Source organism: Cervus elaphus, chromosome X (genome assembly GCF_910594005.1).
Source record: "Cervus elaphus chromosome X, mCerEla1.1, whole genome shotgun sequence".
NCBI classification, from domain to species: Eukaryota; Metazoa; Chordata; class Mammalia; order Artiodactyla; family Cervidae; genus Cervus; species Cervus elaphus.
This window is the reverse complement of record NC_057848.1, coordinates 150558578-150630666: the sequence shown is the minus strand read 5'-3', so window position 1 is coordinate 150630666 and position 72089 is coordinate 150558578. Positions and strand designations below refer to the sequence as shown.

At 40.5% G+C, this 72089-nt stretch overlaps 2 protein-coding genes across 2 annotated transcripts; both read right to left on the bottom strand.

Annotated features, from left to right (window-relative positions):
* Positions 1-29570: 29570 nt before the first annotated feature.
* LOC122690637 (serine/threonine-protein phosphatase 2A 65 kDa regulatory subunit A alpha isoform-like) lies at positions 29571-58703 on the bottom strand. The gene is made up of 3 exons (XM_043897521.1): positions 58583-58703; positions 53296-55125; positions 29571-31081 (listed from the first exon to the last, which is right to left on the bottom strand). The coding sequence occupies exon 2, from the start codon at positions 55093-55095 to the stop codon at positions 53326-53328; it is 1770 nt and encodes a 589-aa protein (XP_043753456.1). The 5' UTR covers positions 55096-55125; positions 58583-58703; the 3' UTR covers positions 29571-31081; positions 53296-53325.
* On the bottom strand, positions 58613-64839 carry LOC122690638 (serine/threonine-protein phosphatase 2A 65 kDa regulatory subunit A alpha isoform-like). The gene is made up of 2 exons (XM_043897522.1): positions 64478-64839; positions 58613-60412 (listed from the first exon to the last, which is right to left on the bottom strand). Exon 2 carries the CDS (start codon positions 60380-60382, stop codon positions 58613-58615), a length of 1770 nt encoding a protein of 589 aa, XP_043753457.1. The 5' UTR covers positions 60383-60412; positions 64478-64839.
* Between the last annotated feature and the right edge of the window lie 7250 nt (positions 64840-72089).

The window sequence follows — 72089 nt, the reverse complement described above, 5'->3', positions numbered from 1 at the left end:
TCCTCCATCCATGGGATTTTCTAGGCAAGAGTACTGGAGTGGGGTGCCATTGCCTTCTTATGTGTCCCGCTGCTGCTACCGCTGCTGCTAAGTCACTTCAGTCGTGTCCAACTCTGTTCGACCCCATAGACGGCAGCCCACCAGGCTCCCCCGTCCCTGGGATTCTCCAGGCAAGAACACTGGAGTGGGTTGCCATTTCCTTCTCCAATATGTGTCCTGCTAGTTGTCATTTATTCTAATACAGGGCCTGAGTTTGAAATTCTTGATCTCAGTCCTACTGAGGATTTTGATTTTAACCTTTAGGTCAACTGGTAAGGTTTTAAGTAGGGGTGGGGTAACATGGTGTGCGGTCATGGAAATTTGACTGGCTTATTTTCAGCTCCTGTAAGGATAAGTGTTTGTTCACACAGTTTACTTTTTTTCAAGCCATCGGTAATACGTATTTGCTGACTGGCAGGTTTGTGATTCTCCTCCTTCACTTTTTGGCCAGAGAGGAGTCACTCTGTCTGATTGCACTTAACCAGCCTGTTTTGTATATTTGTCTACTGAGTGTGCTTTTCTTGTCTCCTGGGGCTGCACCCCATTGTGGAAAACAGTGATTTGGGGCCCCTGTGGCTATATGAACATCAGAGCTCAGGGACCCCCTCAGACTGCCAACAAGTATGAATTGAATGAGGATACTGTTCCCAACTCCATCCTTGCTGTTCTCCTTCATGGCCAAGCATTCCAATTTTTAGACCTAGTTGTTAAATACTAAGGTGACAGAGATAAAATTAATATGACAGAATGACAGTCTCGCTTTTGCTAGAATTAAATGATGCAAATGCCCTTAATTAGATTCAATTCCATATGCCTAGAGAGTAAACTCTTCTTCTCAAAAGATAGAATACTAATGTCTTGCATTGATGAAGGGCCTTTCATCTGGGAGTTTTCCCACATGGTTTATACACCAATATGGCATAGTAAAAGCAAAGTAAAGACAACTCCAGCCACAAATGGAATGTAACAACTGCTTAATGGTCTATGACAAAACAGGAGGGCAGGAACTGTAAAAAGCTATTGAAAAATCATTAATGTATATTCTAAATAGAAAGTCTTATTGAAAATATGAAGTTAAGTTTTCATAAAATTAAGTTTTTAGGGAGTGAATGCTAGCTGTTTTAAGTTCCAAGGACAGACCAAGAAGTAGCCTGACAGTGTATAATGATCTTATTATACTTGATCTCCAGAGGGGGTTAGAGGATTTATCTTGAAGTCTTTAAATAATGGTGTGGGTCAGTGATGGAAGAGTGAGAGAAGGGGGAACCAAGACCTCTTGTGCGGGTCAGGGATGACTCAGCATGCCAGTCCTTACAGTGATCTTATAAAATACTTATCATTAGGGGCATTGTGAAGATGAGGAATCTGAAGCTCAGAGAAAGTAAGGAATTGACCCAAGTTGTTCAAGTGTTTGGGAACGTGGCTCCTTGTCTGGAAGTGCCACTCACGCTTCCGTGGTTGTTCTTGTCATTCTTCAGAGGCTCTAGGGTCCTAATGCAGATAGTTTCCGGCCTCCATATGCTGGAGGGACAGAGCCTCTTGACTACTTTCTACTGGTTCTCTACCACTAGTGATAGTGAGTTAGCTAGTGACCTCTTCTTGCCCCTCACTCTGTCCGTGTATGTCTGTTATAGAATAATCTCCTTTGACCCTTATAAGACAATCAGCAAGCTTGTTCTGCTGTTCTCACAGTCTCCCCTTATTCCTCCACTTTTGATAGCTGTGTTATATTAATAGCTCCATCGCCAGAGCATAGAACATTTACATCACCCTTATCCTCATGAAAAGAAAAAATTTTTTAAAAAAACGGAGTCTTGCCTATAGAATTGAATGACCTCCTTTTCTGCTACTCATGTTGAAGTGAGAGAAGTTCCTGCACGTTAGACCAGGACAGTTCTCTACGCCGCAGAGCTCTGGGCTCCTTCTCTGGTGTTCTTTGAAATATTCACATTCGTGGTCTCTCGGAGTAGCCATTTCTCCATTTAATTCTGAGAAGGGCCTCTTTTGGCTTCCCATCCCACCCACTCTCCCAAATCTGGGCTCTCTTCCCCCTCAAAGTCCTCGCCTTGAGATATGTCCTCAGCATGGGGCTCTCCTTTCCCTGAGCCTGTGCGGTCAGTCTCCCTGCAGCGCTCCTGCATGCACCTCAGATGGGGGCCTGAGAAGCCTCCTCTTGTCACCATCATTTTTCTCAGATGAGCAGCCCACCAGACTCCCCCATCCATGGGATTTTCCAGGCAAGAGTACTGGAGTGGGGTGCCATTGCCTTCTTATGTGTCCCGCTGCTGCTACCGCTGCTGCTAGCCTTCTAGTCCCAGAAGGGATGCCTTCTCTGCGCGGTGATGCTGTGCCTGTAGTTTCTGGATTCCCTGGCTCTCAGGATGACCAGAATCCCCTCTGTCTTCCCTCCTGTAGTACAGAGCTGCTGCCCCCACATTCCTCTGGCATTCACCCTGTATTCTGGATTTGTGGAGATTCATTTGAATTATTTTTTTCTTGTGTTATCCTACTTTATTTTTGTATTCTCAAGAGGAGTGTAAGGAGCTGAAAAGTCTATACCGTCTCCACCAGCATCTTGCCAAAGGACAACCTCTTAATTTGTCTCACAGCTTCTGCTCAGCCTCACCCCTAAGGTGCGTTCTCCACCTGGAACGTGTCTGCTAAAAGGAAGTAGACCATGTTTGCTTAAATCTCTTCAGTGGCTTCCCATCTCATTCAGAGAAAACCCCAGGTCCTACCGGGATTGAGAAGGCCTTCAGCATCCGGACCCTCATCACTCTCTCAGCCTTTCTTGCTTCTGCTCTCCCCTTGCCCTGTTTTTCTTTCTATGTTTTCCACAAAAAATGTCACCTGCTTCAAACTTGGGGACTTTGTGCTTGCTGCTCTGTCTTGAGTGATGTTAAGATACCGTCTTGGTCCACTCCTTCACCTGCTTCTGGTCTTTTCTCAGATGTCACCTTTTCTGTGAGCCCTTGTGTGCCCATCTCTAAGAAGCATACGCCATGACATTGACTAACCCCGTCTCTGTTTACTGCTTCTCCCCAACACCTCTCACTCTTTAACCTACTCTACATTTTACTTATTATTTTGTTTATATTCTGTCTCCCTACTAGCAAAGATTAATATCTGTATGGTTTATTGGTATATTTCTAGACCTTACAACAATATCTGACACGGAGTAGTTTCACAATAAATATTAGTTGAATGTACTCATATGGGCAGGAAAATAGGTCAATTATGCAATAAGAGTTGAGAGGGAAGAGTGGTTATACTTGGGTAGGCATAGGAACCAGGGATAAGACAAGAGCTGACTTTGAACTAGTTCTTGAAGGTTGAGTAGGATTTAAACAGGTTCATCTGTTGTGATTTCACAGAGGTATGCATTTATTTCAGACAGTCCTGTGACATGTTAAAGCAGTAGAAATGACAGGGTGATGAGGCAGGTGAAGTTGTTAAAGTGATGCTGGGTTTGAGTGTGAATGATTTGGAAGGTGATGGGTCTACATGTGTTGAAGGCAGATGTTAAGTTTGGATTGGGTTTGAGCCTTTCAGGGTTCTTGATTGTAAGAGACATAAACCAAGTTAGGCCCTCATAAGAAGAAAGAAATTTGCTGGAGGGATTAGCATTTATAGCATTGATAGGAGGTGTCTTAGTCATTTTGGGCTGCTGCTACAAAAAGACCATAAAGTGGCTGACTTATAGAAACAACAAACATTTGTTTCTTACAGTTCTGGAGGCTGGGAAGTCCAAGATTGTGCTGGCAGATCTGATGTCTGGTGAGAGCCAGCTTCCTCCTTGATGACTGTCTTCTTATTCTGACCTCAATGGCAGAAGGGCCAAGCTAATTCAATGAAGCCTCTTTCATAAGGGTGCCAATTCCCATCCTGAGGGCTCTCCCCTGGTGACCTAATCAACTCCAAAGATGGACGATTACGAAGCAGACGTTGGAATCATGGAGGAAGGTGGGTGAGTGTCTCTGACACAGCGGAAATGAACCACAGATAATCCAGTCTGTGTATCCTGCTTAACTCATTTTTGTCTTCTTCCTCAAATGTTCTCTTTCTGTTTGTACTGGGTTGGCTAAGAGGTTTGTTCATCCATAACACCTTATGGAAATACCTGAAGGAAACTTTTGACCAGCCTAATGGCTATATTTCCATGAAATAAGAGTCAAAGCCACAATCCTAGGAAGCATGGATATTTTTCTCATTTGGGGCAGTATTCTATAAAGTAGAAATTTAAGTCTATCCTAAGACTGAATCTAGATAGCATATGAAAAAATTGAATATTGATATCCAGATCATAGAACATAGTCATTATGTTATAACCAGACATCTCCTGTATCAGAAAAACTTGACATCGCTGTGCTCTTATTCTTACTTCCCAAGGCTGCCTTGTTTGCTGTTTTTCTTAAGAGCTGTAGGTCTCTACATAGAATCCTACTTATCACAATAATGAATCATGATCCTCAGACAAATAAACACCTAAATGAATCAGCCTGAGGATGTAATTAAACATATGTATTTTGTAAAATGTTTTTGGGTTTCTTTTTTTTCATTTTCTCCTTTATTATCTTGAAGTCACATATGAAAATGCATCAGTAAACTGGTGATGCAGTTTACTGATGAAGACAATGATTCAGCATTGTCTTCATATATTATTTTATAAAGTGAAGTTTATTTTATGTGGTTAGATTTGGTAGTTCTTATTTTTATCAGGGAGAAATGTCATCTCTCTCATATATTAGTCTTTGGTTTGTTTAGAACTGTGTCAAGTAGTGTGAAGGGATATAATACATTGTCCTAGGAGGATTACAGTCTAGTTAAGGAGAAAGAATAGATGCCTGTAGCTGCCAGATTTAGTACCAAAGGACTTAGACATTAATTATACACTGTCATATTGTTTCTAATCATTCGGTGGGTGTTGGAGGTAGTTTATGAACTGGAGAGTCACTGCAGTATTTGTGGAAGTTTTGTTGTGGAACTGTGATTTAGATAAATCGGAGAAAAAGAGATGAAAATTTTAGGCTAGAAGAACTAAATAGAAAACACACAGGGATAAATGTCTGTGTTTGTGGAGGGAACAGATGAGGAAATAAAGGCATAAGGGGTAGAAGGCAGAGGATTTGAGAGCCTAGATTTGGAAAGAATATGAAGAGAGGAGACAGGAAGTTGGATTCCAAGGAAACATTTTGTTGTTCAGGGCATTCCTTCATGGCTAACTCACAGACTTACCTCCTTTATATCTTTCAAATTAAGCTCTGCATTTTCCTTTTTTCTTAGTGGTGTTTATGTTTGCATGTACATTGACTTCGCATTCAGTGATTTAATATATTTTCATTTTGTATCCCCAAATAGATTTAAGGATTATGTCTTCTGTAGTAAATATATTAGACTATTGTTGAAATTTGATTCAGAAAACCAATTTAGGGGTCACCTAGTCCACTACCCTCTATAGTGGCCACTGACCTCCACCCACATGCCACCCCTCCCACAACTTCTGCTTTCTTTTGTTTCCAAAGGCTTTCTGTGATTTTCTCCAAAGGCATAGTTTTGGGCTACGGGAGCCATGTTGTCCAGACACAGAGCTGGAAGTGCCTGGAGTTGAGCATGGCCATACTTACTGCTGGCCCTGGCCCTGCATCAAGGAACCTTGGCCAGTGCTTGACAGGTGTGACTATGAAAGTACACCCCCTTGACTCAAGTAGGGACCGTGTTGAGGCTTTATTTGTGTGATCCAGAGCTCCCCTGCTCAGACTCAGGCTGACTTCACCTGAAGTCACACCCTTGTCTATTTTTCCCCCTCTCTTTTGCCCCCACAATCTTTCCTGGGAGCACTTCATAAATCCCTGGCACATGAATCTTCATCTTAAGATTCGTTGGGAATACTGACTTAAGGCATTCTTATTTCACTCTGGGGAAACTGAGGCCTAACCAGTGTGTCCAAAGTAATGCACAGCCTAATTCTGTACCCAGATTTCTTGATTCCATGTCTATGCTCTTTTTTTTTTTTTAATTTAATTTAATTTAATTTTATTTTTTTTTTGGGTTTTGTCATACATTGATATGAATCAGCCATAGATTTACACTTATTCCCCATCCCGATCCCCCCTCCCATCTCCCTCTCCACCCGATTTTTAATGTCTCCTTTGTAGTTCTAGATATTCAGTAGATATATAATAGTTGTCTATTGAATTGATGAAAAATGACAGATGTACTAATTGTGTGCAAAGCATTTTATTAGATACTAAAGGAAACATGAATTTAAGATGCAATTCTTGCCTTCCAGAAGCTTAAAAAGAAGAGAAGGGATAAGACTAATACTCAAGAAAGGCCAGACAAATTACTAGTGGAATCCAGAAGAAGATGGACAGGGAGATCATGCAGGATTAGATTAGGTAGAGAGCTAGAGAGAGATGCAAAAACAGTGTGACATCTGGATTGGGGCTGAGAAGGTTAGGTTTAAACAAGAGTTAATTTCAAAGCTGGTGATGTTTTTGGGTCCCAGCGTTTGTGGCCTAATGTTTTCACCCATCATTGGTAACATTTCCACATTATTATGAAATGGTGAAATGGCCTTCAAAATCATTTCAATGGATTTATTTAATATATAGATACACTGAATATATTTAATAATATTCCTGTTACTTAATATTTAGATTTCCCCAAATTTATGGTTATGGAATGACACTGTGCTGAAGATCTTTGCATATACATGTTTGCTTCCATTTCTGAGAGGAATTGTCGAGGATAAATTACTAAAAATATAATTATGGAGAAAACTTTTTTGGGCATTCCTGAGACATATTGCCAAATTGCTTTCCAGAAAAGATTTAGTATGCCAGCACATCACTTCTCAGTGGTGCATGGCTTGTTGCTTCTCCAGCAGCTCTAGTCATTTATTGATTTATTTATTAATTCACAAAATATTTATTGAGCACTAAATGGGAGACCACATGCTAGGTGGCACATAATTATTATGTAGAATTCCTTACTGGATTTTCCTTCTCTACTTTTTGTTTCCCTACCCGCAAAATTCAAATTTGGGGTTTTCTCTTTCTTACTAGAACCATGAGCACGTTGGTTTCTGAGGGGGAAAGGCTGAGAATTTCAGCATTCAGCCCATGAAGTTGAACTCATCTGTTGTCACTCAATTGGCCTGCTGTCACTCAGTTCAGAGGCCTGCAGGTTTATCCTCGCCAGAGAACAGGTCTCTGATCTTTTGACGAAATAGGGGAGGACCAGTGCCCTGACTGTGCTGAGGCTGGGGAGGGCGTCTGGGAGTGTAACTGACTATTTGTTTTTAAAACATGGTTTTTTTATGTTTTTTTTTCCATTTATTTTTATTAGTTGGAGGCTAATTACTTTACAATATTGGAGTGGTTTTTGTCATACATTGACATGAATCAGCCATGGATTTACATGTATTCCCCATCCCGATCCCCCCTCCCACCTCCCTCTCCACCCGATTCCTCTGGGTCTTCCCAGTGCACCAGGCCCGAGCACTTGTCTCATGCATCCAGCCTGGGTTGGTGACCTGTTTCACCCTAGATAATATACATGTTTCAATGTTGTTCTCTCGAAACATCCCACCCTCGCCTTCTCCCACAGAGTTCAAAATGATACTAATTTCAATTGCTTTTACACATCTGTGAAATAAGTTGTCATCTACACTAGTGCAGAAAGGGTGGTCCAGGAACCACCAGCATCAGTTTCACTTGAGATCTTTTAGAAATGCATTTTGTTGTGCCCCACCCCTACCGAATCAGCATCTCTGGGGTAAAGCCCAGGAAGATGCATGTTTATTTCCTGGTGAGAACCAGCAGTATACAAGATATCATTTGGGATAGCTGATGACAATCTTTCTGAATAGGTGTTAAGAGACAATTCGCCAAGGATGTCTTATTTTTGCATAGCTTGTGAGCAGAGACAGTAACTGGCCTTTGTTCTGGACTCTCTTTCCTAGGATGTTTGTATGGCAAATAGTCTTAGAAGACAGAGCTCACAACATTCTTCAGAAGTAGGTAGATTTACACTATCTAGTATGATAAAAAAATAAAAAGTTTCTCCTAATGAGGCAAAGGGTAGACATGCTGACTGCCCATTATAAAAGAATCAGTTTGGGGCTCATCAACTGTGACTCACACCCACTGCAGGAGAACATCCATTGGATCTCCTCTGTATCACCCAATGGGACACTTAGAAGAATTGACACGAGCATGATATTCATGCTGCTGGCTGTGCTGTAATAAAGTCCTTTGTCTCTGGTCCAGGAATCTCTTGTCCTCTGCCAGCACCCAAGAAACTGTGGCAGAGTAACTTGTTAGCTTGCCACTAGGGTAAAACCTCAGATTCAGACCTTTTCCAATTCTTGTTAAGTAGTTCTTCACTAATGTAACTTGGTACAAGGAATTTTTTGTTTTCACAATCCATTGCTTTTGGTTAAGATATTGAATCTCTAGACATTCCCTACTCAAATATCAAGATTATCAGATATTAGCTATCAGTCTCAGTTCATGTTATCAGATGAACTGGCAAGTCTTGAGAAAACAAAAGGTGGTTTTTAAAGAGTCAGGAAGTGGACATATCTTGAAAAGAGGGACAATGGAAATAGTCGGCCTCAGAGGGGTGCCCTACAGGAAAGGCCCAGAAGACACACTTTTGTGCTTTGAAATTTTGCCTGGAATCTGTTCATCGGCATCCATCTCAGCTGGACACAATGCACTCTGATTTGCTGTAATTCCCTTCCTCATTCACAGTGAATCAAGGGCATCTGCTGGCAATGCTGTGGATTCTGTTGTTTGCAAACAGCAAGTAAACATCATCCATTGTCTGGGGTTTTAGGGATGGAAGTTATTATAACATGGGCAGTAAGAAGGTTTACCATGCAGTCAAAGAAGAAGGGATAAAGAGCTAATAAAACAAAGAAAAGGGCAATGGGGAGATTTCTAGGATTACCAATTTGTGCTGAAGCAAATTTGTTCCACAGTCACTCTTAGGAATTTTCTCTCTTTGTTTGATAAGTCCCCTTGTGAAGTGACACACAGATGATTCAGCAATACTTCTTTTGAAGCATCAATCAGATACTTCCATTCGTAAACACCAGCCTAGTGACCTAGACTGGAGTTTCTGGTTCCATACACATTCCAATGAACTGAGAATTTACAGTTAAATATGGAGACCAGAATTTATGCATCCCAAATTGGGATATATACAGTCTGACAAATACATGTTTATTTATACAACAACAGAAAATATGAAATTGAGATAATCCTGGGAAAGCCAGAATGCTCAGCATATGGTTAAGTCACACACATTTTAACAATGCTAAAATTATGAGATGATAAAACACTTATAGTCCTAACATACAGAACACAGTTATCTGTTGATTCAATGACCTCAGGGTCACATCAACACCAATTAAAATGTTTTGACTCTTAAGCTATTTTAGTTTATATCTATTTTGGATAAATGATGCATCTGTGGATACAGTTTTGGTTTTGTTTTGTTTAATTCTGAGTGCAGTTGTACTTCTATCTGAATGGTTCTCTGAGAAATGATGAAGATTTTCATTGGAAAGCTTTCTACCATGTCTAAGGGCTTAATTGTAAATTAATTTCTTATTTGGAATCTGTTTCATATGGATTTCCAAAGTAACCTACATAATAGTAGTAGTAATAGTGAAAATAACCCAGGACTGTCAGTGAAAACAGAGAAGAAACTATCCTGTCTACATATTCTCTCTCCATTTTGTCCACTTGCTGTCCTGCCATACAGAAGGTACTCTCATCATACCTGGGCCTTTGGGAAAAAGAGTTCTCAAGTAGCAAAGTCCCTTATTTAATTTCCCTGGTGGTAAGAAATACAGAAAACTTTAACAAGATCCTTCTGATTGAATTCATTTGGTCCACAAAGGACACTAATGAAACCATGATAACAGAGGAATAAGCTCCAGAAATGTCTAAAGTTTTTGTTGTTGTTCGTGTTTATTTGTTTGTTATGCTGCTCTGTGCCCTTGCATTATCTGAGACTAGGGATTGAAACCAGGCCTATGGCAGTGAAAGCCCAGAGTACCAAGCACTGGATCACAAGGGAATTCCCAATGTCTAAATTCTGAAACCAACACCTTATGTTATATTTAAAGTTCACAGATTTCTGAAGTTGGTATTCTAAAACTTCAGAGGACTATGGTATTTCAGAATAATGCTTCTAATGTTTATGTCTTTATATACCATGTCAGTATATTTATTCATTCATTCGTTTAATCAAATACTTCTTGGATTCCTCCTATGTGCAGAACTTGATCAACACTGGGGCCAAAATGTTAATAAGTTAAAAATTCCTGCACTTGAGGAGTTAAAAAATTTGCCAAGAAAATGATGACCAAAACAGATTATTCCTGTACACTCTACTAAATGGTACAATACAAATAGTGACCTTTGTCACCTTTGTCTGTGAAACTAAACAGAGGGTGAAGAATTTAGTCTGGGGAGTAGGACCCATAAGGGAAGGTGACATCAGGTTTCTGAAAAGGAGCAGTGCTCAAGAGAATCCTAGGAAGTACAAATTATTCCTTTCTGTAGCAGCAGGGATAGGAATAGATAAGATTACCAAGTGGATTCTTTACTGTCTGAGCTACCAGGGAAGCCCAGCTGTTAGTTACAGGGTCCTTACCAAGTGGGCTTCCCAGGTGGCTTAGTGGTGAAGAATCCACCTGCCAAAGCAGGAGATGCAGGATACATGGGTTTGATCCCTGGGTTGGGAAGATCCCTGGGAGAAGGAAATGGCAACCCACTCCAGTATTCTTGCCTGGAGAATTCTATGGACAGAGGAGCCTGGCGGGCTACAGGCCATAGGGTCACAGAGAGTCAGACATAGTGATTAAACAACAACTTACTAAGTGCCAGACAAAGCACTAAATATTTGGCATGAGCTATCTTCATATGATATACTCTCCAACCAAAATGGTAGATACTTGTATTACCATTTTACAGAGGAAAAGACTGAAACTTTAAGAAGTGAAGTGACTGGCCCAAGATCATATAGGTAGGAAAGAGTAAATTTTTCATATATGAGTGACTGAAATCATGTAACAGTCATAAATCTGGAATTGTAGTATCTCACCATCAAATTATAAGATCATAAGAGAGACCATGTGAGTGGTACAACACTGTCTAAACAATTTTCATGGCATAAGTTATTTCAGCTTTTCTTGGGAAGGAATCAGAAGCTCTTGATCCTCCTTCAGGCAAGGTAGCACTTAGCAGCAAAGTGTTCGTGTCCACCAATTATACCAACGTTTGCTCACAGGGCCCTAACCTCCTGAGTTCAGAGAGTGAGGCACCTCCACTCGAAATAAAATCAAAATGGATTTTGTTTGTGGTTTTGTGACAGAATATAATTTGTTTTACTTTTAAAAACAGTGACTTGAATATAAATAACCTGTCTGGTTTGCACATAGGTTAGTCATATGAATATTATAACATGGCAGTTCCTATTTCCTCGTTTGTAAATTTCTTTCCTGCTGGCTGTACCATTTTTCCAACCAATATTTCACCAAATGTTTGGTTACCTCCCTTAAACCTCCCTCAGTAGACATCTGTTGGACTCTTAGACTCAGTCACATCTACTGTAATATCTCTTTTAACCCTTAAAATGAACTTTGTAAAATAGTTTATACTAGGCCTTGGACAATTTGGTGTATTGCTCAAGGTCGCACTTGTCCAATGTCATAGAGTTAACAGAGCCAAGTTATGAATTCAAATTTTTTTAAAATGTGTTTGTTTATTTATTTATGGCTACATTGGGTCTTTGTTGCAGTGCAGGATTTTCTCTAGTTGCGCTGAGCAGGGGCTACCCTTCTGTTGTGGTGTACAGGCTTCTCATTGTGGTGGCTTCTCTTGTTGTGGAGCATGGGTTCAAGGGTACACAGGCTCAGTCATTCTGGCACACAGGCTTAGTTGCTCTGTGGCATTTAGGATCTTCCTGGACCAGGGATCAAACCTGTGTCTCCTGCAATGGTGGGTGGATTCTTTACCACTGAGCCACCGGGGAAGCCCAAGAATTCAAATATTTTGACACCATGTCCCCTGTTCCACAAGACCAGAGGGTCTCCTTACAAATGAAATGAGACTATCCCTCCATAACTTGGCTGAAATAAAACATTAAATAATCAAGATAGCCAGTATCTGATTGTATCAGAAGGGTTGGCTTAGCAAATAAGTGTTATGGGGTGAAGTCATCATGGGCTCTGGTGATCAGACTGGGTTTGGCTGGGTGGGTAGAACAAGCATAAGGCAGTGGCTTGCTTGGCTGGAATAAAAGCATCAGCAAATGTGTTGAGTTATGGCTAAGCATGTGGTCTGTGGACAAAGAAAAAGTCTTCCTGGTGTCAGTCTTTGGAATTATTTCAGAGGTAAGCTTTTCCGTGTTAGTACCAAGGCCTTGAATACTTTGAGGACTAAGATAGTATGAAAATAAAGCACACCTAGAAGGAGAATCTGGAGATATGTTTTAAACCATGTTAATGTGCAGAAAACCAGAATGGTGGTTACTTAATTTAATAGACAGTCGACCATGTCCGTATAAAAGCACAGGCTTCTAGACTTAAGGCAGGTTAAACACAGTGTATGTGATGACAGGTATACCACATAAAAATATGATCTTTGTTTTTAATTTTATCTTGGTGAATGCAAGCATATTACATATTCCACTTGCAATCATTTTTCTCAGCAGTTCATCCATTGACATGCACACACACGCATGTGAGCAGATGTTTTCTAGTACCTTTGGCAGAAGAATTTAGTGCCTTGTACACATCACACCTGCCATGTCATGCTTATTGATTGAACGATTCAGCATGCTGAAAGGTACTGGGTGAGATATTAATTTTAAAATGAAAGCCTTCACATCTGCTAATGCCTGTCAGTCTCTGGAGTGAATGTGCCATTCGAGCCAACGGAAGTGGGCAGAAGCAGCCTTCATGGGTAGGGCTGACAAGTTATTTTGAGTCTTCTGAATTACCTTTATTGTTGCCCGGTACTTACAGGCAGACCTCTGCTTCCATTAAACTCCAGCACTAGCAGTACTTCTGAAAACAGCTCTAGTGGTTTGGAACTCATCTTTCTGGCTTTTTGCATAAATGGAATATTTGTGGTAGTTGAACGATAAATGGTGAGATAATGGTGTTTTACAGGCAGTGAAATGACAAGGTCAGTTTTAATTAAGCTGAGATCAACCTCAGTCTGTATTGCACACTTCTGATTAGGTTATTTCAAATTAACATAAGTTTTGGGAGACTTCACTGAAGTCAGTGGTGTTAAACACCAGCTGTGCTGGCAGAAAAGCGTGGGATATGAGAAGGAGATAGCATTCACATTGAAATTAGCACTTGGCACAATATAATTCTCTGATTGCAAACTATGTGGAGTTGCCTGTGCTAATTGGTTGATTTTATTTGAAGCAGATGTTGTTAGCTTTCCCACTAATGATCTGGAGAGAAATTCTTTTGAAAGACATGCCATGTTAGGATCTCTGCAGTATAATAAGCTAATTACAACTTTAAGTACTTGCAGTAATTAGCACAATGTGTATAAAGTGTTCGTGATCTTTTCACCCTGCCACATTATTGTCAGGGCAGCTTGAAAAACAAAAAGGAATGCTAGCTGGATTGAGTCTCCCTGGTCTAGGCGCTTCATTTCCCAGACTTCTGCACTAAAGAGATAATGAACTCGACTTCAATCCTTCTCTTCAGGCATGTCAAAAAGGCTTAGTGCTGATCCCCACCCCACCCAAAAAATGGAGAGTGGAATTTGCCAAACTGAAATGTTCTCGTGCACACTTATGCCTTTATGGCTTGTGAGGTCTTCATCACGTGAGTAAACCAAGGTATCTGAGGATACCAGTAGCCTATTTATCTCATGTTCAGTTATTTTATTATCAGTTCAATCTGGTGATCAAACCTATATTTTATTTGAGAACAGTTCCCCATCAAACTTCCAAGCCACAACCCAAACTTCTCTACAGAGAACACTTTATGTGTTTGATATTTCTGTAAGCCTAAAATCTAGTCTTTCTGTATTTTGAACAGCCAAGTTATTACATATATATATACATATATATACACACACACACACGCACACACATATATGTGTATCTTGCTTATAGTAATTATCAGAGGGAAGACATAATAGGAGTAAATATGAGAAGTGTGACAAAAATGTAAAAAAAATGGATTGGGGAAAAAAAAGAATTGATAGAAACAAATTCTTAATAACATATCAAGCAAAAGTCCAGAATTAACTGCTGTTAATATGAGTGAGTCTGACGTTGAGACTGGTGGCTAAAATTCTTGTATCTCTAAGAAGATACTAAGCTGAATAGTAGAAAATAATTTATAGTAAAATGTCACTGTTTCAGCAGTTCTTTGTGACTTTCAGAGAATGTTTCAGAGTTTAGGTTTTTCAGATCTATTATTTGAGATAGATGCTTAAGAGTAAAAATGCAGCCATTCGTAATGGAGTCTTCTGCCAGAACAGGTGAACCTAAGTTTTTATATTTTCTTATGGCTCCTTCTTTGGCTTTAAGATACTTCTGAGAGGATGCAGAGACTGAACAAATGCTCCTTTTAAAGTACCTTTGAAGAAGTTGGCTGGCGCCCTTGGCTCTCATTTCTGGAAAGAAGGCAATCCGATCGCACTTTCTGAACTTGGCTAGAGAAATAAGATAGAAAATTCCCTTATTCTTACCTCTACCGCTGTCATCTCCTCGGTTCTGGGATTGAAAGCTGGGGTTTCTGTGGTTGCTGGGTTTGTATCTATCTCCAGTAATGTAAAATTTCACAAGGTGAATAGCCAAGCTCCTGGTAACTTTAATGGATTAAAAGAGAGGAGGAGTTAAACAAAAATACCACAGCTATATGGCTTCTTAGGTGGCTCAGTGGTAAAAAAAAAAAAAAAAAAAAATCAGCCTGCCAATTCAGGAGATGCAGGACACGTGGGTTCGATCCCTGGGTTGGGAAGATACCCTGGAGAAGAAATGGCAACCCGCTCCAGTATTCTTGCCTGGAAATCCCATGGACCGAGGAGCCTGGTGGGCTACAGTCCATAGGATCGCAAATATAGTGGGACATGACTTAGCAACTGAACAACAACAACAATTTGAGAAAAACAAAGACAGATGCTGATGAAGATTCGCCCTCTTGAATTATTAAAAGAAAGGGAGGCTGTAGATTTAAGGGGATTCCAGTATTTTAACCATTCTTCATAAATACAAATAAACATTTATGGTTATGAAATTTTATTGCTGTAAGTAATGAAAAGCAGTAGAGACTTTGTACTTTTCCTGAGTTTACACAGCTTCAAGCCCTCAGTTGAACCCATAAGAAATAATTATGTTCAAGCAAAACATACAAGGACAGAGTTCAGACCTAGTGTTCACATTTTTCACCTGTCACTATGTCTGGCATGTCTTAGGTGTATAATAAATGGTAAATGGATGAATCTTTTTTAGTGAAAAGTTAATAACTCATTCTCTGTCACTGCCTTGAGGTTTGATACATTCCTGAAAGTACTGTCATGAATTAGAACTGCTTGAAGCGCCATATATAATTATTTGTCTAATTGGACTTGATATACTCATGAGTATTTTAGTGCAAAAAGTTAAAGGGACATACTGGGTATTGGGAGCTTTGACATCCAGCATCCTTACTGATAAAATATCAAAGTGTTATTTGGCTGTGGAAGGGATCAATCCACTTAGAAATGGAGCATCTGCTAGACTACCAAAAAGTTGTTTAACAATAAACCAATGAATTTCCTTTTTTTTGTCAGTAAGTATCATTTATTCTTATCCTGTTTTTATTTATTTAAACCCAAAGCTGCCATTCCTTACTCCTAATACAATACCATGATCACAGGAATATAAACTGGGTTCCTAACAATATATATATTTGTTCTCACTATAAATAATCTTCATTTTCATTAAGTTTGAGAAAACTAGAGGTCAAACTCTTGCTATATGCTTGAAATTAATAATATATGTATATATGAATGTTATATATTATGTTAGATATAGATGTTTGTATATTACATACATTTATTATATGTGATACTTGAATCATCTATTATATAGGTTTAAAAATCTATCTATCTAATCAGTCTTTCATCTTTCAAAAGAGACCACCATTGGAAAGACCATAACCAAATCAAATGATTAACTTTAAAATTTTATTATGTTTTGATAACAGTTATTTGGAGAGCATTAATGGCTAAGCTATGACATTTTTTCATTCACTCTTCCATGAAAAGAAAATAGTCTGACATACAGAAGGGCAAGCTGACTTTCGTAAAGCTTTCAGCTCTCTAAGACTGAGGAGATTCCTAAAAAGAAGCTCCCCAGCTTTCAGGGAGTCAGCAGATTGAGACATGACCTTTTCTAATGCATCTGCTCAGTGCTACCCTCTGCGTTCCACCCCAGCACTCCACTGTCCTGTCAGGGGCTAATGAAGCATGTGACGCCAAGACACTTATTCCTGAGATGCCTGCAGAAATGGTCATTTCTTATACTTCCAAATGTGCCAAGTGAGGACAAGAAACCCCTACTTGATTGTTGGGGAAAAAAATTAAACACTAACTCCAGATTTTAATATCAAAGAATTGAGGTTGTTTGATCTTTAGAGGATACAGCAATTATATACAAAAATCTCGTTCATGTAAGATTTTTCTGAAAAAGTCAATTGCATGCCTTCATCTTTTATGTCATAGATTACAGGGATAGGACTAAATAATATCACTTTGAAGACAATATTTTTTCCCCATTTTCCAATACATTTTTCTTTTTTGCCAGAAAAAGCTTGAAAAACAAACACCCTGAGGCACCAGAAGCAGGAGTAAGCAGGGTGGTTTGGCTGCAGACCAGAACAGCACAATGGATTTCTGCTTCCTTTCTGTTCATCGCTCCCCCTTCCCTCCAAAACACACACACAGCTCTGCACGGCTTTCTGGTTTCAGGCTCCAGTTTTGCAGTTTTTTGCATCATGTGTTGGGAAGATATTGAAATGTAAAATTATATCCCCTGAAACAATCATATTGCTCTGGGGTCATAGAAAGGAGAGGTACAGAGATGAGTTTTTTCTTCTTCTTAAAAAAAAAAAGGCTACTATGGGCCACAATACCTATCCCTTGCTGCTCTATGAAACTCTTGTTTTTTTTCTTTTTTTGGTAACTCTTTTTTAATTTTGCAAAAAAGTGGCTTAACCACCGAGAAAATTGTGCAGGGGAAAGAAATTTCTTCCTGATGAGGGATTATGCTCAGCAGAGATGCAATAATATACTGTGTGACTTGTTTCTATCTGCCATTTTCTTTCCTCTGGGCATACCCCATTCACACACACATCCTTGAAGTCATTGGGCTGAGAGTTTGGCAGTGGAGAGTGGAGTAGGATGATTTCAGCTCTAGTCATAGCAGGTAATGGAGTTGGCAAAGAAGGTTTTAGTATTGCTTCAAGGAAGCTGAAAATGACTAATGCGATGACTAACAGTAACATCTAAAGCAAAGTATGATTCTGCACTACAGTAAGAATGAGTGACCTTCTGGGCTTGGAAGAGGGAGGCGAGAGGGTGGAGGAATCTTTGGGAGGAAGATTTTAGAACAAATAGACCTATAATGTTGGTATTTAAATGCAATTTACTCATTCGCTTTAGCAGATAAAGTCTTAATATGCATGTCATCTGTGGGCAGAGACTGAAGAATTATAAGCATTAATTTGTTTTAAATAATTTGAAAAAGAACAGTTTTATTCAACACTACAGTCATCTAAGTAAAAAATTAAAATAAATATCTTTATCTTTCAGAAACTAATTTCTGCCTACAGATCTTTTTCTATAAATAACGTGGGCTTAAATCATGCTACAGTGGTTGCCTCAGCATCAACTATACTTCCTCAAATGCTGAAGCCAAGAAAGCTGGGGCCTTTAGGTCTATGATATGCTCCCTACTTGCCCAGTTCCACCCAAGTGCCTGCGCCTTGACATGGGCTTGCAAATCGGGCATCAGATGAGCTAGGTGAATGTGTGAAGTTAACCCCTGATGGACTCACATCTTTCTGTGGTTCTCTATAGTGTCAGGCCTTCAGTGAGATGAAATAGGCTTCTCATATTTTGGATTTATCCATATTTTGCTTTGTTTCCCTGGAAACTTAGCTCTGTGAAATGGTGTCACCTCTAGTATGATCATACTTAACACTTACAGACCACTGGTTTAGGTCAGGGATTCTTATTGGAGATTCAGATTTCATCCTAATAATGGATGAAAAATTAGGTATATATAATATAAGGAATAGATATATAATGGGCTTTATGAGAATAAGGCCTATAACTTTCATCTCAAAATATGTGAATTATGAAGCATAGTATTTGATTACAATAATAACTCTGAGACAAAGATAAATTATCAGTACTACTTTATACATGATTTCATGTAGACTCATGCAAGTTTGGTCACAAGTTTGAGAAGTCCAGATTTTTAATCCAGTTCTTTCCCTATGGGCTTCCCTGGTGGCTCAGTGGTAAAGAATCCACCTGCTAATTTAGGAGACGCAGGTTCAAGCCCTGGATCTGGAAGATCCCCTGAAGCAGGAAATGGCACCCCACTCCAGGATTCTTGCCTGGAAAATCCCATGGACGGAGGAGCCTGGTGGGCTATCGTCCATGGAGTCACAAGGAGTCAGACATGACTTAGTGACTAAAAACAACAACAACAAAAGTGGGTGAGGGATATGAGAACTCTCTTTATTATCTAAAAAATTCCAAAATAAAAAATAATTAAATTTGCTTGAATTTAAAAAGATGACCACAAAGTCAACTCAAATTTTGTTCCTGGATTAACCAGAATAAATATCATCTTCCCTGAAAATCCTTCCATATGACATTGCATACTAATCCAGTAACAGACTTTATGGTACTCTCCTGGAAGTTTTGAGAGACGTTTTTGCCTAGTGGTTATGAGTTTGTATTCCTGGAGTCAAACTGCTGTGGTCTGAAGCCATCTTTACCACTTATCAGCTGTGTGACCTCCAGCACATGGCTTGATCTTTCCCTGGATTAATAGAGCTGTTACAGGCGTGTAATTTAAAGCTACACTTTTGAAGTCCTTAGAATAGAGCCTGGTACATAGTAAGTACTTAGTAAGTGGTGGTGGTGATGATGATGATGGTGCTGATAATGATGCCAGCTCCACAGCATTGTCTTTATAACACTACCTTATGGTATCTAATTGCTTACCCCAGAAGACTCTTGAGAGTCCCTTGGACTGCAAGAAGATCCAACTAGTCCATCCTAAAGGAGATCAGTCCTGGGTGTTCATTGGAAGGACTGATGTTGAAGCTGAAACTCCAATACTTTGGCCACCTCATGCGAAGAGTTGACTCATTGGAAAAGACCCTAATGCTGGGAAGGATTTGGGGGCAGGAGGAGAAGGGGACGACAGAGGATGAGATGGCTGAATGGCATCACCGACTCGATGGACATGGGTTTGGGTAGACTCCGGGAGTTGGTGATGGACAGGGAGGCCTGGCGTGCTGCGGTTCACGGGGTCACCAAGAGTTGGACATGACTGAGCGACTGAACTGAACTGACTTTTTCTTTCAAATGGTGAGATCCTTGAGGACAGAAGCCATGTTTTATTTATCTTTGTGTCCTTCTGCCTGATAAATAGTAAGTGCTCACTAATTGTTGATGGAATTACACTTCATTTCTTGGATCCTGACTTGCCATATCTGGGATTTGAGTATGACCCTTCTGTCACTATTGCCAAATTCCAGGCTTATGTGGGAGAGAACTACCAATTAATTTAACACTCTTTAGTGCTCTTTTAGGTGCAGTGAGAGCTGCAAAGACATATATCCAAGGTCTTTCCCCCTCCCTCCAGAAACTCACCAGCATATAATATACATACATACATACATATAAATATATATATATATATATATCTGAAAATGATAAAGGTCTAGATTAATCAGTACTGAGGACAAGTGCTTAAATTCTAAGAAGATAGAGATGATAGCAAATGGTATCATGTAAAAGAATATAGGATAATCTACTTTTGTGGAACATTCAACATGCCTAGCTCCCCTGTAGAGCATGCGAGAAAATGAGCTAAAGTTTTACAAGAGAAAAACCAAAGTTTGTTAGACATTCAAGAAGCACAGAGTTCCTGCTTTAGATTTATTGTGAGGTCATTCCATTATTGAGAGACAACTTAAATAATCTAAAACTTTTACTAACTTGTGCAAGGATTTTTTTTTTTTAAGGTAAAGTGTTGAGATATGAGTTGTAATGGTATTGATGAGAGTGAGTGGACTGAGCTTGGTTTAAAAATGAATTTATTACTACAAAATGTACTTCAAAGGTATCAATAAAAATTTGGAGAAGGGTGAATTTTTCTGGGGCTTTTGTTCTCTTTTACCAGTGTCATATTGCACCCTTTGAGTTGCTCCTTAACCAATATTCACAGGGAAGTTTTTTAATCAGTATATAGTCATCAACTTTAGCAAATCTTTTTTTCCAAATTATTCTCTCAGTAGCCAAAGTGTGCATTATGAGTAGGAAGAGTGTTCACAGTGACTGAAGCTACCTGACCAGAGGTCTCTGCCATATGTTTGAAAACTTAACCTTGCCCTGTTTTTCATTCTGGGACAGCCCCAAACCAAACTCACATCCTGGCCATATATTTGGAAGCCCAGATCCTGCCCACATGATAATTTAGGCACCTGAATACAGTGTTACATCTTACAGTCTTTGAATAAAAGGGATATCCATGTTATAAGCACTGTTTCCATTCCATCCAAGGCTATGAATTTCTGTATGGTCTGAAAGAGATCATCTTCATTTGGGGGACCAAGCTGCTGGGCTGTAGTTGATATGGCTAATTCTTGAACCCTGGTCTTTAGGTTGAATTGCCCAGGGTCGGACCTGACTAGATTTGGCTTATAGAATTCCAGATGCTCTGGTAATTACAGTGCAAGACTAAATTTTCTGTTCTCATTTGTCTTTTTAAAATACTTTCATTCCTCATTTGGTCTCTTTCACCCAGTATTTAGGGGTTATAACTTCTATGAGTAAAATTTAGTTTTAAATGGAAGAAAATTTAGCTCCTGCTACTTTGGAACTAGTTAATCATAAGTTCATAAAAAAGCTAACATACTGGGTCAAAGAGGCAGCATTAAAATTTGATGCGTTTGGGGAAAATAAATTAAAAAGGTCTGGTAGAAAGCTTGCACTCTGGAGCTTGTTCTCTGCCGTCTGTCATCTGAGGCATAAACCTGTGCCCTCGTGTGTATCCAATTGCAATCTATCTCTTCTATCTAAAGCCAGATAATTATAAGGTTCCATAGTCCCTTGGCAGACTGAATAAACGGTTACTTTAATTTCTTTTCTTAGGCTCTAGATGTATATTGTGTTCTGTAGAGATACTGTACACAGTTCTGTAGTAAGGCTGATTATCAGCATTTATAAGTTAATATCTCTGTTTAGCTAATGGTAAGCCAAGATTGACTCAAGAGCACATAGCATGTGGCTACATTTAGGATGTAGGATGACTATGTTGATTTTGTTTATCACCATCTTTATTAAGAAGTAACATGTGCAAACTGAGTAGTACAAAAGCATCAGATGCTCCTGGACCCCAATATGACATGTATTCATCTAAACAACTAGTCAGTGAACAAAAGGGAACAGTGATAAATGTAGTGACAACTGGAGAAAATTGCTTCTTTAACTAAGGGACATTTTGTGTCACTGTCCTAATTCATCAGGGAATACATTAGGAAAGAGTTTTGGATTTCATAGGGGAAGAAGGTGGCTTTATGAGCAAGGGTTTATTTTCTTTTTAATTAGAGACAGGAAGGAAGGTATTATTGAGCAAGTTTCTGTGGTAGAGGTTTGGAAGATGAGGGCCAGGTTATTTCACAAGAACTGTGAGGTTGAACTTGGAGGTAAAACAATATATTTTTAAGATATGACAAAGAACAGTGTCTCAGCTGCCTTTTTTATATGTAATTCAAGATCAGTTTTTAAAAATAAAGAAATTGATCACTCATTATCAGAGAAACGCAAATCAAAACCACAATGAGGTACCATTACACGCCAGTCAGGATGGCTGCTATCCAAAAGTCTACAAGCAATAAATGCTGGAGAGGGTGTGGAGAAAAGGGAACCCTCTTACACTGTTGGTGGGAATGCAAACTAGTACAGCCACTATGGAAAACAGTGTGGAGATTTCTTAAAAAACTGGAAATAGAACTGCCATATGACCCAGCAATCCCACTTCTGGGCATACACACTGAGGAAACCAGATCTGAAAGAGACACATGCACCCCAATGTTCATTGCGGCACTGTTTATAATAGCCAGGACATGGAAGCAACCTAGATGCCCATCAGCAGATGAATGGATAAGGAAGCTGTGGTACATATACACCATGGAATATTACTCAGCCATTAAAAAGAATTCATTTGAATCAGTTCTAATGAGATGGATGAAACTGGAGCCCATTATACAGAGTGAAGTAAGCCAGAAAGATAAAGAACATTACAGCATACTAACACATATATATGGAACTTAGAAAGGTGATAACGATAACCCTATATGCAAAACAGAAAAAGAGACACAGAAATACAGAACAGACTTTTGAACTTTGTGGGAGAATGTGAGGGTGGGATATTTCAAAAGAACAGCATGTATACTATCTATGGTGAAACAGATCACCAGCCCAGGTGGGATGCATGAGACAAGTGCTCCGGCCTGGTGCACTGGGAAGACCCAGAGGAATCGGGTGGAGAGGGAGGTGGGAGGGGGGATCGGGATGGGGAATGCGTGTAACTCTATGGCTGATTCATATCAATGTATGACAAAACCCACTGAAATGTTGTGAAGTAATTAGCCTCCAACTAATAAAAAATAAAAAAAAAATCAATGACCTCAAATATGAAGGAAGCCTGAAGCTAAAAATTAAAAAAAAATAAATTGTAATAATTTCTTCATTTAACTAATCTATTAACTTATTTAAAATAACATTATGGCAAGTACTAAGTGTATTCATATGACATGAGAAAAAGAGGAGTTGGAAAGCATTCTATGAATCTTCAATAAATACGAATTTATGGTGGTAAATAAAAAAATAATTTAAGGGCAGTAAATGCAAGAGATGACAAAAGATTAGTGTAGTTCCTATTGTTTTTCTTTTCAGAAGAGGAGAATATGGGATGATAGAGTTGCTGGTTTCAACTCTAGGGATCAGTCTGGTGAGTATTGGTGAAGGGGACATTCTTAGTTCTATTCAAGAAGGAGCAAGATGAAATATGCTTACCATATAGACTAGAAAAATTTCAAAATTTTAAAGATTTGGCACCCAAATACACCTATTTTAAGTGTTCATTTTTGATGAGTTTTGACAAATATACACACCCGTGTTTCCATCACTACAAGAGATTTAGAACATTGCCATAACTCAAGAATGTTTTCTTGAGCTTTTCCTAGTCGATTCTGTATCTATCTGTGCCCAAAAACAACCACTTAATCTGCTTTCTATCACTGTAAGTCGGATTTTCCTTTTAAAACAAATGAATTTCAGATAAATGAAATTATACAGTATATACTCTTTTGTATTGAGATTCTTTTGCACAGCATAAAGTTTTTAAGATTTATCTGTTTTGTTGTTGCATTTGTCAGTAAGTTATTCCTTTTTATTGCTGAGTAGTATTCCTCTGCATAGGTATTCCACACTTATCTATCCAGTGGTACAGCTTTTTTTTTAAAAAAAATTTGTGTGTTTATTTATTTATGGCTGCACTGGGTCTTTGTTGCTGTGTGTGGGCTTTCTCAAGTTGTGGCGAGCAAGACTACTGTTCATTGTGGTGTGTGGGCTCCTCACTGTGGTGGCTTCTCTTGTTGGAGAGCATCTCCTCTAGGAGCAGGCTTCAGTAGTTTCAGCATATGGGCTCAGTACTTGCGGCTCCCGGGCTCTAAAACACCGGCTCAGTAGTTGCAGTGCAGGGCTTAGGTGCTCCACAGCACGTTGGATCTTCCTGGACCAGGGATCGAACCCATGTCCCCTATCCGGCAGGCAGATTCTTAATCCAAGAGGTATAGCTTTTATAAAAAAAATTCTGTCTTCAGTGAGACAGGAATGCTACATAAGTGACTGAAGTGGGAGAAATTCCCTTCCTCCAGTTGTAATAAAGCTCTGGAAAAGTCTGTTCCTCTGGATAGCGGACCTTCATCATGGAGAAGGCATGTTTCTTAGTGATTACTCTTCCCTTTCCCTTGCCAGAGTCATGAGTGTTTCTTAGATCTTCACTGTGAGAACCCGGTCAGTTTCCTGGAGGTAAAGCCTGTGAGAAGGTGGGGCCCCCCAAGAAGTGACCCTCAGAAATGTCTTACTCTCACACTTGTGCACGTTCAGTCTCTGGCAACTGCTCAACCCTCCCATTTAGTGTTCCTAGTAGCTTATGCTCCCACAGCTTCTGCTCCAGGTCAGGGAACCTTGGCTATGCCTCTCGGGATGCATCTGTCTCTCCAGATTTCAAGATGATGTTTGCCCTGTGACCTCAATTCTCTGATGGCTCCAAGGAAAATCTTGATTTTTCAGTTTGTTCAGCGTATTTTTGTTGTAAGGACAGGTGTGACATCTTCTAAGTTCTTTACATATTGGAGCTGAAACCAGAAGTTTCCTTCATTTTCATTTTTGAAAGATATTTTCACTGGGATTACAATTCTTAAGTTGACAGTTTTTTCTTTGAATAGTTTAAAGATGTCATTTCATTGTCTTTAGGCATTAATGGTTTCTAACAAGAATTCTGCAATGATTCTTAGTCTGTTCCTCTGTATGTAAAGCACCTTTTCTCCACCTTCCTCTGGCTGCATTTAATATTTTCTCTTGTAAACAATTTGATTATGATATGCCTCTCTCTGGTTTTCTTTTTGTTTATTCTCCTTGGGATTCATTGATATTCTTGGTTCTGGGAGCTTATAGTTTCTGTAATTTGGAAATTTTTCAACCATTATTTTTTCAAATAATTTTTCTATTCTTCCATCTGTTCTCTTCCTGTGACTCCAATAAGTACATCAGACCACTTAATATTGTTCCATAGGTTGTTGAGTTTCTGTTCATTTTTTTCCAGATTTTTTCTGCTTGTGCTTCAGTTTGGTTAGTTTATATTGCTAATGTCTTCAAGTTTCATATTTTTTTCTGTAGTATCCAATCTGCTGTGTTCAGTGAATTTCACATACTATGTTGTTCATTCCTAAAACCTTCATTTGACTTTATATTTTATGTTCTCTCCTCATTATGTTCATGTTTTTCTTAGAAAATTGGAACATCTCAAATATTTTTTTCCATTGTGTTTTTAATATAATTGTTAATTCCTTCTTCTCTGTCATATCTTGATCTCTATATATCAACTGATTTTTTCATGGTTATATGTCAAGTTTTCCTGCTTCTTCATAAGTCTAGTAGTTTTTTATTGGCTGCTGGACAGTGTGAAGTTTACACTAAATGTTGGAGTTAGTTGTATTCCTTTAGATAGTGTCGGGCTTTGTTCCACAGTTAGCTCATTTGTGGATCAGTTTTATCATTCCAGAGCTTGTTTTTAAAGTTTTAAAAAGGCAGATATAGATGCCAATTGGGATTCTCTGGTAGATCAGTGGTAAAGAATCCACCTGCCAAGTTGGAGATGTGGGTTCAATTCCTGGGTCAGGAAGACCCCAGGAGGAGGAAATGGCAACCCACTCCAGTATTCTTGCCTGAGAAATCCCATGGACAGAGGAGCCTAGTGGGCTACAGTCTATGGGGTCACAAAGAGTCAGACACGATTTAGTGATACCTATGGCTGATTCATGTTGATGTTTGACAGAAAACAACAAAGTTCCGTAAAGCAATCACCCTTCAATTAAAAAATAAATTAATTAAAAAAATACAAAAAAAGCAACAGAAGATGCTGATTTAGTCTGACTTTTAAGAAATAGTCCTTCTGATTTCTCTACTGAGTGATCCTTTTATTCTCTGAACTCTGTTTACTTTGGTTGTTGGAAATACTAGTGATTCCTAGCTCCATGTGTGTTCTAGGAATTTTTGTCTCACCAATCTCTGATAATTCCTTCTAACCAGAAAAATGAATTCATTGGAGAAGCTGGAGAGCGATGGATGCACTACTAAATAGAGTAGGAACTGGTATATGAAAATAGTTTGTATTTACCTACTTGGGAACTCTTTTGTCTCCCTTTTGATTCTAAGAAGGCTCTAGTAAATATACATATGATGCTCACCTCCTCACTTTACACTTTCTCTTAATTGTAAGTATGAACCTAGGGCAATCCCCTATCCTCCAAGGGATCTTCCCATCCCAGGGATTGAACCCAGGTCTCCTGCATTGCAGGCAGATGCTTTACTATCTGAGCTACCAGGGAAGCCCTGTTTCAATTTAAAGAGGCCCAAACAGAAGATTCTTAGATTCTTGGTATCCTGTTCTATAATAGGGAGAGGTGGCAAAGTTGCTGACTGAAAAATTCACTGAACTCCAGATGTCAGGGTTCTAGAGCTGGCTCTTCTATTCTTTGTCGGACTGAAAACTCACATGATCCCTCCCTCTAGTACTCTTTGGGTTAAATGATCTTCAGTCCTTTTCAGCTCAGCCTATGATTCTAATATAGAACAGAGGTCAGATTTCTGGTACTCTCAGTGACCCCAAATTAGAGGGCAGTAGGTAAATATTCTGGGCATTATAAATCAGGTAAAAGACCAGATTCCTCTTTTTCTTTAGCCTCCAGTGAGTTCAAGTACAAATTGCCTTCTCTGTGCTCTACACTATAGTGAAGTTTCCCATGGGTGGCTGATATGCATCCTGAATTGCTCCCTGGAATTTATCTATCAATTCTAATTTATATTTTACCTGATCTCATTACTGTGTTTCTTTCTTTCTCAATTTTATTTCTTGTCTTACTTTGCTGTATGGGTTCTTGTATGTTACATCAGAATCTTTATAGAGCATGGTGCTGGTGGTAAGAAATTTTAAAATCCTTAAATGAGGAAACAATGAAAACAGATGCAAAAAAGTACCATAAACATGTAACATATGACATTCAGATAATGTATTTAAATATATAATTCTTAACAAATTTCTTTATGTGTCTTTCTCTGAAGACAGCAAATGAAAAGTCTAAATTGGAAGGTGAATTGAAGGATGATAGAGACAGGAAAAAATAGCAGCAGCAAGAGGTGACCATTTATGTTTCATATTAGATGGAGAAGAGAGATCCCCAAAGAGATAGGAAACTGCCTTGTGTTTTATAGCTTCTCACCCAAGTTGATTTCAGTATGACGACATCTCATCATGAAGACTAAACAGTCATCACTACTGTTTTGCTTGAGAAGGCAGGGACGAAATACCTTTTTTTGTTTGAGATTGAAATTTTTACTGTAATGTGAGTTCACTTCTCACCAAAATCATGGAAAAATACATTTTTTTGATTTGCTTGGCAGATGCATTTCTAATGCAACTGAGAGGTTATGGTAACAAAAGTGCCATCAGTGATCCACTGCCTTCAGAACTCTACAAAGAATTCTGAATGTCACAGGTCCTGGAGGAAGGATTTTTCCATACCAGCCTTCCTGACATTTGAGGTCTGATCTTCTCATCTGTTTTCTTAATGTGGCATGAATGGGATTTCTGCCCTTTAGCACAGCTCAGATGTCTGATCGTGGCCCTTGTCTCTTCTTGGATTCCATAGACATTTATCAGACTGCAACTGAGTTACCTTCCTGTGTTCTGATTTCTCTTTCCCTAGTTTCCACAGCTGTGTGCCGGAACCTGGTAGATTAGGGGCCCTCATCACTGAGCACATCTACATACCTAGAAACTTCCTCAAGAGCTGAGTCTTTGGGGCACCTCTCAAAGTGACACCTCTGCTCTGCTGGCTTACTTGAGATGAGAATCCATTTGTTCCTAGAATGTCCTTGTTTTGTTGTTTGCTCAAAGACACTCCCTTTAACACTATATAACTAAGTGACCTATGCCTTAGTTCAGCCATAAGATTCTCTCAGCCTTGCTTAAGGTAAGGAGGGATGCTCTCAGGATGGGAACTCCATCCTGTCCAATCTTTATAAAGTCTTTTTTTTTTATTTACCTGTTAAACTTGATTTGCCTTATTCTAATCTGAGTGCCTCATCTCTGGGCCCTTGATTGAAATAAAAACCATTAACAGTGGGTTAGAATGTCTTCGGATTTCACTTAATGGATGTTCAGATTCTGAAATTTGTTTTAGATTCATTCTTCTGTATCTCAAACCTGAGTCCTTGGTGATTTTTCCTCTTTGCATTTATTAATCCTTAATACCTGCCAGGAATGTGAAATTATATTTCTTTTAAGAAAAGCAATGATGAAGCTATTAGTACTATATGTTCTACCCAGGCAATGGTATCTTTTGGGGAATCAAATTCTGATTTATGTATAACATTTAGCATATAGGTAATCATTTGACTTCAAATATTAGAATATATGTTTCATAGCATAATTTAAATATTTTAAAATAAAGCTAAATTTATTTTTTCCCATGTAATTTAGAAGGTACTTTAGGATTTTTTCCATTGTTTTTCAGTCACTAAGTCATGTCCAACTCTTCACGACCCCATGGACTGCAGCATGCCAAGCTTCTCTGTCCTTTACTATCTCTCAGAGTTTGCTCTAATTCATATCCATTGAGTTGGTGATACTGTCTAACAGTCTCATCCTCTGCCACCCTCTTCTCCCTTTGCCTTCGAGCCAACAATGAGTTGGCTCTTCCCATCAGGTGGCCGAAGTATTTGAGCTTCAGCTTCAGCATCAGTCCTTCCAATGAATATTCAGAGCTGATTTCCTTTATGATTGGTTTAATCTCCTTGCTGTCCAAGGGACTCTCAAGAGTCTTCTCCAGCGCTTTTTTTCATTAGCTAAGTATATTTTGAACATTATCATGGTATTCCTGAAGTAGTTAAATGTTTTATTTACAAGACTTGGAAGAAATAATATTGTAATCTTTTTAAAAAATGAAATGTATGCTGACAGTATTTTGGTTGGAATACATTTCTGAGTTAGATATATGAGAAATAGAGGGAAAAGAATGCACTCAGCTTGTATTTAAGGAGAAATCGTTTTCCTTTTCCTTCCTCTGTGGGCAAGAAACATGAGATAAAAATAATCAGAATAAGGTCCTTAGGTATGGAGAATTTATTAGAATCAGAGCACTTACTAATTCAGAGCAAATGAGATCTATAGATCGTTAATTGCAGCTTGGTGTCTTTTATAAGAATGCCTCATGTAGTGAGCACATTGTCCCTTCACTAAATGAGTAGTGATTATCTGGGAGATTACTGTGATTTATAAGCTCATTTTCTTCATTTTACTTTACATGTGCCAGACACTGACTCATTCAATAGAAAAGCAAAACAAGCCTGATTTTTTAGAAATTAAATGCTTTATTGATTATTGTTATTCTCACCAGAAAGTTACAACATATGGGATTGTTCAACATGTAGTATATAAATTTTTAAAAATAACTTTACTGCAGGCTTTAGGTGATAAACCCTGATTTTGGCATATTACATTCCTGCCAGAATCTAAAGAATGCTACCCAAATGGAGTAAAACAGTATTTGTTGTTATGGGAGGAGAGATTATTTTCTTGGAAAAAGATTCTAACTTTATCCTGAAATATACCCTTTTCAGACAAGTGTGACCTCTACAGTAACTTGAAGAATTTTGTGTCTTCCATCTTTAAGGTGAAAAAGAGCCAGACACTAAAGTGTGATGAGTAATCAGAGAGTATGATGCACAAGCAACATGTTACTCCTTGTTTTTCGGTAAATGGTTTTGGTAGCTTCAGATATCAAAGGAATTGACTAGATACATGCAAAGTTAAGTGGAGAATTTACACAATTATTCTAATTGTTGAGAGGCAGTAAAACATGATGCTAAGAGCTTGGGCTCTGCAGCCAGACTGCCTACCTTCTCATCATAGGTCTGCCGGTATGATCTTGGGCCATTTACTTAGGCTCTCTGTGCTTGCTTCTTCAACTGTGAAATAGGGATGTTACCATCACCTAGTTCATAGGCCTGAATGAGTTAGTACACATACGCTGAATGGTGGCCAACATAAATAGTAAGTGCTAGCTGTTACTATCATTCAGACAAAAGGAATAGGTATACAGATCTATGGCTGATTCATATCAATGTATGACAAAACCCATTGAAATGTTGTGAAGTAATTAGCCTCCAACTAATAAAAATAAATAAATAAATAAATAAAAAAAATTTAAAAAAAAAGATTCATGGGCTGGTTTTTGTTGATCAAGGTGTACATTACTTTGGGAACTTGAACATTAAAAAAAAAACATTTTGAAGTAGTCTGTTCATTTATAGGTAATGGTGTAGTGACGGGAAATGTGACAGAGTGAGAAAGGAATCTACCACTTTTTGAAGAGCCCTTATATATACCCTGAAGTAACACAAACAAGGGTTTACATTCTAGCTCTGTTCCTTGCTGGTTTGTCAACTTGAGAACATTGTTTAATCTTAAATTTTTCCACCTGGTAAGGAGTGGGGGGGCAGTGCTACCTTACACTGTTGTAAGCATTTGCGATAATGAATATAGAATTTTTAGCATAATGCTGGCATATAATAGGAATCAAGCAATAATTTTGTGGCTGTCTTTCAACAGCCTGATAGTAGAATTCTATCTCACCCAAATAGCTCTCTCAAAGTCAGGGAAGGGACCTGGGGCAAAGTCAATTCACTACTTTTCATTTTTTATTTTTTTTTCCTTTCTGCTTTGAAAGTGAGGAACACTTGTGATATATGTGTTTCAGAAGGCATTCCATGGGTAGAGCCAGGAGTCATCTCAGCAGGATTTTAGAGACACTTCTCAGTTGAATTACCCGATGTTCAGGGCAGGCACTGGGGTACAAATCTCAGTTCCCGTGGTACAGAGCTGTTGAGTCAGGATGCAGCATAGTATTCTGAAAGAGCATCAGGAGAGAAGAAAATCAGTCATGTGTCTCTCAAGAAGCACAGGTCCCATAGAAGTCAATGTTGAGCAAAGTTCCAAATTTGAGTAGGCAGAGGATGTTGCTGACTTATTTCAGAGGCTTAGCCCTAGGCCTGGCATATAGATTTGAAAGAGCAGCAAGACAAATTCCCAGTTCCAGAGGTTTTGATAAACTGCACAGTTATCAAAGAAAAATCAGCAGAAAAGATGTGTGTGGTGGGGATTAACATTTATCCAGCATCTACTTTGAGACATACACTGCGCGACATTTTCTGTGTGCTAAGTATTGGTATCCTGCCATTTTATTTATTTATTTTTTTTATCCTGCCATTTTAAACTGAGGTTTGGAGAAACTAAGAAACTTGCCCAAAGTAAGAGAACTCTCAAGTGCTGGAGCTGAGATCCACACTGAGATCTGTCTGGTTTAGCCTCTAGATTCTCAGGGATTCTGGAACTAGAGAACAAGTCGTGCACTTAGATGCTAGAACAAGGATACTGAGAGAAACCTTACCTTGTGAAAATGGTTGAAAACCTACCAATTATAATTAGGCACCCTATCAAACAAAGCCAGAGGTGTAGAGTGACTTGATCCTAAGTCATTGCAATAGACTTAAATTTCTGAAGACTCAGGTCAGGATTTATCTTGGAACATGGGAGTGGATAAGCCTTAAGGAGAGGAAAGGTGATTTAAGTGACAGGAGGAGGGCTGCAGGGAAGTAACCTCACAACTCATTGTCTTCTGCCCCACCTTCACACAGTGATTTTTTAAATTATTTTTTATTGGAATATAGTTGATTTACAGTCTTAGGTTATTTTCTGTCATGCAGCAAAGTAAATCAGCTCTATATATACACATATATTCACCCTTTTAATATTCTTTTCCCATAATTGGTCATTACAGAGTGTGGAGTACAGTTCCCTGTGCAGTATAGTAGGTTCTTGTTAGCTTCATATTTTATATATAGTAGTTCCACAGTACTTTAAACGGGCCCCTGGAGTCTGCAAAGTGCAAAGCATTAATGTAAAGCTCTAAGTGCTTTCGCTGTCTAATTTGTTATCATGGAGTAGCCAAGTAATATTTCTGGTGAGCAACAAGGATCCTTAAGTTTAAGTGTGTAGAGGTATGTTGGCAGTGTTTTATGTGGAAATTCTGTTCTCTGAATTTCATTAAAGCAAATCATGGCCTGATTATCCTACCTCTAAAGGAAATAGAAAAATTAAGGGAAATAACATCACCAAGTTGCAAACAAGATAAAAACAGAGATGTCTCTATTACAAAGCTATGCCAAAAAATTTCATATTTAACAACTTATTTTTAGGACCACAGGACAGAAATTATATCTTAGATACTTAAATTAGTATATGAAGGTTGGATTTTTGAGCCTAGTAAAGTCAGGATTTGATTCTATTAAACTGATTACTCCTTAATGCTACCTCAAAGGTGAAACATTTTATATCACACTCAAGTTATTTGATTTCTAAAAGTTCTATGTATGTCACAGGATTTGTTTACCATCAGGAGAAATGGGAAACAGTTTGGGACCAATTGCATATTCTCTTTAATCATGTAGTAAGTTGCTTGTTTGGTTAACAAAAAGAATCCCTCTTATCTACTCTGGGAAGTCTTGCTTGGACCCAGTAGCATTTTTACATCAGGCAAGTGTCTCATTGGATTTTCAAAATTTGTGAGTGAGGAAATAGTTAAATTGAAATTTGAAATATTCCAAGGACATATTTATCTTTTTTCTAAGTAGTGAAACAGTGACATATTTTGAAATGGGAGATTAGCTTGTTAGTCACTTCAGACTTTTGTTTCCAACATCTTCTTGCCATGTTTGGTAGTTTTTAAACTGTCTCATTGAGTTGGAGCAGCCATACAACCCAGCTCCATGTAAAAACCTTAGAATATTTTTTTAAATGCTTAGGATCATACCATCTTAAAATGTACAATTGTTTACATTAGAATTTTTTTCTTCTTTCTTTTCAGGATCTTTCCACATGCATATGTGCTCTTTATATTTTTTTAAAAAATTAAAAAAAATTTTTTGGCCACACCGTGCATAGCCTGTGAGATCCTACTTCCCAATCAGGAATTGAACCTGTGCTCCCTGAAGTGGAAGCATGGAGTCCTAACCACTGGACTACCATGGAAGTCCCATTATTTACATTTTAATCACACAGTTACATGAATGTATTTTCATTAGAAAAATTCAAACGCAAATATATATAGAGTGAAAAATGGAAGTCACTCTTTACTTACTCTTCTCCTCTTAAGTCTCATAATCCTTATTAGGTCATGCTTAATCATTCTTGGCTTAGCTGGTAAAGAATCTGCCTGCAATGTGGGAGACCTGGATTCGATCCCTGGGTTGGGAAGATCCCCTGGAGAAGGGAAAGGCTACCCACTCCAGTATTCTGGCCTGGAGAATTCCATGGACTGTATAATCCATGGGGTCTCAAACAGTTGGACAGGACTGAGCGACTTTCACTTCACTTAACCATTCTTAAAGGCTTAATATGCATCCAATTAATTCTTTCAATAATTTAATATACATATACACACATACAAACACAAATAAAATTTTAAGCTATACCAATGGGGCAACACATTTTCTTCACTTAATATGGTTTTGACATGTTTTTCCTTTGAAATCTGTCTCATTTTTAAAACTGCTACATAGTATTTCAAAATATATATGGAGCATGAGATAGTTAACCACTCCTCTACTGATGGACATTTAGATTGTTTCTGATTTTCTATTCTTATAAATAATATTGAAGTGAGTATCCTTGAATATATGTATTTGTTCTTTTCTAGAATAGATATTTAGAAGTGGAATTGTTGGGTGAAATCTATCTTCTGCTTAATTAAATTTAGATTAGATTGAAACTGTCAACTTCTCATTTAAAATACTATAAAGTTTATGCTCCCAGCAGTAGTGCAAGAGAGTACCATTTCCACATACCACTGCCAACACTGACTATAATAAATCTTTTAATATTTTGCTAATCTGATGGGCCAAAAGGATAGAAATTGTTTCTGTTTTTATTACTTGATGATAATAATATATTATTTTAATCACAGACTCAGTTTGCAAATATTTACTTAGAATTTTTATTGATACTTATATTTATAGCAGTCTTATGTTTTTTATTTATTTTTAATTGAAGGATAATTGCTTTACAGAATTCTGTTGGTTTCTACCAAACAGCAGCATGAGTCAGCCATAGACCACCCATGTCCCCTCCCTCTTGACCCTCCCTCCCACCTCCCTCCCCTCCCCACCCCTCTAGGTTGTTACTGAGCCCTGGTTTGGGTCCCCTGAGCCATACAGCAAATCCCCATTGGCTATCTATTTTACATATGGTAATGTATGTTTCCACGTTACTCTCTCCTTTGGTCTGATATGGTAATGAGGTTGAATTAAGCTTACAGTATAATTTGAGAAGATTTTCTTATTTTCCTATGATCTGGAACTGTTTATACAAAGTACAGGAATATTTCCTTTGTGAAACCTCTGCCTGGTGACTTCTGTCATGGTAGGTTTTTAAATTTCTTTCATGATTATCAGTGTCTTGATGTTTTTTATCTCAAGCCTATTTCGGTAACTAACTTACATAGTTTAGAAAATCATTCAGGTCATCTTGCTTTCAAGTTTATTAAGTACAAAGTGATACATTATAGTGTGTGTTTGTGGCTACTTCTTGATGTCTCAATTTCAAGCATTATCAACTGACTTCCCTTTGTATATAAGGAAGAATTAATTTTCTGTCCACCTACTCCTCCCCTCCATTTTCTAACCATATTCCCAGGCTCCTGATTTGTTCTTGTTTTGCTTACATGAATATTTCGGGTTTGCATTATTATGACTAAATCGGTGGTTTTCATATTGGCTGCCCATTTAAATCACTTGGGGAGCTTAAAACATAAATACTGATGCCTATTATTGATTTAATTGTCCAGGTGTGGTTTGGGTATCTGAAGTTTTAAAAGCTCCTTAGATGGTTCTAATGTCTGTTGAGTGTTGAGAACCAAGGAAATGTTATTCACAGTTGATTACTCAGTTTAACTTTCCTTTCTAGAAAACTTTTTAATTTGCCTTGGAGCTATTATCTTTCTATGTTTGCTTCATTTTCTATATTCTTATCCCTAAATCAACCCCAAATTCCTCTCAGTATATTCATGTTTGTCAAGTGTTCATTCAGTGTCATCTTCTGGAAGAGATCCCTGTGGTAGCCTTCAGAACAGTTCTTGCCTTACCGAGCTGGGCTCTAAGCTATTCCTATTGTCATCTCAGTATCTTACTCGACCGGCCTCCTGAGAATTCCTTTCTCCTCTCTTGCTTTGGCTCCTGGTTTTCTGGATCCCATGTCTTCCTGTCCTCTTGGTTTACTACCTCATTATGATAGAGCACCTATCTTAATGACTTCCCTAGAGAGAAGAGTTCATAGAAGGTGACTTTTTAGAAGTTATCTTTACAATAATAAATTAGCTGGCTATACAGGTGTTGGTTGCAGATAACTTTTTCTTCAGAATTTTAAAATAAAATGCCTCCTTGTCTTCTGATTTCCAGTGATGCCACTGAGAAGTCTGATGTCATTCTGATATTTTATGAGAACCTATTTTTCTCTCTCTCTCTGAAATCTTTGAGGATCCTCTCTTTACTCAGTGTTCTAAAATTTCCTGATGATGTGACATGAAAAGGATCTATTTTTATCTATTGGTGGATCATTTCAATCTGGAAACTCTGGTCTTTCAGTTGTGGGAAGTATTTTTGGATAATGGTTTTGATGATTTCTTCCTCTCCATTTTGTCTTCTCTCTTATTGGGGTGTTAGACCTCTTGGAAGTGTCCAGCTATCATTTAACTTTTGTTTCCAAGAGCTCTTTTTAATTCTTGAAATGTTTCTTCTGTAGCATCCTTCTCTTCTTTCCCTTGTATAATCTATCCATTCCAACTTTTGCTTTGCTTTCCCCCTACGTGTGTGTGTGTGTGAGAGAGAGAGAGAGAGACAGACAGACAGACAGACAGAGAGATATTTAGAGGTCTTCTAATGTCTAGGGCATAACAGTCGAGCACTAAAATGCTCATCAGGGTATTTCTTTGTAGATAGCTGAGACTTGTTGAGTATAGCTTCCGGCTAGACCTTTCTGTAGAGAAACTCCACAGTGTCATTCTATTGAGTATATTTTTTCTTAGTGGTCAGAGTTCCTAGAAAAATACTCTTCCACTTCCCTGCTGGGTGGGGAAGGAGGGGTGGTAGTGGTGTATAATCCTGGTTGCCATATTTTGAGAGCCAAGAGAGGAAGAAAGTCTTAACATTCAGCATGCAGACTTTCACAACATACCACACTTTTAGTGTGGTGTCCTCTTAACTGTGCATAGTATCCAGCAGTCTACAGAACCTGTATTTTTTTTTCCCCTCCAGAGAATAAACTCCTGTCTTCTGGATAGGAAAGGGAGCTTACTTGGCTGCATGAAATGAAAAGGGAGATTTTTTTTCTCCCTCACCAGATGTTGATTTTATCTTCTTGTCTTAGCTATTTCATCACTCTACTTCAGAGATAGCTGGAACAACACATTTTGAAGCATTTTGGAGGATCTGTGGTATAAATCAAGTTATTCCTTGGTGTTCTCTATTGCTTGCATAGGATTCAGCTTTCTCAATTCTATTACATAGGTAACCACTTGTTCATTTGCTTTTCAGGTTCCAGAATTGTGTTTCAGTCTGATCTTCTGTTTGTGTCATTGGAATATATAACTATTAAAAAAACCTCTATAACTGTCATGGATTTAATTGTTTTGCTTATTTTGTTTTTGCTTTTTTTTTTTTAGAAATTAATAGGAGGCATATGCTCTGTCTTCTATAAAATTGTTTAATCCTATGGTACCTCGGATGGTAAAGAATCTGCCTGCAATGCAGGAGACCTGGGTTTGATCCCTGGGTCGGGAAGATCCCCTGGAGCAGGGCGTTCTTGCCTGGAGAATCCACTCCAGCATTCTTGCCTGGAGAATCCCCATGGCCAGAGGAGCCTGGCAGGCTACAGTCCATGGGGTCGCAAAGAGTCGGACACAACTGAGCAACTATGCACAGCACATTTTCAGAGAATATATTTTGTATTATTTCAGTTTTTTGAAATTTGTTAAGATTTGTTTTACAACCTAGAAGATAGCTTATCTTGGTGAATGTTCCATGGGTATTTGACAAAAATGTTTATTCTGCTGTTGTTTCATGGAGTGTCCTATAAAAGTCAGGTCAAGCTGTTTGGCAGTGTTATTCAGGTCAACTACATGCATATGAAAGTTTCTGGTTTTCTTTTCTTAATATAATTTTTATTTATTTTTGGCTGTGCTGGGTCTTCATTGCTACCTGGGCTTTTCTCTAGTTGTGGTAAGTGGTAAGTGCAACTCTCTAGTTGCAGTGCATGGGCGTCTCATTGCAGTGACTTCTCTTGTTGGGGAGCATGGGCTCTAGGGCATGGGGGCTTCAGTAGTTGCAGTTTGTGGGCTCTAGAGCACAGGCTCAATAGTTGGTGGCACAAGGGCTTGGTTACTCCATGACATGACATGTAGGATCCTCCTGGATCAGGGATTGAACTCATGGTCTCCTGAGTTGGCAGGCAGATTCTTTACCACTGAGCCACCAGGGAAGCCTATGATTTTCTAATAAACACTTTTAACGCAATAAATTTTTCTTTGGGTATCACTTAGCCCTCAATGCAAGGTCTTGAGATGTAGTACTCTGATTATCAGTCATTTCTAGAGGATTTTAAAATACAGTTTTTCAATGCATCTTAAGATTTTTTTCCATTTAACTTTTAGTAAAGTAGCATGTGGTAAAATTGCTTTTTTTTTGTTGGAAAGAATCTATAAATTTGTTGGAATTCATAGAAGGTTACTCAAAGTTTTCAGAATTAAAATTGTTTTTTTCCCACTCTTTTCAGAGAATTTGGTCCAAATGTTCTTTTTAATTTTTTTTGAAAATTTTCATATGGCTTAACATGGTCATTTGTAAATATTTGTATGGATATTTAAAAAGATGGTATACAAGATATTTAGTATATGGCATTCGGTTGTCAGTCACCTTACTCTTCTGACTTAATTTATAAACTGAACTTCTTCAAAAAGTGATTACAGTCTTCCACTGCAATTCACGACTCAAAATTTATCCTTTTATTGTTTATTCATTTTGTAAGTAGTTACCATTTAAATATTTTGAAGCCATTTTGTTACATGCACAAAAAGTTTGTGATAATTGTATCTCCATGCTGTATTATATCATTAGTCAATATAAAAAGGAATACAAAGTTTTTGTGCATTTTAATGTTCACCTTGAAATCTATTCCACTTTTCATCTAGCTTGGATATCGTTTTACATCCTTGTATTTTAAAGCAGTATTTTTCATTTTAAGAATACCTTTTGAGATAATCTCTTCAGCAAGTAGTGCTGGGAAAGTTGGACAGCTATATGTGAATCAGTGAAGTTAGAACATACCCTCTTACCATACACAAAAATAAACTCAAAATGGCTTAAACATAAGGCATGACACCATAAAGCTCCTAGAAGAGAACATGGGCAAAACATTCCCTGTCATTCCCAATGTTTTCTTAGGTCAGTCTCCCAAGGCGATAGAAATAAAAGCAAAAATAAACATAGGGACCTAATCAAACTTACAAGCTTCTCCACAGCAAAGGAAACCATAAGCAAAATGAAAAGACAACCTACAGATTGGGAGAAAATATTTCCAAATGATGCAATCAATAAGGTCTTAATTTCTAAAATATAGAAACAGCTTATACAACTCAATGACAAAAAGCAAACAACCCCATCGAAAAATGAGCAGAAGACCTAAATAGACATTTCTCAGAGAAGACATACAAATGGCTGATAAGCACATGAAAAGATGCTTATCATTGCTAAATATTAGAGAAATGCAAATCAAAACTAGAATGAGGTACCACCTCACATCGGTCAGAATGGCCATCATTAAAAAGTGTATAAATAATAAATATTGGAGAGAGTATGGGGAAAAGAGAACTCTCTTACACTATTGGCGAGACTATAAATTAGTGCAGCCATTATGGAAAACAGTATGGATGTTCCTCAAAAAAGTAAAACTAGAATTACCATATGATCTAGCAATCCCACTCCTATCCATATATCCAGACAAAACTATAATTCAAAAAGATACATGCACCCTTATCTTCATAGTGGTACTAGTTACAATAGTCAAGACATGGAAACAAGCTAAATGTCCACTGACAGATGAATGCATAAAGAAGATGTGATTCACATATAAAATGGGATACTATTCAGCCATTCAGAAGAATGAAATAATGCCATTTGCAATATCATGTATAGACCTAGAGATTATCATCCTAAGTGAAGTAAGTCAGAAGTAAACAGATAACATATGATATCACTTATCACTTATATGTGGAATCTAAAATATGACTCAAATGAACACATCTGTAAAACACAAACAGGCTCACAGAGAAGAGACCTTGATTGCCAAGGGGGGAGAAGGAAGGCAGAAGGAAGGATTAGGAATTTGGAATCAGAAGATGTGAACTATTATATATAGGATGGATAAACAACAAGGTTCTGTTGTATAGCACAGGGAACTGTCTTCAATATCCTGTGAAAGACTGGAATGGAAAAGAATATATTTATATGTATAAGTGAGTCACTTTGCTGTAGAGCAGAAATTAATCCATTGTAAATCAACTGTACTTCAGTGAAATAAGAAAAAGAATGTCTGTTGTAGATCACCAGCCCAGGTGGGATGCATGAGACAAGTGCTCCGGCCTGGTGCACTGGGAAGACCCAGAGGAATCGGGTGGAGAGGGAGGTGGGAGGGGGGATCGGGATGGGGAATACATGTAAATCCATGGCTGATACATATCAATGTATGACAAAACCCAGTGGGAAAAAAAAAATAAAAATTAAAAAAAAAAAAAAAGAATGTCTGTTGTAAACAAGTGGTCTAGAATTTATTTTGTGTTTTTCCTCTGAGACTCTGTCTTTCAATATAGTTATTTAACCACTTTTACATTTACTGTTATTCTGGATATGCAGGATGCATTCTTGCCATCTGATTTATTTCATGTTTTCTCTTAACCATGATTTCTCTTTTAATTTTTAGCCTTTTGTTTTACTTATTGAAATTCCCTTCAGTTTTTCTCTCTAGTAGTTTGATAATTGCACATGCTATTTATGCTCTTCTATTAGCTAGCTTTAAAATTCACCACACATTTAAACATTTTTCTACCACTTCTAGAATCAATTAGTATCACTATTCTCTTCTTACAATATTTTCATAGCTATACTAAAATCAGAGAAACATTTTCATGATAGATTTTTATTAATATTATATACACATGGTCACTGCTGTTAAACACCTTCATAATTATTTTTAATAGCTACTTAATATTCTATTGGATTGCTATAAAATATATATCAGATTAAGGACACACCCTACTCTAGTATGATTTCATCTTAACTAGTTACATCTGCAATGATTATATATTTATATTTAAAATGTATATAAAATTAAAATAAGCAAACAAGTATCTGTTCCCCTACTCTGTGTAATTTATTTAAATGATTGATTAAAAATGATTAGGATATCTAATGCTGTGGTTACTATATTTGTGCCTGTAGAGTTTCTATTTCAGTACATTAATTTTCTGGGTTGAGTTTGTGTGACAGCAGTCTTCTCTTTATGAGTATCAACAGTTTTCTCTCCACTGGATAACATTCTTTCCAGTATATAGTGCAAAGGGATTGCAGAAACAGTCTAGTGTGTTGGCTAAGGTGCTAAAGGAGAATAGGATAGACGAATGACAGGCAGACAGCAGACAAGAGGGCCCCAGAGTGAAACCTGTGCAGACAGATAGTGGAGAGTTCAGTTAGAATGTGCTTGGAAACATCAGGGGAATTAAATAGAATCAGAAGTGTGCAGGAAGGTTAAAAGGTAAAATGATGTCTTTTTTCCATTTATTTGTAGAGGACGGATAATAACAGTCACAGGAGAGTAAAAACTCATGAATTCAGAAAAGAGGTTGCAAAAACAGTCATGCCAGGTAGTAAATGAGAGTCTGGAGCCTCTTAAGCCTGGGTTGAATTCCTCACTGTGGAAGTTACAGGAGGACATTGTAACTGATTCTATGCATAAGATTATGGACTGGAATAAGTTTATAATAGTTCAGAAGGCTACTGCATACTGCCAGCATGCTTGCTGACTTTAAACGTGTACTTCAATTTATATATATATGGAGAAGGAAATGGCAACCCACTCTAGTATTCTTGCCTGGAAAATTCCATGGACTGAGGAGCCTGGTAGGCTACAGTCCATGGGGTCGCAAAGAGTCGGACACAACTGAGCAACTTCACTTTCACTTTTCACTTTTCAATTTATATAATTTTAAAATTTTCAGTTATTTAAAGGTAAGTCCTATAAAAGTATACATTTCAGATAAATTACAGCTTTGAAGAATGAACCTCTTATAGGTTGACCTGTTTCCCCCTCCAAAATATACAAAAAGATACATTAAATACTTAACTCCCAGCACATCTCAGAATGTGATCTTATTTGGAAATGGGATCACTGCAGATGTGATTAGTTAATATGAGGTCACACTAGGGTAGGATGAGTCCTTAATCTGATATGACTGGTGTCCTTATAAGAAGAGGAGAAGAGACGACAGAAAATGACACATGAGTGGAGATGCTATGTGACAGTGGAGACAGAGACTGAAGTGCTGCTGCTACAAGTCAAGGATTGCCAAGGCTTGATAAAGACTACCAGAAGCAAGGAAGATCCAGGAAAGAATTCTAGCCAAAGTCTCAGAGAAAGCATGGCTCTGCTGACACCTCATTTTTGGACTTCTAGCCTCCAGAACAGCCGGGAAATAAGTTTCTATTGTATAGCAGCCAGCCAATAGGAAATCAACACGGAACCTATTAATTTTACCAGAGGGATATGACTGAAGCATCCTATCTCCATGGGCAAGGCTATTCTAAGTGAAGCTGGAAAGTCTTTTCAGTGTAGACATGCTAATGTGACTGCTAAGTCAAAGTGAAGATGAGTCTTGAAGGACCATCAAGCTGGAAAGAAACTGCCACCTCTGTACTAGTAAATTCTTATCTACCCACTTCCTCACCCAGCTTATAAATGAGGATGGTAAAGAAAACTGGATCAAATAGATTTGAATATCCATTATGGATGGCATATCCTAGGAACTCTGGAGCAGAAAGATACACCACTTATTATATTGAAACTGCTATTTTTTGGGTAAAATATTAAAAAGTTACAATTTCATATGCTTCAACCTAATAGGTTACACTGGAATTTAGAAGGTGATATTATAGATTTCTAACAATAAAAGGTCTACACAGTAAACTTCAGATAAGAATTATTGCATCTGAAAAGATGGAAAAGATTCAAGAAGACCCTGAGAAGTGATGGGTATTTGGGGGTGGATAGTGAAGGGATGAGTTTCATTGGAGATGGAAGTCCATGTGCAGGAGTCAGGAGGGAAGATTCATGAAAAGTATCTTGGTCATATGTTTAAAGAAGATCTTCAATGCTTGACTAAGGAGTTCCAGTTGTTTGAAATTAGTGAATAAATTGTCAAAGGTGGTCTGGAGAAGAAGATGAGAAGTGATGGTTTAGGAAATTAGCTTGGCATATATTTATTTAGCAAGTATTTGTTGAGGCCAATTTGGTGTGCAGACTGCTTGGAGAGTTGTGACACTGAAGACCCAGGAACCAAGAAGGAGATTATGAAGTGGTGACCATGTGGTTAGCACAGTGTAACTATGACGTTGTATGTACTTGAACTGGAGTGGTGGGGTGGAAAGGAGAAGTTAAGGTGGTTTGAGGACACCTGAGAGAGCTTAGTGATGTATTTAATTGTGCAAGAAGGAGATGCAGTCAAAGATGATATCAAATTTTTTCATTTGAGTGAATTTAAGAACGCCCTTAATAACAAAAATGGAGAAGGCAAGAGAGGAGGCTGGTTCCAGGACTGAGGTGCTGATTTTTTAAAAAACCTTATAATCTCAAAAATATACAAGCACCTCATGCAACTCAATACCAGAAAAACAAACAGCCCAATACAAAAGTGGACAAAAGACCTAAACAGACATTTCTCCAAAGAAGACATACAGATGCCTAATTAACACATGAAAAGGATACTCAACATCACTCATTATCAGAGAAATGCAAGTCAAAACTACAATGAGGTATCACCTCACACTGATCAGAATGGCCATCATCACAAAGTCTACAAACAATAAATGCTGGAGAGGGTGTGGAGAAAAGGGAACCCTCTTACACTGTTGGTGGGAATGCAAACTGGTACAGCCTCTATGGAAAACAGTGTGGAGATTTCCTTAAACAGCTGGGAATAAAACTGCCATACAACCCAGCAATCCCACTGCTGGGCATATACCCCAAGGAAACCAGAATTGAAAGACACACATGTACCCCAATGTTCATTGCAGCACTCTTTACAATAGCTAGGACATGGAAGCAACCTAGATGTCCACTGGCAGATGAATAGATAAGGAAGTCGTGGTACATATACACAATGGAATATTACTCAGCTATAAAAAGGAACACATTTGAATCAGTTCTAATGAGGAGCCTGTTATACAGAGTGAAGTAAGTCAGAACGAGAACGACAAATACTGTATATTAACACCTATATTATGGAATTTAGAAAGACAGTAATGACGATCCTACATGCAGGAAAGCAAAGGAGACACAGATATAAAGAACAGACTTTCAGACTCAGTGGGAGAAGGTGAGGGTGGGATGATTTGGGAGAATAGCATTGAAACATGTACATTACCATATGTAAAACATAAGACCAGTGCAAGGTCAATGCATGAAGCAGGGCACCCAAAGCCAGTGTTCTGGGACAACCCAGAGGGATGGGGTAGGGAGGGAGGTGGGAGGGGGGTTCAAGATGGGGGGACACATGAATACCCATGGCTGATTCATGTTGATGTATGGCAAAAACCATCACAACATTGTAAAGTAATTATCCTCCAGTTAAAATAGATACATTAAAACAAACAAGTAATAGATATCTTAGTAGAACTTTCCAGCATAGGACAGAGAATGAGGTTACCTCAGAGTTGCCAAGAGAGAGGTTATGGTTGAGGGCATGAAAATGGACCAGATCTTTAGGGGGAAAGTTGGATCTTGCAGGATGGCCATGATTAAATTTAAATTATGCATATTATTTCCAACTTTATACCTTTTAATTATAACCTCTCCCTGACATTGTCCTTCCAGACTGAAAAATCTTACTCATTTCCATCCTTGATTAAATAGTAGCTCCATCTCACACCATTCTTGAAGTTTAGGGACTAGTATAATCATTACATATTTTTCTGTTGTCACCAGATGATTTTGTAAAAGGGCAGATGGATATTTGTGGTTTGGTTTTCAGCACCATTACGTTATAGAAATTGGAGGCCCCTGAAGGAGAGTGTTTATCTTATTTAAAACTATCTCCAGCATTTAGCACAGAATTCACTACAGAGTAGGTAGTTATTACATGTTTCTCACACAAATGAACTTTGGAGACACTATTGAAAATAGGTAAAATGAATTACAATGTTCCATAGAACGGTAAGTAGTTCATTCAAACTTCTGAAATATTGATTTTACATCTTGTTGAACTGTGACTTTTGTCAACTGAGATCCAGAGGGTTAAAAGTACAAGTCTGGTTTTAAAAATGCACCTCTGTTTTTAGAAACTAGACATCACAGGATGTCAGCCTTCCTATCAAACTATAATAGCTAAAATCAATCGTCAAAATTCCACCTCAGTCTCTAAAATCCAATTTATTAGCTTTGCTATAAAGTATCCTTCAGCTTATGTATTTTTTCTTTCTTTAAACAGAGTTAAAGAGTTCATTCCTCCACCCCCACCCCCGCCACTTACACTGTGAGAGAGACAAGGACAAACTGTCTCTCCCCACCCCACTGGGTCCTCTTACAACCTTGCAGACTGCCCAGCTCCAGGCAGCAGCAGGAGACGTCAGGTAGCCTGATAGAATTTATTTCCTCCATGCACCAGCTGGTATCACATTCTAGATCTTGAAATTCCCAGGGTTCATTTATCTTCACAATTTCTCACTTGACAATGAAAAGAGGACTACAAAGCTGAGTCTGCATTTAATGTACCATAATGCCAATCTTAGTGCATTGTTTTATGAAGTATTGCTAAAAGAGTTTATACAGTATTTGACAAAAAGGACAATTCCCCACTTGTTTGTGAAGCTAGTTAGTTAACCACAAGTTAGAGCAGGGCTGCTTCCTTTTCTAGTTTAAATATGATATTTGGATCAAGTACAGAGAATTGAAATTAGAACTCAGGACAGAGGTATCACCTGTTAATTTAAAAATTGGTGGGAGGAAGTGAAATTTCTTTCACTTTCTTTTTTCAAATTTATTTTTTCATTATTGCATATAAGGGATAGTGGCAAAATGGCATTATAAACTTCCTTGGGGTATTTTATTATATATCTGTAATTTTTATTAAAATTTATTTTGGTGTTTGTAATTAAGTTTGTGGGTGTACTTAAGAGCACTGTTAGTTTTCTTCTCTGGATAAAATGCTAGTGAAAAAAGAAACAGATCATGACTGGTAGATCTGAACTATTTTGATGGGTGTTCATCTTTATTATGTCTTGTTGACTTCATCCCTTGCCATTGTCTGAACTTCTGTGTGCTGTGACCTGTAGCTGGGAATGGAGAGATAAATATTGGGGCTTCAGTTGCATCAGCAAATAGCTGACTAATGTAGGGAAGGACACAGGAAGGCATTTGGCCAAGGTGCTTTCTAAGGTCTCTTTCTGCACTTAAATCTTATACTTGGTGGTGGAAATGTCTAAATAGGCCTGTTATGGAGAATGAAGAGAGAAAATACAATATTTGACAAAGGCAGAGCTCCCTTTCTGGACTGCCCTGTCAGGTTTCCTTACTCAGCAGGTTTCCTTACTCACTAAGTGACTCACTCCTATGTAGCAGCCTCGTGGTACATAAAGTCTAAATTTGTGGAGTGTCAGTGGGTCTGATTTCAGAACAAGATGAATCTTAGTTTAGTCTCTTGGGCCTGCCTTTTCTTAGCTGTTTGACTTTGGGTAAGGTGTACTAGACCTTTCTAAGCCTCCTCAGGATTCTCATCTCACAATGCCTTCCTGACAAGGGTTATATAAAGATTTAATGAAATGAAGAAAAGTAATGTGCATTGTAAAACATGGTGCAAATTAGGTGCTCAGCAAATAGTGGTTTCCTTCTCCTTCCTCATTTTTGTTAAGTAGGATTATAATTTGCCAATATCGTAGTTATCTTGGAAAGAATTTTAAACATTGCTAAATATGAATAACCTTTCCCAAAATTCTGTTGAACAGGGGGCTGTGCCTTTGTGTGTTTCCGTGGTGAGGGTGTGAGTTTGTGTGCTTGTGATTGCCTGTGTATGTGTGTAAACTTAAATTCAGATGAAATGGTAAATCAGTACCAGTCCTAGCTCACTTAAGAGTGATCTATAAGTTGCTTCTAAATCAGTCACTCCAGTTAACCCAATTCTAGAAGTCTAACTGAAGAATTGCAACTGATATCTGGATAATCCAGACAAATATTATTATTTTCATTCTAAGCCAAGCTGTTAGCATTATATTTATAAAGCATTCCTTTGCAACAGATATAAAGTGTAAAGGAGGAGCAGAGCAGGTATAATCCCTTTAAACTTAAATAGAAAGCTGTTATTGCAGTTCCACTGTCCTATCTATTGTGAAAATGGAGACCAGCGAAGAAAACACATTTATGTCAATCATCAGGTAGCATGTTTTGAGGAGGACTTATCCAGATAATTGCCCTAATTTTTCATCCTGGCCTGTGACTGTTTTCTTTTTTCCTGCCTTACACAGTTTTGCCTTTTTCTTTGTCATCGTCAGTTTGCACTTCTGACATCCTCTGTGTCAGCTGGCCACATTATTGACTTTTATTTTTGTGGAGGTTACTTCTGTAGGAGCATCTCTTCAGCTTCTGATTGCCCTTAGTGGAAAGGAATTTGAATAAAAATGTCTGACAGATGCTACTGAGATGGAGGAGGGTTCGCTGGTGGAGAGGTGAATCATAATGTGAAAGCTGTAGAACTCAGTTCCTCCAACACCCACTCCAGTTTTGGCTCTTTGACAATGCTTTCTCTTTGAGAAAGAGGAACAGTTTGATCTGAATTCTTATTAGGTTCTGAGCCACCAAATTAGAATCTAATAAGCTCATTTGGAAGGGTTTTGAATTAGCTTTAAACAGACCCACGCTGAGCTCATAGAGGAGACCCTCCTACCCTTTCCAGGCAACCTGTAGTTTGTAGACTTAATTTTCAAAGTCTGTTCTTTGTCTCTTTTCTCATGTTGTGCTCTTTTCTCCCTTTGAATGGACTACTTCTAGCTATATCTTACACTTCTAGGGAGAACTGTGACACATCTTATGTGTGACATTATTTAAGAAAGTCAGAAATTTAGAGAGGGAAAAAAAGACACCTTTCTTCAAAATGAGAAAAACTTGGCTTCTGGAATCTTCCCATTTGGCATTCTCCAATAGCACCGATTATCTTTCATTTTTTTTACACCTTTTTATTTGTATTGGGGTATAGCTGATTAACAATGTTGTGATAGTTTCAGTTAAACAGCGAAGTGACTCAGCCATACATATACATGTACCCATTCTCCCCCAAACTCTCCCCACCCCATACACTGGTTATTTTTAAATAAGAACTATTTGGGCATAAAAACACTTTGCCAATATATGCCATAACTTTGCTTGTGCATGCATGCTCATTCGCTTCAGTCGTGTCCGACTATGTGTGACCCTGTGGACTGCGGCCCACCAGGCTCCTCTGTCCATGGGATTCTCCAGGCAAGAATACTGGAGTGGGTTGCCATTACCTTCTCCAGGGGATCTTCCCAACCCAGGGATTGAACCTGTATCTCTTGCATCTCCTGCATTGGCAGGCGGGCTCTGTACTACTAGTGCCACCTAGGAAGCCCAAACCTTGCTTGTAGATGTACAAAAATGTAAAATTGTTTAGAAAAGTAAGAGCCTAGGGTGGTTAGGAGGGGGAAGAAATAGTGTTATGGTCAGCTTGTTGGACCTTTGAGGAAATTGAAAGAGTTAAAGAGGGAGAGGAATAGGTGTGATGATTAGGTGGAGGAGACAAGTTGCCAAGGTAGGTTGGGGTTGACTCTAGGTAGTGCAGCCAGTATGCACCTATGGATATCGTTTTGTACCTGTGCAAATTTACCTGTAGATTCCTAGAAGTGCAGCTGCATAGTCAAAGTGTATGTGCTTTCTTAATTTCCATAGTCATTACCAAGTTGCTCGATATAAAGTTTGGATCAATTTACATTTCTATGAGCAACATATTCATAGCACTTAAGACACTTTTTTTCCCCTCCTTTTCTTTTAGCCTCCCCTGGTATGGACAGGAAGTACATGTGAGTCCAATTCTCCTTTCTTGGTAACTAACTTGGTTTACCTCTCAGAAAGCTGTTACTGTTGTTCAGAAGTTCTACCAGTACTTGTCTATGCTGATGTCCTCCACTACCACAGGACACTTGGCAGATTTTACCAGCTAAAGAGTCATGTTTCCTCAGCTCAGTGAAAAATTTCCCTTATTTCTTGGATGATTCTCTCAACTCCACTCTGTTCTCTCTCTCTCTGGAACCCCTGTTAATAGTGCAATGGAATCACTGAATCTACCTACCCTTCTAAGCCTTTTAGTTTTTCTCATACTCTTCAGCTTTACTTTTCTGCATAGTACTCCAGGAGAACTCCTGATTTTATTTTCCTACTTTTTTATTATGACCTCAGCCCATCCATTGAGCTTTTTGAAAGTGGCCATAATATTTAACATTTTCAAGGTCTCAGTTGCTTCTTGTCAGAAGCAGACTTGGAGAGGGCATGATCGCTGCTTGACCCAGGCTGTCCGAAGCTCCTCCCCTGTCCTTGCAATATATGTTCCATCCTCTGGTCTTTTTGCCCAAGCCATTTCAAGGACACAGCCTTGAGAGAGTCAAGTGTGTTGAGGCCGGACAGCATACATGACCGAACCTATTAAGGTCTCTATATAGACTTTTAAGATTCCACGGAGTGGGAATGGAGATCTAGTCATTTCATGGTGCCCAGACAAGCTTCCCTGGTGGCTTAGAGGGTAAAGCGTCCGCCTGCAATGCAGGAGACCTGGGTTCAATCCCTGAGTCGGGAAGATCCCCTGGAGAAGGAAATGGCAACCCACTCCAGTACCCTTGCCTGGAAAATCCCATGGACGGAGGAGCCTGGGAGGCTGCAGTCCATGGGATCCCAAAGAGTGGGACATGACTGAGAGACTTCACTTTCACTTTCAGACAAGCCCTTGCTGCTTAACCCTGCCACCTACCAGTCTGGACTGCCTGTTGTTGTTGTTTTTTTTTTTCGTCTCACCTTGCCCTCCCTGTACCAGGACTGTTTTCAGATTTCACTCAGGGAAGTTCCTTTTTTAGAGAAGCCTGTTATTTCTAAATGGATTTAAACTACACTGAAAACTTACATTTATTTTCTTTTTCCTGTGCTGACACTGTTTCTTGTGAAGTTAATTTTTCTGGTTGTTGAGTTTGGTAGTTTTCTTTCATTTTGTTGATTTTCCTCTAATGTATGAGGGTTCTTGGTGTTCTGTATACATAATTGCTCCAATTGATCCTTATTGGTTAGTTCAAGCTTAGTTTCTGCATCCTAGGAGAGAATCTCCATTTCCTTGACAATGGGTAAATGTTTTTTTTTTTTTTTTGGGTAAATGTTTTAACAATAGGGATTCTTAATCCAGCACTTAGTGAGGGAGGCAGGGGCTGTATGGCTGTGTGTCCTTTCATTTAGGGTGTATGGGGAGCTTGTTTCTTGGGTGCAGGGTCTTCTGTTCCCTCATAATGGCCTTATATGACTCATGGCAGTGTCCTCCTTCTCTTACCACAAGGGGCATTCTGACAGTACTTGTCAAAACTTAAAATATGTACTTCATAAACTTTTACCATTAACATCAGTCTGGTTAAAAGAGGACTTTGATTTGAGATCTCAGTCTTTTTTGGGGGGGGGGGGAAGTGGGAGGGGGGATCGGGATGGGGAATACATGTAAATCCATGGCTGATTCATGTCAATGTATGACAAAAACCACTACAATACTGTAAAGTAATTAGCCTCCAACTAATAAAAATAAATGGAAAACAAACAAACAAACAAAAAAGACTGAGATCTCAAAAAAAATCTAGTATTTTAAAGACCAGTCTGCCTCTCTAATTTCTGAGGTAATATTTAGGATTCTTTTTTGGATTACTCCTCAACATAATTTGAAATCATTACTTGTGTAATTGATACTTACACAGAGAAGTGGCAGTGCCAGAATTTTACCAAAATCTTACTTTCACTTCTCGTAATCTAATTTTTATCACTTAGAATCTCATTTCACAGTTGAAATGCCAAAAGTGGGGGAATATAGTCTACTGTAGTTTTAAAACATGATTTATGAAAAAAAAACCTACTTATTTGCTCTTCATTACTTTAACCTTTGTAGGAATGTGTTATTTATCACCTACCACAATATAGACTGAGGAACAAAACAAGCTCATGGACCCTGTGACTCATGTTGTTTTGTGATAATATATTGGTCCGAGTTTAGACTGCAGCTTTATTAAGAATCCCTATGCTCCTCTGAAGAATTGCCTCGGTTTTTTTTTTTTTAAAGCAGACAAAGCCCTTTAAATCTATAAAAGATGCTAAAATTATGATTGATTCTTATGTTTTTAAAAATCTCCAATCTTTTTTCTCATTTTAAAATGGAAAAACATATTGACTTTTGGGAAGTGGAGATGTAGGAACATTCATATTTAGTTAGCTGGAGAAGACTATGAATTGAAATTTCAAAGCCATATTTTAGTCAAAGGGTAATGGAAATTTAGAGCAAAAGGCATCTTTAGATAGCTTTGTGGTGATGTGTGAAGAGCAGAGAATTGAAGTCAGAAAACCTAAGGTCGAGTTCCTGCTTTCCACTTTCTCATTGTGTGACCCAACTCATGGCATAAATTCATTAAACTCTGTTTCCTCATCTGTGAAAGTAAGAAAATACCTGCCTTATAAATTGTATTGTTTTTTTTTTTTTTGTCAGGATGAAATGACACAGTATACAAAAAGTCTATTGGGAACTATGAGCTCCTGTTCAAATGTATGATGATTACTTTTTTATGAAGGAGAAAACAAACCCCTGTTCATCAGGTGCTGTGCTTAGTCGCTCAGTTGTGTCTGACTCTTTGTGACCCCATGGACTGTGGCCTGCCAGTTCCACTGTCCATGGGGATCCTCCAGGCAAGAAAAATGGAGTGGGTTGCCATTTCTTTCTCCAGGGGAACTTCCCAACCCAGGGATCAAACCCAGGTCTCCCACATTGCAAGCGGATTCTTTATCGTCTGAGCCACCAGGGAATCCCAAGAATACGAAAGTGGGTAGCCTATCCCTTCTCCAGGGGAATCTTCCAGACCTAGGAATCAAAATGAGGGCTCCTGCATTCCAGGTGGATTCTTTACCAGCTGAGCTACCATTACCAGTGGTAGAGCCAGGTCTCCTAAATCAGTCTGATAGTCTTTCCAACTAGAGTATAACTGTTAAAATGTGCTCATCTTCTTAGCTACTCAGAGACCTTACCAGAACTTTATACTTATGCCACGCTCCAAAAAGACCTGAACTTCTGAATCTTACTTAGTAATGTCTTTTTGTGGGTAAGAGGAAGCAACTGGTTTAATTTGATGGGTCTTGTTCTGTCTGTTCTGGCCTAAAACACCTAAGCTGGTCCCTTTTTTTCCCCCTACTTTTTACCAGTTATGCCATGTGGTATTTCCCTGCCTTAAATCAGCTTCATAACATAATTTTACAACACATAATTCTTACATGGATCTTTTTTATAAAAAAATATTAATTTGAGGGAATTTCCCAGCAGTCCAGTGGATAAGACTTTGAGCTTTCATTACCGAGGGTGCCAGTTCAAACCCTGGTCCAGAAACTAAGTTCCCTTAAGCTCCATGGTGCAGGGGAAAAAAATTAATTAATTTGGAGCCAAGCACTGCAGAAAAGGCTTGTATTTTTGATTCTTATTTAATAGACTATATAGAATTCCACACTCACATTTTACTTTGCCAAATGTTTGTGAAATTCTTGGGTGTTTGGTTTCCTTTTATAGCTGCTTCCACAAAGTATCAAAAAGAGCTGGAGGATGACTTTCCACCTCAGTCTAAGGTTAGCTGGAACAAAGTGGTCCCAGTTCTCTCCCAGAGTTCTCCAGATAATTAGAGGGAAGCTGAATGCCTTATGTTTAATAGAATTATTTAGGTTCATTAAATAAAAGGGTCCAGGATAAGGAAATTGAATCTGCAGATTCAAGGTACAATTAATTGAGGCTTACAATATTATTCACTTAAGCAGATGTGGGAAAACAGGCAATAACTCATTCAAATAGGAAAAAGGTGAATATTCATGTCCAGCTAAAGAGAAGAAAGGGAGAAAAATACGAAAACATGACAATCTTTTCACTTATTTTTTAGGACAATAATGATGCAAATTACAAAGATTGGAAGGTGTTAAAACAGTAAGAATCTTTGTGATTTGTAGAAAGAGCTACCTTTTTTTTTTTTTTTGGCGGAAACATGTATTTTCCCATGAATCTATTTTCATTATTTTTTAAAAATTTCTAGACCTTTATTTCTCTGTGAAAAGGGGGTAAAAGGAATAAAATAAAAATGGCACAACTGACACAACCAACCAACTGAGGGGGAAGGAGGAGAGGTGGAGAAATTGATGGGGCAGGGGTCCCCGTTATAGGAGCAGGAGCCTGCAACCTGAGATGCCCGCATCTACCCCCAGCACAGCAGGAACAACCCTTGCTTCTAGGGTCTCTGCCCTGTCCCACCTTGGGCACCCCCAACCCCGTGGGAGTGGACGGTGAGAAGTTGGATTCCCAGGCTGGGGCCAGGAACCATGCTGGGGGAGGGGCCTGGGATCAGAACATGCACAGGGAGTGAGAGCCAAGGGCACTGTCCCCCCAAGGGAGGGACTCGGGGGGGGGGGGGAGGGGAGGGTGAATACCAGAGGCTGGCGTTGGCTCCTCTTCCAGCATCAGGCGAGAGACAGGACAGTCAGAGCCTCCTGGGCGAAGTACTTGACATCCATGTCCTGGTCCTGGGTCAGCTTCTCCAGGATGGGCTTGACCTCGGTCTGCAGCGTGCTGTTGTCCAGGATGGACCCGATCTTCTGTAGGGACTTGGCCACGTTGAAGCGGACATTGGCGATGGGGTCCTCCGCCATATACAGCACTGTGGGCAGCATGTGCTTGGTGGTGATGTCCTGCCCACAGACCTTAGACAGCACATTGATGCAGAAGAGCGTAGTCATGCGGTGCAGGTAGTTGGGTTCCTCAGACAGGGTCAGGACCCTGGGGATGATAGTGGCAAGGGCCCACTCCTTCCCAAACTGCTCCACCAGCTTCTTCAGGTTGTTGGTGGCCGCCTCGCGGATGGCATAGACGTGATCCACAAGCCAGGACATGCACAAGGAGTGGAGCTGAGCATCAAAGAACTCCAGCCCAAACTGTCCAGCCAGCAGAGGCATGTACTCAACGATGGCCAGACGCACCCGCCACTTGGCATCCTCCGCAAGCTCCATGATGGTGGGGAGCAGGAATTGGGACAGCTGCTGGATGCCGATCACCTCTTTCATGCAATCGAGGTTGGAGATGATGTTCAGCCGCACATCCGGGCACTCATCCTTCAGCAGAGCCAGGAAGAAGGGCATGAGGTGCTCGATGGTGTTATCTTTGCCCAGGATCGGGGAGAGGCCCATGATGACGGAGGCCAGGGCTGACCTGACATGCTGGTTGGTGTCGGAGACCAGCTCCTTGCTGCAGGGCAAGATCTCAGTCAGGATCACTTTCTCCCGATAGTCAGCAGAGAGATTTTCACAGAATTCTTTGAGCTTGAGGGAGGCGGCGGCCCTCACCTCGGGCTCACAGTCTTTGATCAGGTTCTGGAAGGCAGGGACCAGGTCCGTCTTGGTGACCTCAGGCCCCACTGCTGTCTGGAGCTCTGTGAACTTGTTGGCCACCATGTAACGGACACGCCAGGATGTGTCCTCAGCAGCCTGGCACAGAGTGATCATCACCAGGGCCTCCAGGGCCTCCTGGGGCAGGAGCTGGGCGATGTTCACACACACTTCCACCGTTAGTAGCCGCACCGAATCCTGCTCATCAGAGGCCAGGTTGGAGAATATGGGGATGATCTCGCTCTTGATGTCATCCATCTCAAGCACCTTGGCGAAATCCCCCAGGTTGGAGGCTGCTGCACACCGCACCAAGAGGTCGTCATCTGAGCACAAGTCCCGAAAGCACTGTAGAAGTTCCGCCTTGACAGCAATGGACACGCGAGGGTAGCAGACGGAGAAAAGGCTGCAGGCTGAGATGCGGGAGGTGACCAAGTCACCGTCCACCATCCGCTTCACGAGTGGCACAAAGTGGTCCTCGAGATGGGAGGGTGAGTGCTCATGCGAGATGGCCCGCAGGGACTCCACCGCCTTGTCCCGCACTATGGCCTCATCCACCATGGCCAGCAACTCTAGGGGTGGCAGCAGGCAGTGAGCATACTCGGGACCTCCGACCAGAGGGGTGAAGGTGCTCAGCTCCTCCGCCAGGGCCAAGAGGACCCCGTCCTCATCGTACATGATGTCTATAATGAAGGGCAGAAGCTCACTGCGGGTCTTTTCGACTCCAAGGGCCAAGGCGATGATGGGCAGCTTCTTGATGCTGTTGATGCGAAGCTGAATATCCTCGTTCTGGAGCTCGTCTATGAGGATCGAGATGGGGTTGAGCGAGTCATCGCCGTCGGCCGCCGCCATCTTCTTTCCTCACAGACTGCAGCCAGCGCTCTGGTAAAACAGGCACGGAAATGGCTGGGCTGGGAGGAGTAAAGAACGGCGTGGGGATGCCTGAGCCACTTTACAGGGACTGCCCCACTTTCATTGGCCACGCTGCGCCGTGGTGAGCCTGCGTTTCATTTCATTTGTCCAAACCAACCAAGCCCCACCTACCACCCATTTGCCATTGGCGGAAGGGACCAGATTAACTTTGCAGGAGCCTGGGGCGGAGTTGGGAGGCGTGCAGGACGGGAGGGGGGAGCACGCAATGGAGGGGTGGGGGTTGGGGACGCACAGAGGTTGTGGGGGAGTTGGGCGGGGCTTTCCTGGAGCCTCTATAGTAAAGAGTCCACCTGCATTTCAGGAGACCGTGGTTTCATCGCTAGGTCAGGATGATCCCCTGGAGAATTGAATGGCTATCCACTCCAGTATTCTTGCCTAGAGAATTCCATGGACAGAGGAGCCTGGCCTCTGGGGTGTCAGGCACAGTCCATAAGGTGGCAGAGTTGATCCCGACTTAGTGACTAATGCACAGACGCATAGGAGAAGAGGATATATATTTCCATTATTAATTAGAAAACTTGATGTGCAAATGGTCTGGATATCTGCTTATTATCAAGAAAGACTAAAATTTTAAGTGAACTTTTAATTTTTGAATAGTTTCAGATTTCATAAATATTATTATGATAGTACAAAGGGTTCTCAAATATTCCACACCAGTTTTCCCTTTTGTAACAGCTTACCTTGGTGTGGTACTTTGCTCACAATGGGCGAACCAGTATTCATATATTAGTGTTAACTGAAGTCCATTCTTTATTCAGATTCATTTGCTCTTCTTTATCTGATATCCTTTTTCTGTTCCTAGATCCCACCCAGGTTTATCACATTACATTGTGTTATCATGTCTCCTCTAGACTATGATAGGTTCTCAAACTTTTCTTGTTTTTCATGACTTTGATAGTTTCGAGGAATACTATTCAGGTGTTTTGTAGAATGTCCCTTACTTGGGATGTGTTTGACGTTTATCTTAGGGTTAGACTGAGGTTGTGTATCCTTGGGGAGAAGACCACAGAGGTAAAATGCCATTTTTGTTTCCTCATTGTAAAGTTGCTCTTTCTACCCCTTTCTATACTGTGATCTTTGGAAGAAAGTGACTCCACACTTACGGTGTAGGGAAGAAGGACTGAATTTTAAGTGTAATAGAAAAATCATTATCATTGGCAAACATTCTAATCAGAAAGTGATTAATATCATAAGTGCATTTGGCAGGCTCCTTTGACCAGTAAACTTAGAGACGTGTATTTTGTGGCTAACATCTTGGTAGGCAAAGTGGGCGGCCCTATTTCTTAGAACCAGACTCTTCTTTAGGGCAATTCTCTTTGTCTAGGGAGATGGCCAGAATTACAGGTGCTGAAATTTTAATTTACTGCTGATACGAGTGGTGGGCTACAGTCCATAAGGTTGCACAGAGTCAGACATGACTGAAGCACACACACTCCCACCACTTCTCAGAGATATTGCAGGTCTTACACACTCTTGTGTCACACGTGAACAAACATTCAAATCACCTCATTGTTGTTGTTTAGTCACCTAGTCATTTCCAAGACTTTTGTGACTCCATGGACTGTAGCCTGCCAGGCATCTCTGTCCATGGGATTCTCTAGGCAAGAATACTGGAGTTGGTTGCCATTTCCTTCTCCAGGGGATCTTCCCAACCCAGGGATTGATCCCAGGTCTCTCAAATTTCAGGCAGATTCTTTACTGTCTGAGCAACCAGGGAATCCCAAGAATACGAAAGTGGGTAGCCTATCCCTTCTCCAGGGGAATCTTCCTGACCCAGGAATCAAAATGAGGGCTCCTGCATTCCAGGTGGATTCTTTACCAGCTGAGCTACCATTACCAGTGGTAGAGCCAGGTCTCCTAAATCAGTCTGATAGTCTTTCCAACTGGAGTATAATTTTAAAAATGTGCTCATCTTCTTAGCTACTCAGAGATCTTACCAGAACTCTAAAGTTATGCCACTCTCCATAAAGACCTGAACTTCTGAATCTTACTTAGTAATGTCTTTTTGTGGGTAAGAGGAAGCAACTGGTTTAATTTGATGGGCCTTGTTCTGTCTCTTCTGGCCTAAACCACCCAAGCTGGTCCTTGTTTTTTTTTTTTTTTTTTTTTTTTACTTTTTACCAGTTATGCCATGTTAAAAATCTTCAATTTATACTTAAAGTGGTATTTCCCTGCTTTAAATCAGCTTCATAACATAATTTTACAACACACTTCTTACATGAATCTTTTTTTAAAAAAATATTAATTTGGAGGAATTTCCCAGCAGTCCAGTGGATAAGACTTTGAGCTTTCATTACCGAGGGTGCCAGTTCAAACCCTGGTCCAGAAACTAAGTTCCCTTAAGCTCCATGGTGCAGGGGAAAAAAATTAATTAATTTGGAGCCAAGCACTGCAGAAAAGGCTTGTATTTTTGATTCTTATTTAATAGACTATATAGAATTCCACACTCACATTTTACTTTGCCAAATGTTTGTGAAATTCTTGGGTGTTTGGTTTCCTTTTATAGCTGCTTCCACAAAGTATCAAAAAGAGCTGGAGGATGACTTTCCACCTCAGTCTAAGGTTAGCTGGAACAAAGTGGTCCCAGTTCTCTCCCAGAGTTCTCCAGATAATTAGAGGGAAGCTGAATGCCTTATGTTTAATAGAATTATTTAGGTTCATTAAATAAAAGGGTCCAGGATAAGGAAATTGAATCTGCAGATTCAAGGTACAATTAATTGAGGCTTACAATATTATTCACTTAAGCAGATGTGGGAAAACAGGCAATAACTCATTCAAATAGGAAAAAGGTGAATATTCATGTCCAGCTAAAGAGAAGAAAGGGAGAAAAATACGAAAACATGACAATCTTTTCACTTATTTTTTAGGACAATAATGATGCAAATTACAAAGATTGGAAGGTGTTAAAACAGTAAGAATCTTTGTGATTTGTAGAAAGAGCTACCTTTTTTTTTTTTTTTGGCGGAAACATGTATTTTCCCATGAATCTATTTTCATTATTTTTTTAAAATTTCTAGACCTTTATTTCTCTGTGAAAAGGGGGTAAAAGGAATAAAATAAAAATGGCACAACTGACACAACCAACCAACTGAGGGGGAAGGAGGAGAGGTGGAGAAATTGATGGGGCAGGGGTCCCCGTTATAGGAGCAGGAGCCTGCAACCTGAGATGCCCGCATCTACCCCCAGCACAGCAGGAACAACCCTTGCTTCTAGGGTCTCTGCCCTGTCCCACCTTGGGCACCCCCAACCCCGTGGGAGTGGACGGTGAGATGTTGGATTCCCAGGCTGGGGCCAGGAACCATGCTGGGGGAGGGGCCTGGGATCAGAACATGCACAGGGAGTGAGAGCCAAGGGCACTGTCCCCCCAAGGGAGGGACTCGGGGGGGGGGGAGGGGAGGGTGAATACCAGAGGCTGGCGTTGGCTCCTCTTCCAGCATCAGGCGAGAGACAGGACAGTCAGAGCCTCCTGGGCGAAGTACTTGACATCCATGTCCTGGTCCTGGGTCAGCTTCTCCAGGATGGGCTTGACCTCGGTCTGCAGCGTGCTGTTGTCCAGGATGGACCCGATCTTCTGTAGGGACTTGGCCACGTTGAAGCGGACATTGGCGATGGGGTCCTCCGCCATATACAGCACTGTGGGCAGCATGTGCTTGGTGGTGATGTCCTGCCCACAGACCTTAGACAGCACATTGATGCAGAAGAGCGTAGTCATGCGGTGCAGGTAGTTGGGTTCCTCAGACAGGGTCAGGACCCTGGGGATGATAGTGGCAAGGGCCCACTCCTTCCCAAACTGCTCCACCAGCTTCTTCAGGTTGTTGGTGGCCGCCTCGCGGATGGCATAGACATGATCCACAAGCCAGGACATGCACAAGGAGTGGAGCTGAGCATCAAAGAACTCCAGCCCAAACTGTCCAGCCAGCAGAGGCATGTACTCAACGATGGCCAGACGCACCCGCCACTTGGCATCCTCCGCAAGCTCCATGATGGTGGGGAGCAGGAATTGGGACAGCTGCTGGATGCCGATCACCTCTTTCATGCAATCGAGGTTGGAGATGATGTTCAGCCGCACATCCGGGCACTCATCCTTCAGCAGAGCCAGGAAGAAGGGCATGAGGTGCTCGATGGTGTTATCTTTGCCCAGGATCGGGGAGAGGCCCATGATGACGGAGGCCAGGGCTGACCTGACATGCTGGTTGGTGTCGGAGACCAGCTCCTTGCTGCAGGGCAAGATCTCGGTCAGCATCACTTTCTCCCGATAGTCAGCAGAGAGATTTTCACAGAATTCTTTGAGCTTGAGGGAGGCGGCGGCCCTCACCTCGGGCTCACAGTCTTTGATCAGGTTCTGGAAGGCAGGGACCAGGTCCGTCTTGGTGACCTCAGACCCCACTGCTGTCTGGAGCTCTGTGAACTTGTTGGCCACCATGTAACGGACGCGCCAGGATGTGTCCTCGCCAGCCTGGCACAGAGTGATCATCACCAGGGCCTCCAGGGCCTCCTGGGGCAGGAGCTGGGCGATGTTCACACACACTTCCACCGTTAGCAGCCGCACCGAATCCTGCTCATCAGAGGCCAGGTTGGAGAATATGGGGATGATCTCGCTCTTGATGTCATCCATCTCAAGCACCTTGGCGAAATCCCCCAGGTTGGAGGCTGCTGCACACCGCACCAAGAGGTCGTCATCTGAGCACAAGTCCCGAAAGCACTGTAGAAGTTCCGCCTTGACAGCAATGGACACGCGAGGGTAGCAGACGGAGAAAAGGCTGCAGGCTGAGATGCGGGAGGTGACCAAGTCACCGTCCACCATCCGCTTCACGAGTGGCACAAAGTGGTCCTCGAGATGGGAGGGTGAGTGCTCATGCGAGATGGCCCGCAGGGACTCCACCGCCTTGTCCCGCACTATGGCCTCATCCACCATGGCCAGCAACTCTAGGGGTGGCAGCAGGCAGTGAGCATACTCGGGACCTCCGACCAGAGGGGTGAAGGTGCTCAGCTCCTCCGCCAGGGCCAAGAGGACCTCGTCCTCATCGTACATGATGTCTATAATGAAGGGCAGAAGCTCACTGCGGGTCTTTTCGACTCCAAGGGCCAAGGCGATGATGGGCAGCTTCTTGATGCTGTTGATGCGAAGCTGAATATCCTCGTTCTGGAGCTCGTCTATGAGGATCGAGATGGGGTTGAGCGAGTCATCGCCGTCGGCCGCCGCCATCTTCTTTCCTCACAGACTGCAGCCAGCGCTCTGGTAAAACAGGCACGGAAATGGCTGGGCTGGGAGGAGTAAAGAACAGCGTGGGGATGCCTGACCCTCTTTACAGGGGCGACCCCACAGTCATTGGCCATGCCACCCCTAATTGAGCCTGCTTTTGTTAGTTTCATTTGAACAAATGAAGTCCTACCTACCACCCCTTTGCCATTGGCTGAAGTGACCAGATTGATTAACTTTGCAGGAGTGTGTGGTTGGTTTGTGAGGCATGCAGGATAGGAGGGGGGAGCACGGAGTGTTTGGGTGGGGGTGGGGGACGCACGGAATTTATGGGGGGAGTGGGGCATGGCTTCCCTGGAGCCTCTGATGGTAGAGAGTCTGCGTGCAATGCAGGAGACCCTGGTTTGATCTCTAGGTCGGGATGATTCCCTGGAGAAAGGAATGGCTCTCCATTCCAGGTTTTTGCCTGGAGAATTCCATGGACAGAAACCTGGCGGGCTACTGTCCATGGGATGGCAAGGAGTTGGACATGGCTTAGTGACTAATGCACACAAACACAGGAGAAGAGGATTCTATTTTCATTATTAATTAGAAAATTTGACATGCAAATGGTCTGGATATCTGCTTATTATCAAGAAGAAAGATTGGAATTTTAAGTGAACTTTTAATTTTTGAATAGTTTCAGATTTCATAAATATTATTATGATAGTACAAAGGGTTCTCAAATATTCCACACCAGTTTTCCCTTTTGTAACAGCTTACCTTGGTGTGGTACTTTGCTCACAATGGGCGAACCAGTATTCATATATTAGTGTTAACTGAAGTCCATTCTTTATTCAGATTCATTTGCTCTTCTTTATCTGATATCCTTTTTCTGTTCCTAGATCCCACCCAGGTTTATCACATTACATTGTGTTATCATGTCTCCTCTAGACTATGATAGGTTCTCAAACTTTTCTTGTTTTTCATGACTTTGATAGTTTCGAGGAATACTATTCAGGTGTTTTGTAGAATGTCCCTTACTTGGGATGTGTTTGACGTTTATCTCAGGGTTAGACTGAGGTTGTGTATCCTTGGGGAGAAGACCACAGAGGTAAAATGCCATTTTTGTTTCCTCATTGTAAAGTTGCTCTTTCTACCCCTTTCTATACTGTGATCTTTGGAAGAAAGTGACTCCACACTTACGGTGTAGGGAAGAAGGACTGAATTTTAAGTGTAATAGAAAAATCATTATCATTGGCAAACATTCTAATCAGAAAGTGATTAATATCATAAGTGCATTTGGCAGGCTCCTTTGACCAGTAAACTTAGAGACGTGTATTTTGTGGCTAACATCTTGGTAGGCAAAGTGGGCGGCCCTATTTCTTAGAACCAGACTCTTCTTTAGGGCAATTCTCTTTGTCTAGGGAGATGGCCAGAATTACAGGCGCTGAAATTTTAATTTACCGCTGCTATGAGTGGTGGGCTACAGTCCATAGGGTTGCACAGAGTCAGACATGACTGAAGCACACATGCTCCCACCACTTCTCAGAGATATTGCAGGTCTTACACACTCTTGTGTCACATGTGAGCAAACATCCAAATCACCTCATTGTTGTTGTTTAGTCACCTAGTCATTTCCAAGACTTTTGTGACCCCATGCACTGTAGCCCGCCAGGCATCTCTGTCCATGGGATTTCATAGGCAAGAATACTGGAGTTGGTTGCCATTTCCTTCTCCAAGGGATCTTCCTCCCCCAGGACTTGTTAAAATGCAAATCCTATAGCTCCACTGGAGACAACTGAGTCAGAAACGTTGTGTGTGGAGCTCTGAAATCTGATTTTTAACAAACCCTCGAGGTGATTTGGAATTCCATAGGGGTCAGTGGCAAAGAATCCACCTACCAATGCAAGAGGTGCACAATTGCTCTCATTTCACACACTAACAAAGTAGTGTTCAAAATTCTCCAAGCTAGGCTTCAACAGGACATGAACAAGAAGTTCCAGATGTCCAAGCTGGATTTAGAAAAGGCAGAGGAAGCAGATATCAAATTTCCAATATCTGTTGGGTTATAGAAAAGTAAGAGAATTCCAGAAAAGCATCTATTTCATTGGCTACGCTAAAGCCTTTGACTGTGTGGATCACAACAAACTGTGGAAAATTCTGAAAGAGATGGGAATACCAGACCACCTGACCTGCCTCCTGTAAAACCTGTATGCAGGTCTAGAAGCAACAGTTAGAACCGGACATGGAACAGCAGGCTGCTTCCAAATTGTGAAGGGAGTACATCAAGACTGTATATGTCACCCTGCTTATTTAACTTATATGCAGAGTACATCATGCAAAATGCTGGGCTGGATGAAGCATAAGGTAGAATCAAGATTGCCAGGAGAAACATCAGTAACGTCAGATATGCAGATGACACCACCCTTATGGCAGAAAGCAAAGAGGAACTAAAGAGCATCTGGATGAAAGGGAAAGAGGAGATTGAAAAATCTGGCTTAAAACACAACATTCAAAAAAAGAAGATCATGGCATCCATTTCCATCACTTCATGGCAAATAGATGAGGAAACAATGAAAACAGTGACTGACTTTATATTCTTGGGTTCCAAAATTACTGCAGATGTTGACTGCAGCCCTAAAATTAAAAGAAAAGCTATGACCAACCTAGATAGCATATTAAAAAGCAGAGACATTACTTTGCCAACGAAGGTCCATCTAGTCAAACCTATAGTTTTTCCAGTAGTCATGTATGAATGTGAGACTTGGACTCACAAGAAGGTGAGTGCTGAAGAATTGATGCTTTTTAGCTGTGGTGTTGGAGAACACTCTTAATAGTTTCTTGGACTTCGAGGAGATCAAACCAGTCAATCCTAAAGGAAATCAGTCCTGAATATTCTTTGGAAGGACTTATGGTGAAGCTGAAGTTCCAATACTTTGGCTACCTGATTCGAAGAGTAACCCATTGGAAAAGACCTTGATGCTGGGAAAGATTGAAGGCAAGTGGAGAAGGGGAAAACAGAGGATGAGATGGTTGGATGGCATCACTTGCTTGATGGACATGAGTTTGAGTAAGCTTCAGGAGATGGTAAAGGACAGGGAAGCCTGGTGTGCTGCACTCCATGGGGTCGCAAAAAGTCACAACTGAGTGACTGAAAAACAAGAATCACCCAGGTAGCACAGTGGTAAAGAATCTGCCTGCCATTTCAGGAGACGCTAGAGACTGGTTGATCTCTGGTTTTGGAAGATTCCCCTGGAGAAGCAAATGACAAGCCACTCCAATATTCTTGCCTGGAAAATTCCGTGGACAGAGGAGCCTGGCTGGCTACAGTCCATGGGGTCGCAGAGTCAGATGAGACCGAGCACATTGATATTGACTGCAGTGCTCACAGATTCAAAACACCTTAGCGGCATTAGCTTAATTCTGTGTTCAACTGCTGCCTCAGAATTACAGTTTGTGTTAGGCCTTTATCTTTCAGTTAGGATTGCTACAGGGAACAACCTTTGATATTTACTTCAGGCTTTTCTGTGACTCTCATTTTATGGACTCTGCTATTTGCCATAGTTTCCTCTACTTAAGGCCCCAGTTGAATTCCTCCACTCTGAAAACCCTGTTTTCACTAAGAAACTGATATACGATCTGTTCTGGGTGAAGGAGAGTGGTATGGTATGTTGTTTTGGCTTCTGGAAGGCTTACAGTCTCGATTAACACAACTGTACTGACTCCTGGTGTTCCTACATTTATTCCTTCATAGGATGGCCCCTGCTCCATTTTGGTAAATTATTTTTGTATTTGTACTGTACATTTCTGGAAATTAATAATATTAATCAGCATGTAGTAGGCACTTAATCATTTAACCTTTGCATCATCCCTAAGTTAAAAAAATGTTTTTCATTGAAATATAGTTGATTTACAATATTGTGTTAGTTTCCTGTGTACAGCAAAGTGATTCCAATATATATTTTTAATATATTTATATATATAAATCTTTTTCATTCCACCTTAATTTTTAAATTCATTATTTTTCCCATTTTACAGATGAGAGAATGAAGAGTCAGGTGACTCATCTTCCTAAAGGTCCCCCAAATATGAAGTGGTGAACTAGGGGCTGAAACTCACCTCTGTCACTCTCAGGATTCCTGAAGTTAAGAAGCAGCAGCTGCGTGGTTTGGAAGATAGAACCCAGGTGGCTGGTTATAATCACTGGAACCTGGCGCTTCTTGCGGACTCGGCTTTCCCATTCCAACAATGGCGGATAATAATGCTCTCCTCACAAAAATTGTCTTGAGTTGGAGAAAATCATGGATATAAAGTACTTTTGGAATCCCGTGTTCATGGTAAGTACTTGTCTTGCCGCTCACACTGTTCACTGAACCCAGGGTAGATAAGGCGTGATCGGGGAAGATGGAAGAAGACTTGAAGAGCTGTGGGCACTGCAGACATGTTTATTCTCTCTGGGCAGCAGCCGCCGCCGCAGGGAGTCTTCAAAGACTACTGATATGCTAGGACAGACAAAAGTGGCCCATGGCCAAGTGGGTGCGCAGGCCCAGTGCTACCAAGGTCAGCAATATCGTTGTTGACAGAACGTAAGGTATGAGGCCGTGAGAGAGTGGGACAGGAGAGCCTGACTGACTCTGTGTTGTCAGTTAACTTCTCCACAACCCACCCCTCAGGGTCTTCTGTCCCACTGTTTACATAGGCTCGGCCCTCTGTGGCTTCTTTCTGGAGCACACCGCTGCTGCTTGTACCCATATTCCACAACAACAGTGAAAGCTACAACAACAAACCACTAGAGTGCAGGCTACACACCCAATACAGAGCAAACTCCAATGCCAGGTACTGGACAGGCTGCCCACCATTCTTGCAGTGGGTCTCCAGTTAGGCATTGCACATCATAGATTTCTCACATCCTATGGCTCCACATGGAGCATAAGAGGAGAACTCATGAGAGACCTCAGGGAGAGTACAAATACACCTTTCATCACTGAGGCAGCTCCCTGTGGTCTTGGCCAGGTGACATGCACAAGAGGGGACCAGGTGCTTGTCATCCAGGGTACAACCTGAAAGTCATGTTGCAGCCCTTGCCCACATGGGGCTAGGAAAGCTACCCACCACATGTGGGGTGTCTTTATCTTCCATGGCCAAGTCCAGTCCACCATCTGTCCTTGTGCAGTCTCCTTTGGGGCTGGCAACAGGATATTACCTTGGGTTCCATAGCCAGGCTTTAGGCGAATAGCTGTTGTTACCACCTGCAGTTGTATTGGCGCAGCAGCACGATGCAGAAGAGCCTCCACCAGGGTGATTCCACCCCTGTGTGGTTTTTCATTGAGAACCTATAAAACCCCCCATGCGTGTCGGGTCCACCCCTTCAAGGAGGGGGGAATCAATAGACAGCCGCAAGCCTTATTTTAACAAACCATTATATGGCTCAATCAGATCCCTGTCTGTGGGTGATAAGGGACATGAAATACCCATTGAATTCCCAGCCTCTGTGCCCAGTGCTGGACTTCTTTTCCGGTGAAATGGGTACCCTGGTCACTTGCTATAATTAGAGGATGGCCATACATGGCTGTCAGGCAGTCAAACCCCTTAAGTGTACAGCGATAGTCAGCAGCCTTACATGGCCAGGCAAACAGCAAACCTGTAGCTGTATCTATAGCTGTTAAAGCGAAACTGGCATTCTCTGCTAGTGGCAGAGGCCCTACAAAGTTCACTTGCCACCGAGTCAAAGGAATTCTCCCCCTCACCACCTGTCCATCGGTGGCTGCCAGCTGCGGGGGTAAAGAGCTTCCCAGGCACATGTGGAACAATCATGGCAGGCATCTTCTATTTCTCTCCAAGAAATAGGAAGATCCCACCCTTTGGCAATTGCCCACATGGTTTTTGTCCCTGCGTGATGCAGGTGCTGGTGTAGCCAAGCCACTACCTCATTAGGAGGGCACAGGCTTCACAGTTGACTGTCTACATCATAGTACATAGCCTTTACAGTACAGTCTACATCATGGGACACAGCCTTCACAGTACACTGTTTTACATCTGCAAAAGAATCAGAGGTTAGTAGCACATCATCAACATAATGAAACAGTTTCATCGATGCAGGATAGTTCCATTTTTCCAAGTCTCCTGCAGCCAGCCTGTGACAGATTGTTGGGCTATGTAGATATCCTTGGGGAAGGACTTGGAACATCCACTGACACCCTTCCCAAGTGAATGCAAACTGGTCTTGACTCTCAGCAGCTATAGCTATTGGAGAAAAAAGCATTTGCTAAGTTCGCCACATAGTGATAAGTGCCCAGTGCTGTAGTTAACTGGTCCATCAAATCGTGGATGGATGGCATGGTGGCATGCACAGGCAGCCTCACTTTATCCAGTTCCCTGTATCCCACAGTCATCTGCCAAGAGACATTGGGCTTCTGGATAGACCACACAGGGAATTGAATAGGCTCTGTGCAGGATGTACATGTCCACTTTCACCAGCTCAGCAATGGTGGTGCCTATTTCTTTGTGGCCACCTAGTAGACGATATTGTCTCACAGTCACTGCCCTCCAGGGTGTCAGCAACATCTGTGGGGGATGCTCTGCATATCCCCTCACGACTGCCTTCACAACGTGCACTTGGAGACAGGATTCCCCCACAGAGGTCTGCAACACAGGACGTTGCAAGACATCTATCCCCAAAATATATTCCAGAATTGGGGACACATATACAGTGTATACTCGCATAGGAAGCTGCCCAATTTCCAGTGGTAAAGACACAGCCTCTACTTCAATGCTTTGGGCACCGTAGCTGTCGATACATGCACTGCGGCCAGGAAACTGTTCTGGTTTGCCATGTACCAGGCTGCATTCAGCACCAGGGTCAACCAGGGCCATTACTCTTTGTACATTGGCCAGCGACCAGTGAATTACATGTTCCACATGGGGTCTCCAGTCCCTGCTTGGACTCTGGGTGGGTACCTTGGTCTGAGCCCTATTCAAAACAGAACAGGGCATCTGCAGAGACATCTCCAGTGGGCATAAAGTCTTCATGCTGTGGGCGCTTTCCACACTTAGTAAACTGCTGCTCCAGGCTCAATTGCTTCCATAGCTCTAGGAGAACAGCATTAGGTTGCTTATCAATTTTGTTTCTGTCAAGACCTGCTGCTAGCAAATCAGCCCACACTTGTATTGCTGTTACCCAGGTGGGGCCTTTACCAGCTCAACCCCGCTTTGGGGCTGTCACAGTTCTAATGCCTTTAGCCTGCTGCTGCTGCACCTTTGTGTTTCTCAAGCGGGCCAGATGGGGTGCCCCACATAGGGTGTAAGTATAGCAGGTAGGGATCCAAAATAGGCAGATGGAGCACTGGTTAAAATGGTGTCTCGCATACCACTGGTAAAAAGCTTATCATCTGGGCTCCAGGCATGTAGGTTAAACATCGCCTGTCTCATGCCCAATTCTCTCACCACTTGGGTTAACTCGACACAAGTATGCCATTTACTCATGGTATTTGGGAACTCTCCTGTGTTGGTCTGCATGGTGCGGATGGCAACATTGATCCATTTCATCAGGCTGTGTGTTTGATTAGGTGCACCCTACGTGAGTCACCTAGCATTCTGTAATCTCACAGTTTGAGAAACCATGGTCCCCAAGGCCACGTAGCTCTTGTTCTAGCATCTGCATCTGTTGCTCTAGTTCCTCTGCCCTTCTCTGCAGTTCATGTACTGGTGCAGCATCACAGAGAGCATTCTCCATGTTTTCCTTCAAGGCAGTCAATGAAGTCCACCCCATGGTGTCAGCGGCAGCACGCACTGCTTTTTTCCTGAAAGCTCACCACTTGTAATGTCTTTACAATACTCTCTGTGCACTTGCACAGCATCAGGGAGAGCATTCCCCATGTTTGCCTTCAAGGCAGTCAACAAAATCCACCTCATGGTGTTAGCAGCAGTATGTGCAGATTTGTCCGGCAAGTGAGAGCTCACTGCCTATGATGCCTTTTCAATATTATCCGGTGACCCATTCACCACCTCCCAGTCTTCCGTCAGGGCCCACACTGAGAGGACAGCAGCCACCAGGTACCACATGCTCCATGGTGGCCACTGGCTTCCTCCCTGCCTCAGGTTCCCCTACCTGCTAGGTATCCTGCTGGCTACACCAATTGTCCTGCCACTCACACTGTTCACTGAACCCACGATAGATAGATAAGGTGTGGCCAGGGAAGATGGAAGAAGACTCAAAGAGCTGTGGGGACTGCAGACATATTTATTTTCTCTGGGCAACAGCAGCAGCAGCAGCAGCAGTGAGTCTTCAAAGACTACTGATATGCTAGGATAGACAAAAGTGGACCATGGCCAAGTGGGCACTCAGGCGCAGTGCTACCAAGGTTAGCAATATCATTGTTTGCAGAATATAAGGTATGAGGCTGTGAGAGAGTGGGACAGGAGAGCTTGACTGATGCTGTGTTGTTCATTAATTTCTCCACAGTACTCAACAAATATGTTCTTTCTTTCAAAGCTCTTAGCCCACATGAAATTATTGTTTCATTTAACTGTGTAACTAATAGTGCCTGGGGCTTCTCAGGTGGCTCAGTGGTAAAGAACCTGCCAGCCAATGCAGGAGACATAGAGACCCAGGTTCATTCCCTGAGTTGGAAAGATCCCCTGGAGGGGAGGGCATGGCAACCCATCTCAGTGTTCTTGCCTGGAGAATCCCGTGGACAGAGGAGCCTGGTGGGATACAGTTCATTGGGTCGCAAAGAGTCAGACATGACTAAAGCAACTTAGCATGAATAGTACCTGAGTTAATAATCACTTTCTATTTGTAAAGGAATAAGTTAGGAATGAAGAAAATATTGCTAATTGTACTCATATTGGCACTGTAGTTTGTATCTCTACTTAAAATTATTTTTAAAGAAGTTTTTCTATTATTATACACAGATTTAAAAGTAAAAAGTTTAAGAGCCTGATAGGGCAACTTAAAAAAGCCATGCAAGTTATATATAGATTTGTTATTTTATCTTTGAATAAAGTAATTCCAGTGCCTGAAGAAGATAAATTGAGTCTGTGTTATAAGAAGCATGGGTCAGAGAACTGAGTGTAGCACACCAGAGTGTGAAATCTTTCATATGCTACCAATTTTTATAGTCATATAGTCCAAACTTCAATTATCTGCTTTGTGGTTTCACGTAAAATTTTTCCTGTGGAATTCTTTGTCTTTACCTTTAATGTTTTGGTGTTTTATGTTTTGGAAGCTGATGTCTAGGAAATAACATCTCATAATAATAAGGCGGTGATAATTTACTATTTTTAATAATTCATAGGCCAAAAATGCAGTCTGAAGTCAAATATAATTTTTAAAATTTCTCTATTCCAGATTGTCTACACGTCCACTCTTGGCTGTTAGTATAAGCAATCCAGAATTGACTAATGATGTACAGTGTTCCTCTGTTTATAAGTCGGACATTTGCATGCATTCATCATTCCTTATCATTCATTCTTGATTGGAAAAGCTGGCTCATTTCAATGCTAAAAATTCCCAGGGATGAAAATGCTGTCTTTTTTTTTTTTTTTTTTTGCTTAGGCTCTTATCTGAAAACATTTTCTTGAAGTTTTGACAGATGCAGACAAAGCAGCCCTACAGTAGAAAGAGCATAAGCTTTGGAGGCAGATAACGAGCTTTGAATCCCTGAGCAAGTTAATCGAGGTCTCTGTGTCCACTTCCATATATGTAAAAACATACACACACAAAATAGTACATACATAAGGGTTAAATGAAATTACACATACACAAAGCCTGGGATGGTGTCAGGGACATAGGAGGTGCTCAGAAATCTTTACTTCCATTCCTTGGTTTTAATGTGTATTAAATGTCATTGGTTCTATATGAAAATGCCTCAAAGAAGAATGCCTTACAGCATTTTCTACCTGAAGAAAATGGGAGAGCACAAATAAGTGCTCTTATAAGAGTCAAAACATTTCACCCCTTCCCATCATTCAGAAATGACAAATGTCATTAAAGGATAAACTGATAGGTACATTTCCCTTCATAGAAATTATACTATCTAGGGGATTTTTAATAGCCTGAAGTCCAGTTGACACTCTATGACTAATATTTAAAATAAATAATAGACAACAAAATTAATAGCTGGCATTTTAAGTGCTGCAACTTGTCACCAAATACTGCAGCTCCCTAAACCATTAGCTGCCACCTTGTGTAATTGGTGGAACAGTACTGTACTATGCCCAGTATTGCTGAAATGTTCTGTAAGACCCATAGACAGTTCTCTGGCCTATTTTTGGTGCTCCATTTAACTTTTTGCCAAATCTGAATTACTGGGGTTTGAACTATTCAAATGCTACCCCATGCTAGCTTTCAGATTGATCTTAATTGCATTAATTGATAGTAATTTCCCCATCTAAAATTTTGGGGAAGTAATTTAGTCTTGGTAAGACTTCTGAAGCCACTAAGGTGCCACCACCTGAAGACTTAGTGCGCTACAGTGACATAAAAAATGCACACTAGAACTCTGAGTTTGAAAAAGGGGTTTATTTATAAACCATAGCTTTTGTGACAACAATTCTCTGAAACTGCTGGCAAATAATACTCCCATGGATAGATGGAAAATGTGAGAAAACAGGAGGAAAGCTTGTGATGAGTATGGAATTTTCCTAGATGACCCATAGAACCCACTCTCCCCTCTCATGTCTCCAGTGTTACCACTAACTAAATCCACATGTTCTAAAAGGCTCCTGTGGGTGAAACAGTCTGTCAGTTGTTGTCTGTGTTGAAGGGAAAAGGCTAGATAAGACAGGAAAGGCAGTGTCCTTGCTCTTGTTCAACTTTGCATTTTAATTTGAGACATAACTTGTATTTCCCAAATAATAATTCAGTAAGAGTGTTAACAAAGTGAATGTGTAGTCATCCTCTTAAGTGGTTGGCAAGCATGAGAGTTATAACCTGTTTGTGTGCCCAGTTGGCAGTATAGAGAAAACGTTTTTAAAAACTACATGATTTTTGACTGTGCATTGCCATTGTTAGGAATTTACTATATGGATGTGTTTACATACATATGCAAAGATTTATGTGAGAGGTGGTTCTTTGCAGCATTATTTATAATACAAACAGGAGCAACCTGACTATTCATTAATGCGGGACCAGTTAAATCATAGTCCAGCTCAGAATACTATATTGGGAAAAATAAGATTGAGGGCAGGAGGAGAAAGGGACGACAGAGGATGAGATGGTTGGGTGGCATCACTGATTCAATGGACATGGGTTTGGGTGGACTCCGGGAGTTGGTGATGGGCTGGGAGGCCTGGCGTGCTGTGGTTCATGGGGTTGCAAAGAGTCAGACACGAGTGAGCTACTGAACTGAACTGAATAGGTAACTGGGGGCTTCCCTGGTGGCTCAGTTGGTAAAGAATTTGCCTGCAATGCAGGAGACCTGGGTTCGTTCCTGGGGTCAGGAAGATTCCCTGGAGGAGGGCATGGCAAGATGTGAAAGAGGTCAGATAGAAGTTTTTTTAAAAAGTTGAAGAGAAGATGTATATTATGTGTGTGTGTGTGTGTATATATAATTCAGGGAGAATTTATGGAACAATAAGCTATAAAAGTTTTACTGCTATATTTTAGCAATATTATCTCAATAAAGTAGGGACAGAGAGGAGTGTATGGGCAGAGAGGAGTGGGACCATTTATTCTTATTTTAGAACCTTTACTGTTAAGTTGTTTACATAACTGATTTTTGTGAGTCTA

What these genes read in the sequence shown, in the direction of transcription:
- LOC122690637 (XM_043897521.1), bottom strand. Translation starts at nt 55,095, where the DNA reads ATGGCGGCGGCCGACGGCGATGACTCGCTCAACCCCATCTCGATCCTC.
- LOC122690638 (XM_043897522.1), bottom strand. Translation starts at nt 60,382, where the DNA reads ATGGCGGCGGCCGACGGCGATGACTCGCTCAACCCCATCTCGATCCTC.